Here is a 72,089-nt window from a genome sequence, read left to right on the forward strand (position 1 = left end):
CGGTGAAATGAATTTCTACAATACTGTTACTGTTAATTCTACTCTCTGCAGTGTTTAAATGCTTACATATACACACAGTTACTGTCCCCCCACACATACTACTCGGTTCTTCTTCTATGCCCCATCTTTGTTTACTATTTCCCACCGAGGCTTCTAGACTTCTGATTGGCCAACATTTCTACACGGTTAGGAATATATCGCCACCTGTTGCTTTGGCATGTTCCTAGCAGTGTTTTCCTTCATTTCTGCATTTAAGTGTGGACGGGATTATTTTTTAAAATGGAAACGGAAAATCTCCGTTTTCAAAAATACCCGTGTACGTGTGGACGTAGCCTTAGTGGATGCATCAATATATCAAAGTATAATATCATTTTGTTGACTGTAAAACATTCAACGTCAGAGTCCACAGAATGCATTCATATGAGGAGCAAGTGCAGCGCTCCCATAAACTTGGTTTCACATAGAATTCTATGGGAAAGCAGCTCTGACTTTCCTCGATCCATGCCCTCAGTAAACACTTTCCTGATGAGCTTGTGGTCTTAATTGCTAGCTTTAAGTCTTTTTTGCAAGCAACATGATGTTTACTTTGTAAATTATGGCCCCCAGAAGGATAACAGTACATAGTCCATGCTTCAAGGTGGACTGACCTTGTGATTAACAAGTTTTCAAAGTCGGCTCCACTGCGCTCGTGATGCCCGAGTTCAAAAATCTCAAGGCTTCAAAAACAGGAGTTCACAAACCAATCAGTGACGTCACAGTGTCTGCAGCCATCATTTTTATACAGTCCTGTGTTTTGAAACTTGTCTCATAAAGGTCAAACAAGCAGTGCAGGTAACACCTGTTGAAACACAACCTCTGTGCAATGAGCAACAGCATCAGGAAAACAACAACAGTACTTTGCCCACTTTTCTCTGCTTAATTCAGTCTTTTTCCACACGTGTGCTGGTCCACTGTGCTTAAACTGGGAGGGCCAGCTTCACTCTGTAATCATCCCTTCTCCCGCCTCCGAGACAGCTGGGTAACCAGGTGAGTCTCACAGCTTTCAAGCTAATGACATCCCCCAGCTGACTGCTGTCGACGGAGGGTAAAGGGGCTTAAGGCCAACCGCAAAGAGGATTAGGAACAGGACTGGGAATGGGTTTTCTGGGCAGCTCTTGACATTGTTAGACAATAAAAGCTGCCCTTTGTACAAGAATCAGGCAATAATTCCGCAAATGGGGCTTTCGGCCAGTTTCGTGGCGATGTAATCAGTGATCTCGAGGTGTTTTCAGGCCAGAAAGATGTGAAACCAGGTGCACTTTATGGAAACAACATAGTGAGGCGACTGACACCGAAAACCACACATTTAAACGTCAATATACGAGTAAATCCAGGCTCCCGCCATGCACTTTCACATATGGATGGAGGAACAGCTAATAAACATCTGTGCATGCCCCAGAGGGTGTAGAAATGCTAACCACACACTGACAGAGCCTGCAGGTGGAGCACAATGCAGGAAATTTCTCACTGCCAATAAAGTTCTGAATCTCCTCCGGGAGACTAAATGTTCCCTGCTAGACCTGGCCAGTGTACCACGCACAGCACGAACAAACACTGCAATCATTCCCAATGGAGTCATGATTTGTAATTAGATCTGTACAGGTGTTACGCAAGTGTGGTGAACTGTGGATTCGCTCTGCTTAGGTGGATCGTGTTCCTGATACAATATGTTCCATCGACGTATCGCACACGCAGGATTAAGAGCAAAATGTACCATAAACATATTTAACTTCATGGCAGAATCGACAGCTTTGGGCAGCGGCACTCACAGGAAATTCTACTGTATCTCTGCAATTTAGTCAGGAACCCAGCAGTGGAAATTCAGATTTTTTTTCATGTAGCTTTTATTGCAGACAATTTTAAGGGCCGCCTAGCCTGGATAGCCTGGATATCTTGACATTCACATGGTCCACCTTAGCCCCCCTTCCTCTTCTGCATACACTCTTGTCTTTCTATGTCCATTTCTTGGGACAAAAGCTAGGGCACATTGGACAGAGGGCTCATTCACTACCATCGCATGACCTCTCCTCTTTTTCTCTACTTTATACTCCATGGGTGATTACAACCAGCCATGTACAGTTCTTCAATTCTGGCATGTGTAGGTATTTGTACAGAGAGGTGATAATTCAGTTGGTATCAGAGCTAGAAGAGCGGTGTTTGTCTATTCTTACATAGCTGATTCTTTTGAATCGATTATATCCCCTGAAATCTAATGCTGGTTACAAGGGAGCCCAAAAGTCCCCCAAAACTTTGTCTGAACTACTGGTTGTTAATTTTTATTTGTTTTTGTTTTTTTACTTTAGGGGGCTTACCAGTGTGTCAAAATTATTAATAAACACTGTTAAATCTTTGTTTTACACCAACAGATGTAAAGACAGACTTGTGTGTGGCTCTAATTCAAAGTTTTTCTTTGGATTGACCCACAAAACACTTAACTGACTTTTTGGTTCTCGGTCTGTCTGTACATGCTATTAGCTGCAAACATATTTCAGCACAGTGTGCAGCGTGTCCTTAAAACATCTGAGGAAACAAAACAGGTTGAGGACAAAAGAAGTGACAGGTCTATAAACCTATTGATTATGTCCTCAACAGTAAAAATATCCACCTGACACAGGACCTGAGAGATGCATCTGACCCCTCTGCTGATCATCTACTGTTCACCGAAGCCTCATCAGAAATGGTCTCAGTGCAATAACTGTCAAGAAGACATTCTTCAGGGAGGGAAACAGGGAGAAAAAGCTGAAGTATGACAAATTACACAAGAACTAGACTGAAAATAAGTGGCGACAGCTGTGATGGAATGGTTCAAATCAGGTCAGGAGAGTGGTGCAACAGTGGATGTCTACAACCATCTATAAAACACACTGGAGGCTCTGTCACAGTTTGGAGCTGCAAGTCAACGATCTCGTCTAAGATGATGGAATTATGAAAGCAGAAAAACACCATCCACATTTGATCCACTGTGAAACCATCTGATTGACAACAGCTTCATTTATCAGCACAACAATGATCCTAAACCTACTGCCAGTGCAGTAAAAGCATATCTGTAGAGAAAAACACACAATGGTCGTATCCAAATTCATGGGCTGCATCCTCCTGAAGACCCGGCCTTCGCGGTCTACATGGGCCGGGTCCTCAGAAGGTCGGGTAGGCCGGAAGTAAATGGCTGGGGAAATTGGACGGTCCAGCCTTCTGATTAGCGTCACCGCTGTCTCGGTGGAGTTTAATAAACTCAGCCGTCTGCTCCTTGCTATCTAAAATATAACAAGACACTGGCGTAAATTCTCGACCGTTTCATACTTTTGTTTAATCAGTTTTCTGTTTGATGTTTATTCAGCTGTGTAAAAACCAAGGAGGAACCCACCCGGGGGATTAATAAAGTTTTATTTTATCTAATCTAATCTAATAACTTTAATCTCAGCCAAACCGATTTACTCACGAACAAATAAAACACTGAAAAAAGCCCAACAATAACATTTTTAGGTTGTCTAAGTGACTTATACATTACGTTTAACCCGAGTAGCGAAAGTCAGCGGTGATCTGAAAATGATGTGCCGGGAGTTGTGCCGTTCTCGGCGGCTCCCGACTAGCTATCGAGCTGGTGGGTAGCAGACGTCTCTGAAAATGTCGAAGCACTTTTGCAAATATGCGATATCTTGATAAACCGAGCAGATATTTGATGTTTACACAGCTACTTTCTCGCCTGAAAATATGTTAAAAGTTTATTTTGTGACCCAGAAAGATTAGTAAGAGTAATTTTAAAACTTAGTAGCGGCCGCCATTGTTGGAAACTGGAGTTTGGCTGGGCCACGCTATGAATTCTGGGATAGGGTGGGCCGAGAAGGACACACCCGACCCATTCTTCAAATTCGGGGAAAAGGAGGACACATTTGTCGGCTGCATTCGGAGGAGTCTACGAATTTGGACAGCCTTCGGCGCGTCGCTGTGACGTAATCGGTCTACAAATGCGGCCTCAAGAAAGCTGCCTAGGAGAGTTCAGGTTGTTTCGAAGAATAAAGATGGTCAAACCAAATATTGACTTGCAAGCTCATTAAAATTGTACACACTCAGTTTTTCCCTTATATAATGTATTTCCATGTATGTTCGCACACATATGAGTAAATAATTACACCTATCTCCCATTTCCCTAGAAAAATATAAAGAAATGAGGGGTGAAGCAAGACCATTTTCCAGACATTATTCCCCCCATAAGGGTTTAAGGCAGGTTTAGGACCAGTTACAGTCATCAAGGAAAATATGAAGGGTTAATTTAATAAAACTAAAACTACCAGGATGTTTGCTTTGCAATATATTTTTTTAATCCTTTTTCTTCACACTTTGATCTTACACCGACTTCACTCTGACATTTGCCTCCATCCAAGCAGAAGGTGCAGGAGCCTGCAGCTACCTGCTGATGAATCCAGTGGTGTAACCTCACAAGAGCAATCAGTCCTGCTCTGGAGTGCAGGCAGGACTGAATTCATCATCTTAGTGTCCTCTACATCAGCCAAACACTCACTCTCAGTCCTCTGTGTTTAGCTTAATTGAAGATTTTCAAACCTCATGGACATTTTCAAATATGGACACAGTAAGCAAGATGTTAGTTCCTTAACTTACTTTGGCATAAACAGTAAGAGCCTGCCAGAGCAAACACTCCATGTGGAATTTCAGTGCTCCACACACAAAGAGTGAAACCATACTGCCCCCTAGAGACAGAGAGACAAACTGTTAGACGGGGGGTGGGGGAAATCAAGTGAAGTATTTTGCAGTTGCATAAAAAAGGCACAGTAAATCCCTTTTAGGCTTCTGCTGACTTTGGACTTTTTGTGCGTTTAAAGCGAGACACTTTAGTTTACTCTCACAATTGCTCAAGAAGCAACGGAGATTTCTTTACAACACAAAACTTTAACCCAACGTATGAATGCATGGAAAAAAACATCAGTTAATCTAATACAGATTAATTCTTTTCATCATTCTGACTCAAGTTTTACCTCGTGGACACTCACAACATCCTCTCTCAAGCTGGGAAAACCCTGGAAAGGAGCAAGCGCTGCATTTTGATGACCTACAACTGCTGTCATGTTTTACAAGAAGTGCTACATTAAGAGGCTCCTTGCTTTCAAGGAGACTTTGGAATCATGTTAGATTCCAGTTTATTATCAACCTATTTTGTTTCACTGCCTTCACAAAGCAGTGAGTATTTTGTTATCCCTTCTCTTAACTGTGATGTCTATTTAAACCTTTTTAAAATGTTAATGCAGTCAGTGTCTGGGGGTATAATTCTGTCTGTGCAAATTAGCATCTCTGTGAGGGATGTGGCGGTTTCCAGTGTTAAGGCCACGACAAAGCAACCGCCAGACTGAGGTTTACAATGCTTAGACGTGCTAATTAACTGAGTTGAAGTTGCCTGCTCAACGTCACACCATTCAGCCACATGTGGATGGCAGCTTACTGACACATCGGGACTTTTTTTTTTCAAGTTTATACATCCTTTGTTATATTGAGCCAGGCCCTGCTAACCTATTAAGAACTAATTTTGCCTTGACGTCAATGCATTACATTTGATTTAGAGATGAGGTGATAGAAAAAGTCTGTGTTTAAGCTAACGGTGCAGCTTAATAGTTTTCCATATATTTGTCAAAGCATGACACTAAGTAGATGTGTCTAGGCTAATACCGGACATGAAAGATAGTAGAAACTAGGCCTTAGTTGATATCAAGCAGTGATGTCTATATATCTTAGATTTACCTGGCTTAAATTTGACTTTCCGACTTAAAGAAACATGAATAACCAATGGGAATCATGCTGTTCTACTTTTGAAATATCAAAAAGGAGCCTGCGCAGAGCAGGGGATTAAATTATTTTAGCATAAAGATATGAATCGAGAGTTAGGCAGATGTATCTATTGGCTGATCTTGTCAGCTGATACTGGACTTTCACAGGGGTATGAGTATCAGCATGTATGTTGACACTCATGTACCTTTGTTTTTGTAAAGGTAACGCAAGAAAATTATTTGGAAATGTCATTAAATCTTCTTTCCAATCAGGATAGCCTGACATGCTTATTTTGCTAATATTTTTTATCACAGCATGCCTGATGAGGTGTTTATGACTGGGTTTATCCTACAAGGCAGTGAGTCAGCTGCTTTCAGAGACTGTTTTCATTGTAATACCTACATATAATGACTACCTAGAATGCCTCGGTATATTCCCTCCACATTACAATAATTAAAAACACTCAAACTAATGCTGAAACTAATAAAAATGAAACTAAAATGAAGCACTTTCCCAAAATAAAAACTAAACTGAAATGAGAAAGCCCACTCTGGAAACTAGCTGATATTAAACTAAATGACAAAGACGTCAAACTGAAATGAAAACTAAAACTACTCAGAAAAACTAGCTCTGCGCTGTTTGCAGCACATGCATCTTGCAGTAGCATCTTAAGGGTCAGTTGCTAAAGCCTCCGTCACACAGGTCTAGAGACTGGTTTGTAACCCCTGGGCAACCTTGGGTCACTAGTGAAAATGTCTTTACTCAGGCTTGTTTGCAAGTGTTTGCTAGAGATGGCTGGCTGTTGCCAGGTGAAATCAATTAGTAGCAAAAATCTTTTTTTCTCATTGCTTTGACGACGAGCAGATTAGCCAGTCACCTGTCTTGCATGGAAGACATCATCTTGTCTGCGAACACCTGCCATTTAGTACCCAAGCTGAAAAAGTGCAACACAAACCCGAAACAGAGATCAATGGCCTTCCATTTTCCTGTTTGGGGAATAGTCATTTTTCCCTCATGACCAGTGGTTTCCAACTAGTCACTGAGTGTTCTCTAGGACTCTGTGAGTGGGCCTTGGCAAGTTTAGGAAATTCTTTGCTTAAAAGTTCATATGCAATGCCCTTGCTGTTTCAGTTACAATATATCTCTAACATAATGTGATTATTTACCATAACGTAAAATGATTTGGTCGAAAAAACTGGTCAGGTGTGCAGAAAGCGGTGAGCTGAAGGAAGTTTTCTAAATATACCCAATGCAAACATGTAGCTCATTTCAAATTGACTGACTGACTAGAGCGACACACTGTTTACCACTTGGCACTACCACAGTAACCACTATTAGCTACTATGAAAGTTCAAAACATGTTTTTATACCCCCAATAAATGGTTCTTCACGGATGCCGCACATACTCAGCTCCGTGCAAAAGTCTAAATTGTTTCAGTCCGCACTTGACGCCGGCAGGCGATATAAGACATAAATGCATAAAACCTTTTATAGCTGACCATTAGTTGGAAAGATGTTGGCAGTAATAAAGAATGTTTCATTTTACTGCAAATTAATGGAGCACTCCACTTTTCAAGCAGCTTGTTGCCTCTTCAGAGCCTTTTGATTTTGGACTGAAGAAATCTTGCAAAGATTGTTTTATGCTTTTTCTTATGAGAAGGCGTGAAATAAGTGTTGGCATCAGTGAGCTCGAGATGGGAGAACAACCATAGAGGCTATCACTGCTGAAAGGTCACAGTGTAGTCACTTGCAGTAGTGGAAAAGAAAGATTTATGGTAATTTTCCTGGAGAGTCAGAAATTAAAGTCATCATGGGAATACATCCAAAACTGCAGGCCCAAAGTCCATCCAAGCCCAAAGTCTCCATTTGAAGTTGATGCTGCAGTGACAAGAGCACTTTCTCTTTCTAATCTGTCACTCTCACCTGTCTTCAGCTTGTTGGAGAGTCACAACTGGATCGTATCTCTTACCCAGTGGTCTGTCAGTCCCTCCAGATTTCTTATTCCACCTTTTCTCCCCCTCTCTTCCCACGGGATGAGTGGGCAGGACGTGATTGTTAAAAGTCATAACAATCTGGTGGAAACGAGTCAGACATGGGAGCAAGCTGAGCAGCCCTGCTGCTTCGCCCACCTTTTGATGACTTTACAATGTGACAAAACCACTCATGTATGTTTTACTGAAGGGAACCTCTGTGCCAGCAGGCCAAGAAGTGCACGAAGACAAAGTGAGACGAGAAGGAAGAAATAATAATAATTTGGACAGAGGTTGTAAAATAGTTGTGCTGAGTTTGCATCTCAAGTTCAAATGCAAATTCACACTCGGAGAAAGAGGCAAAGGATCCAGGAAGCCTAAGAACACGTCAAACTTCCTTCCTTGACTCACTGATGAGCTCAGCAGGCAACAAAAACCTCTAGAGCTTTTAGATCATCTACCCAGCTCTCTTTCTATATTCAGTACAGTCCCTTTCATACATGTACCGCACTTAAATCTTTTTAGCATCACAACAACACAAACACAAACATAAGCTAGTCTTTAAGTGCATTGGATTGGATACATCTGATTGTGTGGGAATAGCTTGTAAATGTGCCAAGATTATCTGAAGGTGTATGCAAACATCTTGTACATGCACGATTTGCTTAACTTGTTCAAGTAAGCTTGTCATTTGTAAGTTACACTATTTTACTGCACATTAACACAGAAAACATGCAAATGTTTGTGCATATATCTTTTACTGTTTGCTAACAATGCAAAGTAAAGCGATGAGATTGTCTTGTTTTGTGTCTATTTTGGTCTTAACGATATTAATAGACAAAATAATTGGATAGCAGCAGATTCAAACCTAATACATATATATAATAGGTCATCTAACTAGTCGAAACACAAGTCCGCAAGTCCACCCAAGTTTGGTGGCACTAAACTAAACATACCCTGCTTTACCTTCCCTTTCTACTGTAATGGGGTTTCTGATTTATTCAGTTAGACTTGAAACTAGTTATTGAAACTTTAAACTCATCAAAATCCTTCTAGTAATATCTTTGGTTGTTAGCAGATTGCCACAGTTGCCTAAAGTTTATCATGTTAGTCTGCAAATACGAGCTAACTACCGGCCCAGCAGGACTAATGCTAGAAAAAGGATGACACCTTCAGAGTTAAAGTTCTTTCAAAAGGTGCAGCTTTTACTTTGAAAGTAAACCTTCCCCATGTTGCTACAGTTTGACAGTTGTTGTAAGTCCATCACTTCTTTTTAAACCTTCACAACAGCAATAAGCTAGCAACTGACTTATTCCATCCTACATTGTTAGCATGGTTGTCACAAAATAGCAGGCAAGTTTAAGTGTTTAGTGGTTGACAAAACCTCAATACAATCTGATCCCTCCTAGTGGCCATTAGCAAGTGGCCATCTTTGGCCTACCTCACAAAGATGCTAACACATCTTGTTATGACCAGAGAGGATCATTAAATGCGTAAAATCTCATTTACCAATTGACCAATCACACATTGCTCCCTTTAGCTCTACTGCAGCAAAGCTCAAATCCATTTTTATGGGGGGTTATCTGTCACTGTTTATCATATCTGCAGCCAATGAAAGCAAAACCCTAAAAAAATATTCAAAAACTGGTCTGTCTGCATTTGTTAGCTTGTAGATTGCAAACATGTAGCAGTGCACGGCTGCAAAGAGCAGAAGCTGGGCCTACACTGAACAGCAAGAAGAAACAGTTCCTGCTGTGGAGCAATATTTAAGCCAAACATAATAACACATTTATAGCTTTCTAAATTTCTGAAATGTTCCACTTTCTTTGTACCTACTGAAATTGGGCATGGGCACAGCTGGGTGGAAATATTCTCTGAGTCTTTTCAATATTATAAAACCATTAAATAAACACTTTCAAACGCATACTTGGTACAATCATGAGAGTCTACTCTCACTCAGTATTACTGCAGGGGTCCTGTCGTGGTCAAGCCAAAAGCAGGAATGCAGACTGGTATCCCAAGGGCGGTGGGTTAAGAATCTCTCTGTCTGCTTCCCCCTCTTTTTCCCCCTCCTCCCCCCAAAATCAGTGCAGAGCCTTGGAACGGTGTTAAAACAACGGGGTTCTCTTAAATTAGCCCAGTGAAAAAGCCCAGTTCAGCGTTTCCTTCACGGTTCAAGAAAAGCTCTCTCTCCCTCTCCCAGCTTATGCAAGGGTCTTCTGTGGGCCATGGCAATGTAAAGCCTATCATAACAGCCAGGTGATAGAGATGGAGACCTGGCTTCATTTGGATGGAAGCTAGCCAGGTGACCCACTTTATATCTGACCACTTATTTAGCTCTTGTTCGTGTCACTTGTGCAAAAACAATGCACGAATCAGGAATAATTAATTGGTATGTGTGCATGTCTGTATCTAATTTCGATTCAGTGTTAAATCAAATAATACTTTCCCAAGCTACAGCCAATCTAGAGGCTTTCTTTTCACTGTCAGAACCCAACAGATGGTAGGATGTCTGCTGTTTTGGTTGCATTTATCCAGACTTGATGAACTCAATGCCCGGTCCTTGGAGTGATGCTAAGCATATTGTCAACTCATCAAAGACAGCACAAACCACTGAGACAGGCGATCATCTCCAGATCTGCGATTCTCTGTACTTGCAAGTCCCTTTGCAGTCTGTGCCATACAGATGAAGATTGATTTATCTGCGTACTGTGACTAGGCTAAAACGGGATGTTGCCTGATTTGCTTTACATCGAGGCCTAGTCCAGTAGCGTGTGCCTGCGCATGGTTTCCTCTTGTGTCTGTTTTTCTTTGTCTCTCACGCTCTTGGACACAGACGTGGACTGCTCCAAAAACTCTTTCCCAAGCCAAAGTGCCTTTGTGGCTTATGCATTTATAATCGTCACCTACAGTTTTCTGACCTCGTGACTACGAGACCCCCTCAGGTTCAAGGGCATCTGCAGTAATGACAGAAAAGGGGTCATGACCTTGACATCCAGAACAAAAGAGTACAACCAGTCACCCAGAGTTTTCCCAGAGTTCCTCCTTTTTCTTCCCTGCTCCATCACCCACCCTATCTTACCATCTCAAGCCTGAATACTTCTCCCCATACGCTGGAGTGAAACAGATACATCAAAACACACAGACCCAAACCTCTCATATTGCCAAGGCTCATTACAGGCTAAAGCAGAGGCAGCAGATCAAGGGAACTCCCCAGCAGGTTAATTTCCTTGACTAACCAAATCTCCTACAGCAAATGGATCACCTTTCACTCTACATAAGCTCTGGACCTCTGAAGTCCACTTCTGAAACTCGGAGGACCTCCAACTCTTACTTTGAAGTTGCAGAAATCAAAGTTAATGTCATTTGAGTAACAATACCTTAAAAGGGCATTTGTAAAGAAGATAATCTTATCAAATGGACTGCAATTTTCTTATGAAAGACAGACTGCACTCTATAATCTCAAAAGGCCGGGAATTCTGAATGATCCCGCTGTTCTCTTTCAAACTGGAGCATTTCTCAATCAGCTTGGCAGCTTTTGCTGAGTCACAGTGCAGTGGCCACGTTTCCTGAAAGCTATTGTAATTCACTTCCTGACCTCTCTCTGCTTATATCTTACAGCTACTCTTTTAGGTTTCACCTTCCGGTTCCTGACACACGCCCGTGCCCTTCCACAACTGGTCATGGCAGTGCTGGGAATTACATACGTCAGCTCAGGCCTCCACCTAACACCGCACGTCGGCGTCACTTTTCATGGCCGCCTGGGTGTCCCAGAATAAGCTCCTTCCTGCATCACAATCATATGCAGACATTAGTCATTAACGTTTGAGATATGGGAGGAAGCCAGGGTGTGTTTAAGGGAAGCATAGTGTACAACTTTCCCAAAACAAGCAAGGTAACATGTTGTTCTCCACATCATAATCAGGGTATGACACGCTTAACTCTTCCTGCCTTACCGTCCACGCCTCAGCAACGGGGTTAACTCATACAATAGGATGTAAACAGAAAACAATAGAATAAATATAGAACCGAAATTAATATCATAGAGCTTAAAAAGTCAGGACTGAAGCGTGAACGTGAGCTAAATTGAACTGAATGGGGCATTCAGCAGCCCCCACTGTGAGTGTTGAAAAGCTCTCTGATTTGCAGTTTATCTCTTGGTCCACAGAAGCAGCCGCAGCAGGCAGTAACCCCTGAGTACCTGAAAAGAGGTCAGCCCTCTTTTTGGATAAAACTTCGCTCCAGCTGATCAATGCGCTTGGAGAAGCAGGCAGAAGTCTGGAGATCAAAAGGCTTCCGCTCTAAAAAGACTGAAATTTGTAACATCTGAGATCCCCACTCCCTCCTTCTTTGGAAACCGTAAAACTTTATCAAAAGTGAAAAGTTTGGCAGCTCTTTTTAAGAGTTTGAAAGCAGCCAGAATGCTATTCCAGAGGCACGTGGAGATGCGTTCAAAGATCGTCTGAATTTAAGCAGCATGTTTGCGTTGGTAATGATTAAGATGAAAAAGAAAATCTTTAAGTGGCAATTTTCTTCTCGAGCGGCATTCATCCAAAATCATCATCGTGACAATTCATGAGTCCAAAACACAGACATGCTTAGAGAACCACAGCTTGAGCCCACTTCTTTGAATTCAACACCTCTGGCATACCGTTAATACCCTTAACCTCAGCTTTTATAACACCACTGGCTGGCCTGTGTGCAAGTGAAGTCAAGAGAAGTCAACGACAGCCAAAGCTCTTGGCTGCACTGCCTCAAATTCATAAAACTAACGGGATAGTTTTCCTTGTTCCAAGAGCAACCGATGACCCTCTGACATCTTATAAAACTATTTTTTCCTCATTTATTTCTAGAATTGTGATTTACGGCATGACTTAAACACGAATTAGGGGTATGTGCTGGTTTACTGTGCTGGAAAAAAACGGAATAAATAAATGAATAAAGGGGAAGAGAAAATTGCAGATGTTTTTGGTATGGAGACATTAAACAGAAGTATAGCAACAAGTGTGAAACGAAAGTTTTACAAGATGGTAGTGAGACCTGTTATGATCCATGGTTTGGAGATGGTGGCACTAACAAAAAGACAAGAGGCAGAGCTGAGGATGTTAAGATGTTCATTGGGAGTGACCAGGATGGAGAGGATTATAAATGACTACATCGGCCCATGTGCTTAAGAGCAGATGTTTCATGCGACACTCTTGTGTGGCTGTAAAAATGAACAGCACCTGGCTTCACAATTTAGACAGGCAGTAATAGCTTCCATGTGTTGCTTATCTGTGCAACCCAACAACAGAGCCATGAAAACACTCCGAGATTGCAATCTGTGTTGACAATAACAACAATGCAACAGGTAGCTGGGCTAATGGCACTGGCCTCGGTGTAAACCCCCGTTATCTTGCACATAACCCATGACTTAATAATTTAAAACATTTGTCAAAAATCTCTTAATCACTTTAAGATAACCTCGATGGCAAACATTTGGCTTCTCTAACTGTGCCTCTACTGTGCCGCAGGTTCCTGAGCAAGCTCAAAACATCATAGGTGTTGACAGTCTTCCACTTAACTGCCATGTACTTCTTGGCAGAGGCTGCTAAACAGCCCCTATGCCAACCCCTTGCTTCTTAGCAGACCCAGTCCGGTAAATGAGGTCAGAGAAAGTGGCATAGTTGGAAAACAACAGTTCTGCAATAACCGGGAAACTGACAAAGAGTCACCTGTTACTCAACGTCACTCACTGCACTAATCACCAGTTTTATAAGATAAAGAGTGACGGCATTGTGAAGCCGAGTCTGCAGCCTCAGCACTTCACTTACTATAACTCACTTCCCACAGAGATTTTCTCTTAAGGGAGGGCAGGACTCTTTATACTTTAGAAATTCATAGCCAACGGCTTGGAGGCCAAGGGTAGAGCCTCCGAGCTCAGATTCACTCAAGGAGGCTTCTTAAGTAACGCAAATGCAAAACGGGGGAATTTCATCCCTTTAAAGTTTTAGAGTGGTTGAGATTGAGGGATCTCCAGTGGTGTAATTCAAAACTTCCAAACTCTGACAAGAAATGCTGTTATATAGCTCCACCATGACAATCAGCGTGGCTGCAATTATCCTTGATGTAGCCCAGGAGTCTACTAGCCAGAGAAAATGATGATGATAGAGGATACAGACGAAGAACACACAGACACACTTCCTGAAATTAAGCTACCTTACGCACACGCCATCCTCCCTTCCCTAGGAGCATCCTTTTTTTGACCAGACAGGTCAAGCCGCTCACGTTTGATCCACTCTGATGACACAGAGGAGGCAGATGAAGAAAGAAAAGAGAAGGGGCGGGGAAAAGGAGAGGAGAGTAGGAGGTTGATTCCACTTGTCAGTTAAAGGCGATGAGAGGAACAGCTGTCAGGAGCTTCCTTTTGGGCTCTGTACTTCCTGACGCCCGCACAAACACACACTCACACACACGCCGTTATTCAATTGTTAGGTCAGAAGGTCTGACTTTTCCTGGGTGGAGTGATGACGGAGGGCAATTGCGGCAACACCTCACTGGCAACCCCGCTGCTCAATTCACAATACGAATCTCCTTTTTTCCTCATCCGTGCCCACCACCCTGGACTCCAGGCCTCTTACTACAGCGGTGCTTCCTGGCTTCCCGGCCTATTTGTCTGCAGTTGTGGGTGGGGGTGCTCCGTAGGGAGGATGCACAGGGTGTGTGGACATTGGAGGCATGGAGAGAAGGGGAGGGGAGGACATAGTAGTTGGATTTTGGCATTAAATACCAAAGTCCTTTTGCTTTTTTTCCCTCTTCCTCCTGTGGTTTTATGGCCTACTTACTGGTAGCAGACTTTCATCTGGCTATGAGAGGGGATTTGGCAGAACTGCTACAGAGAATTTGACAGGGACTCTAGGAGGAAAGGGATCTCAAACAAGGCCTCTAGCCTAGACAAGGTGGCCAATCTAGAAGCTGGTGGAAGATTATTAACAGCCCTGGGTGGGGTGGCTGTAGCTCAGGCAGTAGAGCAGGTCATCTACTGATTGGAAGGTTGGTCGTTTGATTCCTGGCTTCCCCTAGTCTGCATGCCAAATATCCTTGGGCAAGATGTTACAGTTACAAAGATGCGTGAGGTTATAGCTCCAGAGAGCTGAAGGGTTTATTTTCCACAGTCTTATTTCTGGTATCACACAAGGAGCCCGCTGCTGGCCATTAGAATGAATGCAGGTTTATAACACTTCCACATTGGCTACGCTTTTTGGATCAATAAACTGGGTCCATCTTTTATGTATACACTCTTTGGTCATAAACAGAAACATGGCTCCAACTGAATGTTAACATGGCTCTATCTACTGAATCTACAATAGTTAACTGTCGGCGAACATGTTAGCCAAAACAGCTTTACAAGGTGTGTCAGATGTTGCTTTGTATAGCTTGTTCCACTCGATCAGACACTCGGCAGAATCTGGCAGAATGAGGGGAGGGCAGCAATCAGCATCCGAACTTCTGAAAACTCCCCCAAGAGCTCATAAAGACTTAGTGAGTTATGCCGCTCAGCTGAAAACAATTAAGCAGTTAGCCGAGGATAGAGGAGACTGTTAACAAGGTTTTGTACAATACAGTGACTTGATAAAGTATTCATAGGCCTTGAACTTTTCCACATTTTTTGACATTACAACCACAACATTAAATGCATTTTATTGGGTCTTCCTGTTAAAAAAAAACAACACAGAGTACCGCAAAATTGTGAAGTGGAAGGAAAATTATACAGTGTTCAAATTTTTAAAAAAAGAAATAAATAAAGATCTGCATTTGCAGCGTCCTCTGTCCTTAGGTCTGGACATTAGGCCACTCTAACACACGATTATCTGGTCTGGCTGTAGGCTGAGCCTCGTCATCTTCCTGGAAGGTGAACCTCCGCCCTACAATCAAGTCCTTTTAAGCCTCTAACAGGTTTTCTTCCGGTATTGTCTTGTATTTAGCTCCACCCATCTTCCCATCAACCCTCACCAGCTTCAGTGTCCCTGCTGAGGTATAGGATCCCCACAGCATGATGCTACCACCACCATGTCTCACAGTGGGGATGGTGGTGTTCACGTTGGTGTGCAATGTTAGGTTTCCCCGTCATATCTTTTTTCACGTAGGTCTAAAAAGTTACAGCAAACATGTGGAAGCGGTCCACATGAATGTTTAACACCTGCAAGGCTTGTGGCAAATAGCTAACAGGACTTCTTAAGGCTTCCTCTCAACAGTGCTCTGCCACTCTTCCATTAAAGTCAGACCGACAGTTGTCCGGATGGACAGAGTCTCCCACATGAGCTGTGGATCTCTGCAGAGTTACAATGGCCCTCTTGGCTGCTTCTCTGATTAATGCTCTCCTTGCAATGCCTGTCAGTTTCGGTGAATTGCCATGTCTCCAGGTTTTGCAGTTGAGCCATACTCTTACCATTTCCACATGATAGATTGAAAAGTGCTCCATGAGATATTCAAAGCTTGGGATATGTTTTTATAACCCGACCCTACTTTAAACCTTTCCACAGCTCTATCCTTGACCAGTCTAGTGTGCTCCTCGGCTTTCATGATGCTGTTTGTTCTCTAGCAAACCTCTAAAGCCTTCACAGAACAGTTATATTTATAAATGAGAATAAAGTACACACATGATGACTCTATTTAATGATTAGGTGACTTCTGAAGGCATCTGGTTCCTCTGGATTTTATTTATTGTTATAAGAGTAACTAGCTCCTTTCAGAAGTCAGATTTCTTAATACTTTAATCTATTCTGTGAAAATATACAGAGTCCTACAGCTTGAGTTTTAGCACCATACTGAATTATTCAATTCAATTCAATTCAATTTTATTTATATAGCGCCAAATCACAACATAAGTCGCCTCAAGGCGCTTCATAGATACAGAGAAAAACCCAACAATCATATGACCCCCTATGAGCAAGCACTTTGGCAACAGTGGGAAGGAAAAACTCCCTTTTAACAGGAAGAAACCTCCGGCAGAACCAGGCTCAGGGAGGGGTGGCCATCTGCTGCGACCGGTTGGGGTGAGAGAAGGAAGACAGGATAAAAGACATGCTGTGAAAGAGAGACAGAGGTTAATAACAGATATGATTCAATGCAGAGAGGTCTGTTAATACATAGTGAGTGAGAAAGGTGACTGGAAAGGAAAAACTCAATGCATCATGGGAATCCCCCGGCAGCCTATGTCTATTGCAGCATAACTAAGGGAGGATTCAGGGTCACCTGGTCCAGCCCTAACTATATGCTTTAGCAAAAAGGAAAGTTTTAAGCCTAATCTTAAAAGTAGAGATAGTGTCTGTCTCCTGAATCCAAACTGGAAGCTGGTTCCACATAAGAGGGGCCTGAAAACTGAAGGCTCTCCCTCCCATTCTATTTTTAAATACTCTAGGAACAATAAGTAGGCCTGCAGAGCGAGAGCGAAGTGCTCTAATAGGGTGATATGGTACTACAAGGTCATTAAGATAAGATGGGGCCTGATTATTTAAGACCTTGTATGTGAGGAGCAGGATTTTGAATTCAATTCTGGATTTAACAGGAAGCCAATGAAGGGAAGCCAAAACAGGAGAAATATGCTCTCTCTTTCTAGTCCCTGTCAGTACTCTTGCTGCAGCATTTTGGATTAGCTGAAGGCTTTTCAGTGAGTTTTTTGGACATCCTGATAATAATGAATTACAGTAGTCCAGCCTGGAAGTAATAAATGCATGAACTAGTTTTTCAGCATCACTCTGAGACAGGATATTTCTAATTTTAGAGATGTTGCGCAAATGGAAGAACGCAGTCTTACATATTTGTTTAATATGTGCATTGAAGGACATGTCCTGGTCAAAAATGACTCCAAGGTTCCTCACAGCGTTACTGGAGGCCAAGGTAATGCCATCCAGAGTAAGAATCTGGTTAGATACCATATTTCTAGGCTTTTCAGGGCTGAGTACAATAACCTCAGTTTTATCTGAATTAAGAAGCAGAAAGTTAGCGGCCATCCAGGTCTTTATGTCTTTAAGACATTATACAATTATGATGTCCAGTATTCAAATAAGCTCTCAGGAAATTAGATTGTTAATAATGGCATCTATTATCGAGCAGCTCATATACAAACTGCACAAAAACTGAGCATGAGTTTCGGCGATGTGGAGGATGGGTTTCATTACCGGGTGGAGCCACTCAGACTCCAAACTGCAAGTCCCTGCAGTTTTGGATAGAAATAACATACATGATATTCCTCTGAAGCCCGACATTATGGGTTACAGCAGAATCTCTATCATCACTCGTTTAATCTTCTCCATTTGCTAATCATGGCAAATAGATGTGGGCAGCTGAAGGAAAAAGGAAAACATAATCATTAGCTGCTTGTGAGCTTTGTATGGTAAGTTTTACATTTTAAATGAACTGACAAAAGGTTGAAATTATTGAAAGATCCCAAGTGAGTAGGGTGCTGCTTAGAGGTCAGGAGAAATAATGGGTCACGTTTTTCGAATTTCAGATATTGAATGTGCAAACCTATGAGGCTGTGTGAAGAGACATGAGCTGATATGGAGAGGGGGATAGAAAGGCGAGGAATGAGGGCAAAAAGTCTCAGCCGTGCTCTGCATATCACGCTGGGATTGTTGTCAAAACATCACTTGGTCTCCGTGCATCTCAAAGCTTTTATGTGCAAGTGGGAGAGGGAGGGCTGTAGGTGGCATACCTCTGCTTGTCCTGTCAGTGGGTGGGTGGATTAACGTTTCCGAGGTAAAACTTTGTTTTGGGTTGTTTTTCTTTGTATCGGTAAAATGTGTGATTTTGTAAAAACAGAATCAGGAAACCATCTGGATTTTTACTTTGATTAAGCCAAAGCATCTTGACTGAATAAGGCCGCAGTGATCCACCCCTACCTTTCTACACTACAGTCACAAAAGCCATAACTCATAAAGTGGTACAAGGAAAGTGGTTCGACAAAAGCTGGAGAGGAGACAATCCATCGATTAAAATCTAAACTCTTTTTATTTGTGTCTGACCTTTGACCTCTAGCTTAGTTAAACACTTGGATAGAAGTGGAATGGTTGCAGCCAGAAATGTTGAAACCATTGTCCAACACTGTTTTTCCTTGACTGTCAAAGGAAAGGAAACAAATATATTACCAATAAACAGCAATTTGTTATATGGTTTATATCTTTGTGCAGGAAGCCAAACACTATTTGGGACACAGATGTGGCATTTCAGACAATAAATATATAGAAAAATATAGAAAAACTGCACAGAAAGTTACAACTGAAACCTCACTTTTTTCATTCTCCTAAAAAAATCAATGAGAACTCAGTTTCAGTCTCTCGGCTGAAAGACGGCAGGAACAGTAGCTTGACAAATCAAAGGTCCCGGGTGACAGTGATGAGTAAATGGACTGCTACTTGTATAGGGTTTTATACCCTAGTATATTCTAGTCAACACTCTTATTCTACACTATTATTTAGGTTTAACACATACACTCACACCGGGGGCAACATGTCGCCAAGGATGCTTTGATGTGCAGAGTGGAGGAGAGTCACGGATCAAACCATCGACCTTCCACTTGGTAGATGACCTGATCACCCCCTGAGCCGCAGTCACCCAACATAATAAGGAGGGAAACTATGAAACATTAAACTAAGTGTAAGCACCACTGCAGATGACCTACCATTTAAAGACAAGAGAAATCAAATTGAGCAAGAAGTACTGGAAAAACTTCCTCTATCAACAAATGTCAGGCACAAGTGTGTCATTGATGGGGAGAAACTGGCAAACTCTAAAATGATGCTAAGAAAGCTGAAAAGAAAAGTGCCAAATGATTGAAAAAGTGTCTTCATCCAACAACACAATCAAAAGGGTTGATTGAAAAACTGACAAGATATCACGTGGCATAGAGGCTATACTTTGCACAGGTATGAATATAGGTGTGCCCTGACAGTCTAATTGGTACATTGTTCTGCCTTGGGCCTAAAAGTTTGAAAACCACTGGTGCAGCCACTAGCATCTCTTTGTTATTCCTTCCCTTACTATTATACTGTTGTGGGTTGGCAGCAGGAAGTTTTAAAGGAGTGTTAAAGATGTACAAAGCTGTAGAGAGTGGGGTTAAAATCTTTGTTCCTACCCTCACGAGCCCTGGATAGTGACTGAAAAACTGAGGTTGTGGACACAAGAGGTGGTAATGAGTTCCCTTTGAAGGATGGCTGAGCTCTCCCTGAGCTCTCTTCCACATCGACAGGCGCCAGGTGAGGTGATTTGGGCATCTCACTATGATGCTTCCTAGCTGATGTGTTTCAGACATATCCTAACAGAAGGTGGCCCGAGTGCAGAGCCAGGACTTTCTGGAAAGATTACATCTCTCAGTTTTCTTGGGAACAACTCGGTGTCCCCTAGGATGAGCTAGGGGTGAGAAAAGCCTGGGCTTCTCTGCTTAGACTGCTGTCCCTGTCACCTGAACCAGGATAAGTGGTTGAAAACGGATGGATGTTAAGAAGTAGAAGTTTGAGGCAGATTAGGTGCACAAAAGGCATCATTCATTTACTCCATGCTTAATAAAAGCAAAATGCAAAAAAAAAAAAAATCATTCATAAAAACACACGAGCCTGCATGAGCAAGACAAATAACTGGATCAAAGTTCAACTGGTTCATGCATATATTTTGCAACATCCATTCTTCTGTGCCCCAAACCATCACTGCTGAGGATATAATCATGCAAACTTGTCTACTGTGCCCTGATTACCTTTCCAGGAAAACTACACATGATATTCAAGAAAAACAATAACCAAAACATCAAACTGAGCCCTATTAATTATCCAAATCATGACTATAATGTCAAAACTGATGACAAAGCTAATCATCTTCACCAATCACAGGGAAAAGGGAAATAAACAACCCCTTCCACACATCCTGAAGCCATCTCTCTTAAATTCTGTATCCTAGTGTTGTTAAAATTCATGAAGACTTTTGAATTAAGGGTCATTCAAAGCGTGTTTGTTAAGCTCCCAAGCTGTCCCCAAGTCTTATGAGTGCAGAGTCATGTCCACTAATAAATAAAGGGCTGAGGAGAACACTGTGCTTCAAACGCACAGCTTGTTTACTCTTTCCTGAGACAGGTGTTTGTTTGGGACCTTCCTCGTAGACATTTGGTTTTTTGGTGAACCAGAGTCTTTGCTGTGTTTTTCAGCATTTCCCCGACCGGTAAACAGCACATAAATACTGAGACCTCCATGGGCAATTTTCCTGTCAGAGAGAGCTTATGTGTCTGCCCCACAACTCCCGCTGGTCTCCTCAGAGATGTGTCACAAAAAAAGAAGGATTCAAACCGAAATTTGATCACTTTTGTTTTTCTCAGCACTGCAAATATTATGTGAGGGAAGAGATTAAACTTGGTTGTTTTTTTTTCTTTACTCTTTATTTTATTTTATTTTTTATTTAACCACCTATCGTTCCAAATTGTCGTATTGGAAAAAGAAATCCTCCAAGCAGAATCCAAGCCAGGAAAGTTCCCCCCGCCCCCCCGAGTGGCAGGCTAGGTCTGTTTTTATGGTGCTCGGTAATGCTAATTGACTTTGCAGACGGCCTTTCCCCACAGTGACCCACGATGCTAACGGCCTCAGCCCTCATCCAGAAGTGACAGCTTCACTTTAGTTGGCCGAGTGGTCCAGGGAAAATGAGTCGGGGTCAGAATTACTAAAGCCTTGGACATGTGTTTGCGCGGTTATGTGTGTTTATGCCTCCTGAGTGGGCAGACAGGTGAGGAGCCTCTGTAATGAGGCACCAAGAGACACTTACTGGATTGAGAAAATCTGCCTCAGCAACTTCTGGAAAGTGTCGTCTCACGTTTCGAGCTGACACGCTCATAAATAATAGGCCGAGTGGGATGAGAGCGATGTTTTGTTAGGCCCTTATGTCTTTCACTTGTCATTTTTGCCTGTCTTTGGCTCTCAGCACTGATAGGAATGGATTAGCCCGTTTCAAGTCCCTGACAGATTTTAAAGCGAGCCTCCTACATGCAACTGAATCACCCCTCAAGAGAGAGGCCTTTACAGTTGGGGATAGAAACGGGATTTCTTTTTTTTTTTTTTTTGTGAAAATTTAATTTCTTTTAAGCGACTCCCACATACACAGCAGAGCACTGACATGGTGGTATCTTCAATATTTCTTTGTGGGAGTAAAATCTTGTGCAATCCATATTTATCAGCAATGGTGGTGATTCCTCATAATAATCATCTCCTGCCTGTATGAGTTATCAGCCAAGTGAGGTGGTCAGGTGGGCGAACATGTGCCTGTGACTCCTAACCCATCAAAACATTACACGGGGAACAAAAATGGCCTCTGCAAATGAGCTGTGACCTGAGGTCGTAACGAGGTGGGAGTCCCGTGTGACGGTATTGGGCGCACACTAGAAAGAGACAGCTGATAGGCGAACGTGTGTTGAGATTTACACCCTGTTTCAGTGTTGTGCAGACGGAGAAAGTCCATGTGCGTCCTCAAAGACACCCCGTCTGCTCAAAGAACGTTTTGTCTTTAGCTGCGATCATGTAAAAAGTAGGTCACGCTTTTTTATTGTGTTTAGTTATGTTTTGTAAGTTACCCAAGAGGGTTTTTCTAGTGGCAAGAAGCCCCTGAGCACAGGTCTGTGAAGTGTGTGTGCTGCGCTCTAAAAGTAGTTATAAAACTTACATTTTTCTGAATCGTTGGGAAAATCTTTAAAGACTATTCTTATTTAATTGTGTTTTGTTCTTGGACACATTTCTAGTTAATTTTTGTAGTTTACTAGCTCCAGGAGGTGAGAGTTCAGACGTCTGATATCATCAGTAAGCGCAGAAAAAAAACCAGTGTCTGAGACGTGAGGGAGCGATGTTTTGCTGCTATGCTGCCTGTAAACTCCAAACCTGAATTGAGGAGAATAAAGTTGCAAAAAGGAGAATGGAGTCATGTCTCTCTGAGGGTGCAACATGTGCATTTAAACAAAATGTAAACACGAAAAGCACACAGATCCAGCACACAGGACATGTAAAACACCAAAGTGTAAAAGTTGTTCTGAAAGTGTGGTTTAAAGCTGGAGAGGAATGATACAATCAACTTTGTAGATTCTTAATTTTTACAAGCCCATAAACAACCCTGGAGCCAAGATTTGTGATTATTGTTGTGAAACCTCTGTCCTATTTAGTGCACTTTAAACTTTGGCAATTTATAATAAATTCAAGACAACACACCCACAAGTTCAGTCCTAATTCTTTCACAAGAGATTATAAAAAAATATGCATGTGATCTTTTTGTTTATTTATTTATTTTGGATTTTTTTCTTTTTCTTTTGCACAATCACTTGATTATGAGCTTCTCCAGCAAAATCTAAAAAAGGAAAGATTATAAACCTACTCTGAGCTTGGCAACCACATCAACACACTCCCGAGGCTTTTTCTGCAATTAAATGGACTGGTTCCTCCCCAATCAATCTGATCTATGACTCCAACCAAAGTGTTTACAAGAGCACGAAATGTAATGATCAGATAAGGTGTTCTGTTTGCACTCAAGAGCCGCTTTGGAGGAAGAAAAGAAAAACGATGGACCTGCACTGAGCACTTTTCATGAGCCTCCTGCTTTCCTCCCCAATTCCTGAAGAAGGGGAAGAAGAAGTGCAGCACTGGCAAACCAGAAGAATAGAAGAACTATAAATTCAACTATAAATGTACTTTTTATAAAGTGCATAGTGAACAATACAAAATCAGACTACTATCAGTAATTCTATGTATTTGTTCTTTCCATATTTTGAGAGTTTGGGGCTTGATTTACCAGAATTTCGACCTCAGAGGGTTAAAGGTTACCTAGTTTCCAATTAAGCCAAGCAGCAACCTTTGGTGTAAAAAATGCAGTTCTTGGAGTGGCCACTTGAGGCTCGTTCAATAGCTTTCAATCCTAATCCGGTCGTTTAGTCTGACATCACTAGCTGTGTCTGGGCCTAAACTCCGCTGCAGGTCCATATATCAAACGATCACTATGGCATTACTGAGAGTTGAAAACCTGTTTAAAGTCTTTCATCTTTAATAAAATGATCAGTGTTCTGCTCTACCAGGTATAACAATTGAGTTTAACATCCAGGCATCCATGAAAACTGAGTTAAAAGTTAGCAGGAAGTTAGCTCGCTAGCTTCCATCTAAATACAATATAGCATGTCCTGGCTGCTGGGTTTTGTAAACAAATTAAAACGTACAGCTCTGTTATTACTTCCAACATAAATGAAGACAGAAAACTAAACAGCAGTGACGTTTGTAGGGTTACTGAAGTTTGGCTAGCTGGTATATAATGATGTGCTACGTGACCGCTAGCGACACAGCTATGTTAGCATAGCATATAAACAAGCTAACTTTTTTTCCACTCGATAAAAGTTAACGAGAGTGTTCTCGGTGGTCAGGAACAAATGTAATCGCATGGCAGGATGCTGTAAAAGGACCAAACTTCAGCCAGGAGAACAACTGAGATAATCCATCCACAATACGAGGTTAGTCATTCATATACTGCTGCATGGGCTGGGCTGTAGTTACATCCTAAGGTTTTAAAAACTGATCTTAAATAAATGATTAGCGGTAATAAAAGCCGAGGGAGGTCAACAGTGATCACTGACTGTTTTAGGAGCTTTTTGAGATTAAATAGGAGAAAATACAAAACATTAAACATGTTACCAACACAAAAGCCATATTAAACGCAGACTACTTTAGGCCCGGAAGTAGGATTCGTCACGTCATCACTTAACAACTGGATATTAGAATATCAAACTACCTGGTGTCAAAAATGGGTTTTCTAAAAATATTTTTCCACTTCAAACCAGCTGTAAAGGGTTGATTTAGGGTTGATTGATACAGCCAGCTATAGCCAGTAGCTGTCAGTAATTTGATTTACTGAACTAGAGCTCTCAAATGTGTTTTTGGTGCCCTTTAGATAAGCCACCCATTGATCCATCCATCCACCTTATCCAGCTCATCAGGGTCACGAGTGTCACGATGGTCCCATGTGTTGTTGGGCAAAAAGTGGTATAACTTGCCCATAGGATCATCTTGAAGTAAATATCTGACAAATAGAATTATTTATATCTAGTATGTAGCCAATTCTACAAACACAACTTTAAAGAAGTCTTGGCTAAAATTTTGTTGAGTTACTTTTTAGTATTATATTATATATATATTAGTATTATATTCCTAAAACAGTGTGTTTTGGTCTGTCACCATCTTACAATGCTGTGATTGCAGCCATTCCCCAACTCTCTGTGAATGGTACTCATGGCCATTGATCAGTGGGCTTTCATCAGTGGTTGTTGATCAGTGGTCAAGAGAATTTGCATATTAGTGATGAAGGAACTGACCTCCCAGCCCATTGTTCATTCAGTGGTGCTAGTTTATAAGGTTGGGGAAACCTGTAGTCATCTAAGACTGAAGAAGTCACTTGGATGAGTGAAAATGACCTGGGTCTCTTATTTCTACATTAAAGAACCGGGTTCCAACTTGATGCATTGAATAACAGATTTCACCTTTCATGGTCAGGTCTGTGTGGCACTCCATAGAAATGTTTCTAAGACTTTTTATGAGGGTTCTCTTTTATTTAGCTAGCTGTACTTTTCATGTAGAACAGTGGTGTTTGTTGACACACTGAAAAGTTGGAATGGAACAACATCAGCGATTTCAGCAAGTGCTGAACGTGAAAATTTCTGATTTGATTGTTGTTTGCACTGTGGATCGTTTCAAGATGCACCGCTAAAAATCAGAACAGAGACATGTAAACCAAAAGGGGCCAACTTCCCCCAACCCCTGTCCTCCCCTGGCAAACTGCAACCTGTATACGGTCAGTGGTTTAGGTATGTTAGTATAGACAGTTTCTTTATGTAGATAAGAAAGAGAAACCGGTAAATACAGTAAATATGCATATAGTGTATCCCCTGATGATGACACATTCAGGTAGTATAAAGGACTAAGGGTCATTACAATTTAGGCTGAGGAAAGATTCATTATAACAGCTATCAAACTTAATGAAATGTAATATTTTCATTCAAATGGAACAATTTAAAAATTATGGTTGGCCAAGTGTAGAAGTGATCAATTAACATCACCGGGATACTGTGATTATCTATGGAAAAGTTGATAGAGGTGAATGCATTAGCCTTTTTTTGGCAGTCAAGTCAAGTGATGTGACTTGACTGCCAGCAGATAGTTGTTGTCCTGATATATGTCATTAGCATAGTTAGAAAGATGCACAGGCTACACGAAAACACTGCACAAACACTATGAAAGACACCTTACTTTCATAATATGTGGTTGATAACATGCACCTACAGCCCCCAAACATATACTCTAACACCAATCCTGTCCTCAAAGTCAAGCACAGTGACCCAAATATCAACATAATATTTTTGATGAACCCCACTTGAACTTGTTTAAATGCAATGCCAATGAACAAATGTGGTCTGAACTATCTGGAGCTGTTTTCTATTGGAAGCAGTTAACTTTATCCAATATGGAAATTTTTATACACTATTTTCTCTCATTATCACCTGCTAGCATTTCTTCATTGTGTGTTTATCCAGGGCCGAAGACATCGCTTTCAGACGAAAGCCTCCAAACATCCCAGTTGTATATTCTATCACAGATGTGTTTCATAACCTCGTCTCTTCCATCTAATGGATGTGTCAAAATCCCCTGCAATTGTTTACCCTTCTGAGAAGGAGAAACCGAGTTCTTGCTTGGTTCCACGTGTTCCATAAAGCAGTGTTGTCAGCGGATCATGTTTCAAGACCCTATGAAGAACACGTTGCACCATCTTGTTCCAGACTGAATTTGTTGTCCAGACATTGTGTTTAGACGCAGGCTTGCATCAGCTGTTTGTTGACGTGTGCCTGTGACAGAGACACGTGCATGCATCATGCTCACCGTCCTGTGTAAATGTGTTTGCAGCTGTAGTCTGTGCATTCACCTCTGACTTTGCACAGTGCACACTATTTTTATACAGTACTGTGTAAAATTCTTGAGTTGCTAGTCATTTTTCTAGGAATATGAGAAATGTGTGCAGAAAGCATGCAGAAATATTAATGGAAAGACAACATATAAGCAATGTTGGGTGTAACACATAACACATCTACTGTAATCACATTACATTTTTTTAATATTGCATCACTTAATTGAGCAGTTTCATTAGAGTTGCAATTATGTTGTTACTTACAATACAAAGTTCTTTATTTATCTGCATCTTCATTATCTTCATTTCTATCTGCCCATCATCAAATTGCTATCTGAAGTTCGTTTTTCTATCCAGGTATGCTTTTACTGTATTAGCATTACTGTTTGACAGATGGCTGCGACTCCCTGTGCCTGGTTCTGTTGGAGGCTTCTTCCTGCAAAAAGGGAGTTTTTTTCTCCCCACTGTCTCCAAGTGCTTCAGTTTTTTCTCCCTGTTTCCCTTCCTTAAGAATGGCTTCTTGACAGCCACCCATACAACTTGGACCATTTTTGATGAGGCTCTGGTGAGCAGGAAATGAAGAACTGAAGGGCCAGATGCATCTCTCAAGTCCTGTGTCTGGTCTTTCAGGAGGTTTTTCTGTTTCCAAAAGACATGGCTTTCAGACACTGTTCTGTAGATTAGTTTTTTTGTATGATACTTTGTGATAAGGACCCAACACACACCAGATTTCATGCAATGCAAGTCAGTTTTAGTCTGTTTTGACTTTCCAGCACTAGTCACTCAGGAACAGTTGCTTCCTTCCACACACCTTCTCCGTCCCTGTCGTCGAGAAGAAGATGATTACGTTGAGCAGTCACACCTGCCCTCTCTGCCACACCTCAGCACCGCCCTGAGACCTCACCGTAATGCCCCTCCACTGCAGCAGGCCAGAGACCGCACCCCCGCCACATACTTCTTTTGTCTTCCACTTGTTCCGTTTCTCACACTGAAAAAAGTTTTTGACTAATAGCTCTTTGAGAATCACCCTATGGGAGCAAAAACATTATTTTATTCCTGTCAAACTTTGTTTCAACTAAGAAAATGGGAACAGATGACATGATTGCGTGACAGGCTGTTAGTAAAAAAGTGTTAAAGACACTGTTAAAAGTAATTTTATGCTAAGTTGTCTGTTATATGTAGATACAACACTGGTTCATCCTTGAAATACCTTTAGAAAGCCTCTGTTTCTCAAGGCCACTTTCAAAAAAACTACAAGCCTGGAAGCAAAATATAAAGAAACGTAAGGTCGCTCAAGACTTTTGCACACTACTGTAGCTGGTTCAACAGAAAACCGAGTAATGACGACAGGTAATCAGATACCCAAAACACTTCTTGAAGTAGTATTCCTTTAGGAAAGCATGTATAGCAGAAGCAGTTGATGTCAGCAGCTAATGACCTCCTGGAATCTTTTCTTTAAGTATTTTAACAGAGTTTGTGTCTTGTTTTCAATCATTTTGCACAGAAATACCAAAATCAAGTATCAGAGCTGCGTCATACTAAACCGCAAGTGATTCATAATGTTCCTGTGTGACAGGACTGGTTTATGTACTAGACATATTAGATTATCATTAAGTTTGCTTGTTCTGATGTTATCATAGACAGGTCTGACACCGCCGCTGTCAGATGGGCGTAACTGCACAGGAGTGGAGATCTTGTATTTCTTACAGACTCAGTAAGAGTCCTGATTGCTATCTTTTCGCCTTAATTGCTGAGCCTGTTAAAAGGGAGTTTTTCCTTCCCACTGTTGCCAAAGTGCTTGCTCATAGGGCGTCATATGATTGTTAGGTTTTTCTCTGTATCTATGAAGCGCCTTGAGGCGACTTATGTTGTGATTTGGCGCTATATAAATAAAATTGAATTGAAATTGAATTGAATTGAATTGAATTAATTCTGTTTTGGTTCTCATGAACTCACTGCTGTCGTCTCACCCTTCAGCCCAATCCAACAAGGCACCTAATCGGATTTCAAACAATGCTAAATGCATGACTCGACAAACTCTAACAATGCTTATCTTATTATATTTTGCGCCCACCTAATTTTTCTCTCACTTTAATTGTTTAACTGGAGCTCAAGAAATCAGGGCATGCTCATTCCCCCACCCCCAAAATCTGTTGACACTGAGGCCAGACTTTAACTAACTGCAAGATTATTGTGTAATATGTGGGTGTACCTTATGTTCATTCATGCGTATGGACCTTCCTGAATATGAAGCTGTGTAGCTTTGTTTGCGCAGACGTATCCCTGACCACCTCTGAAACTGTCCAGCTGCTTCACACTGCTCCACATCTGGGATGAGTCTATTAGCGGTTAAGCTGGGATCACGTGCCCGTATAGACGGCCTCGCAGTCACAGACACATTAAATTCCCTTACACATCCATACATACAGGAGACATTTCCTGAAAATGCCTACCTCAGCGACGTACGGTTGTTTTTCTACCACGACCTTGTCATGGCCCGCGGCCTCCTTTTTTCAATCCTGTAAAACGTGAACAGATTTTTGGTGGAATGGGGCTGAATAAACACAACCGCCGTTCTCTCATCTCCTCTTTTCTTTCCCCTTCGCCTTCTCCTCTGCGCTCTCTTTCGTCCTATACAGCTCCATCGGTGTTTGTCTCCAGTAAGACTGACCCACTTGGCGCCCGATCAACAGTGCGGTTAGAGCAGGATAAACACAGTATTCCTAACACACATAGATTTAACAGACCATCAGGTAAAGTATAGGAAAACTGTGGCATTGTTTAGTAGTCCATATTTAATCATGTTTGATCTAAAGCAGCAGTTAACAGTTTCAACTAGAATAATAAATAGAAAAATGTTTCTTTACAGTGCATCCGGAAAGTATTCACAGGCCTTCACTTGTTCCACATTTTACCTTGTTACAGCCTTATTCCAAAATGGATTTGATTCATTTTCACCTCTAAGTTCTACACACAACACCCAAATATGACAAATTGAAACAAGAGAGACTAAGTGAACGTCTAAAAAGATTTTTAGTTGTTTCTCAAAAGAGACCTCGGCGTAAACAGATCTAAAGCTCAGAGAGAGTCTATAAGGTATGATACAAAAGGCTTTGCACACCTATTTTGGAGTAGTTTCTTCTGTCCTTCTTTGTAGAATCTCTCAACCTCTATCAGGTTTAATCAGAAGCGTTGGTGCAAAGCTACATTCATTTTATTTTCTCTGCAGAGATGTTCAATCCAGTTCAAGTCTAGGCTCTGACTGGGCCACTCAAGGACATTCACAGTGGTCCCAAAGCCACTGCTTTGTTATCTTGGCTGTGTACTTAGGGTCACTGTCATGCTGGAAGATGAACCTTCGCCCAGTTTGAGGTCCAGAGTGCTCTGTAGCAATGTCTCTGTACATTGCTGCTTTTATGTTTCCCTTTCCAAGTTAATAACATTATTTGGATGATAGTGTAAAGCCTTGCAGACTTGTAGAAAAGTCTTCTTAGAAATTTTGGTGAAACATAGTCAACAATTAAAAAACAAGACTTCCTGTTGCAGCTTCATATAAGATTAGACTGAGCTAGTGTGCTAGCTGACTTAAACTAGGCCTTTGCAGTGCATCCTCCATAAAGGAAGGCCAAAGCAAAAATTTACAGTGCTACTTAGTACAGTGAGGCGTTTTACAATTTTAATGAGCTTTTGATGTAGAATTTATCTATAGATGTGAGCACCTTTCTGATCAGCCTGTTTACAAGTGACAGATGCATGCAATAATACAATTAATCTATATTTTAACAAAGTCTGTTCTCCAGTCTTTTTAAATAAACGGCCTTGAAATGTAGTTTTGAGGTTTTATTTTGAGTGCCTGAAGATCTGAAAAACCACAATCCACTCATTTAAGCACACTCTCATTCACACAGACTCGTTCTAATCTTGTCTAGACACACAAACATATGAAGAACCACTTGGTTGAGTAGACAGACACTGACACTAACTAGATATACAAATGCACATGCATAAACCAATACATGAGTGGAGACATGCGCGTGTCGACATACACACACACTCTGAAAGCTTAACCGCTGGGCTGCCAGGGCCCGCTCACCCTCTCATCTAAACCACAGGGCAGCCTGTCAGTGTGTGAAATGAACTGGAAAAGAGCAGAAACAAGAAGAGCACACGCGGTGGAGAGGAATTCATCAAAATCTCCCAAAACGGGCAAATCGCTGCCCAGCAAAACCATCCTGCCACAGCGCACAGCCAGAAGCCAGCTCGCCTTGCAGGAATGCAAATGTGCCTGAAAATGATCAATGTAGGCACTTTCGGGTGAACTCGTCTTCTGGAGGGCTCGACGACTGACTTATAACTTTTCCCTCTGGCTATGCATAGGCGCTCATAGCGGGATGTTGGCCTAATTGCAGTGACTTGCCATATGCTTCAAGAAGGGGGAACGATACATCATCACTGGACGTAAGCATACAAACATACATATGCACGTGCGAGCATGCACACCGAGACCTGCACTGTGCCAAACTGTGATAAATCTATTTCTACGAGGTGCAGAGCAGGAGAAAGTGTTTTTGCCTGTCACTTCAACTCTCTCTGTGCAAATTATCAGGCCTCAAAGGAAATACTGAAGTACCTGTGTGCACATATGTGCGTGTGGGCTTAGGAGGTTGTTTTTTTTCTGGTTAACTGCCACATTGGGGAACTTTTTCTCAAAGAATAACACAACGAGAGCCAGAGAACTTTCGACAATTGCAACAAGAAAAAGTATTTGCAAGTCATTTTAGGAAACTTTTCTGTCTGTATTTTCCTGATGCGAGAATGCCACAAATCTGGCTCATGAATCAGGTCAAATAAAGCAAGAGGAAGAGCGTGTGTGAGGATGAATGAATGAATGAATCCTTTATGTGTATGATGCTCCAATATGGGCGTTGTGTATCCACACGGGAGTTGCTGTCCACCACTGGACTCCCTGTTCCTCCTTTAGTTACATTCACACAGCGGCCTTTGTTGACTTTGGTCAGACTGACGCTGTTGCACAGCGGGCGCGCAAAGCCTAATTCACGCTCACTTCAGGGTGGAAAGTCACTCCCATCTTCCTCTCCTGCTGCCAAACACCCAGACCTAGGTTACTCAAACCCAACCCTTCACTGAGGCCACCACTGTTCTTCTGTAAGTCAGCGGGGGCATTTGAATTTCATCCTATGATGCGGCAAACTAAAGTTGTCTTTAAAGACTTGTTCAATTTGCAAGAACTCCAAAGCTCATAACTTTGGTTTGCTGTGATTTTAATAATCAGAGTTGATATACACAGACCTAAACACTGTTTAGGTCTGTTTCCAATTACTTGTGTATCTCTAGTAATTTTCAATATTTATAATTAGTACTGAATGTGCCCTGTGGCACAAAAACAAAGAAAGATTTTAAGAATAAGACACTAACTAGCAAAAGGGCAGAATTCTTTTGTGACACTGATAAAAGATGTTTACATTTCTGTAAAGACTAATTCCCGTTCGTGATCATTAAAAAGTACCCACTTGTACCACCTGTATCAAATATAGCTTTAGTTCAGAAAGTCAAGTTTCGCTACAATCTTAGCAGATCAGGTGATCTCAGTACCAGCTACATCAGCTGATGGCTCAACTAATACCTTTCTGTGAATCTAATTAGCGAATCCCGTATAGAGTGGCCTTTTTAAAATGGCTTTTCCTGCCTACAATTGCTATATGCCTGCAAGCCACTTTGCAACCAACCTCCACTTTTAATTCTGACCTCCACACAAGGGAAAAGTGTGCACCCTACAACCAGTTGGGGAGTGGTTGCTGGCAGTTGCTAAGGGAGACTGGTCACAAAGAGGCTGCAGAATGAAAAACTTTCTAATAGTTGCCTTGGTTGCTAGGCAACTGTAAGAAAAAAGAGAACAACACTAGTCTGCATGGAAGATGCCATTTTTTGCCTTTTACTCTCCCAGCTGTAGCTAACGTGAAAAGGTTTTTCACGTTGGACCAAACTGGAAATGAAAGTAAAAGTTGTCTGTTTTACGGCTGCAATCAACACATTTCAAAAGGTGCAACTTTTACCTCAAAGGCAAATAGTCTCCGTTTCCAGTTTGTGTCACATTTTTTTAAAATTTGCTACAGTTACGAGACCCAAAGACAAGTAAATGGTGGACAAGGCGTCTTTCATGCAATCTGTGGGTGAGAGCCAAGCGTCGTGGCTGTAGTTCAGTAGGTAAAGCAGATCATCTACTAATTAGAAGCTTGGTGGTTTGATCCCTGGCTGTTCCAGTCTGCATCCCAAGATACTAACTTCACGTTGCTCTACAATGCATTCATCAAAGTGTGTATGTTGAAAGCACTTTTGTAGGAAAAAGGTGCTCATGTGAATGATGCAAGTTATATGAAGAGCTATATGAGACCCACTCTATTTACCAAATCAACTGCAAGGAGGTTTTTGGTGCAGCACCTTCTTAGCGTCTGGTTTCACCCAGTGACAGACCACTCTCTAACCACTCAAGGAATACCACGTTTTTTCCTCATGACTGGAGGTTGCATCAACCATTTTCCAGGCCTGTATGACTAAAGTCTTCTACATAACATATCTGTCGTTAGGGATGCCTGTTTTGTTTCGGGGTTTTCCTGCTCTCCAACAACAGAGCCATACTTATACATGGAAATAACAATGTTCTTTTGACTATAGTAGTCCTGACTAAACTAATATAGTAAATTATTCATGGCAAGGCCCAAATTTCCATCTCTTACAGTAGGTGACGCTCACAGCATGCGTAAATTTCACACACATTTATACGTTAGTTATGTGGGTGCAAAAAGGAGGAAAAGAGAACACACAAGGAAGCCATGTGCCAATCTTGTAGTCAAACCACATCATCCTGACTGGAAACTCCCAGCTTCAACTTTCCACGGAGGATGTACAGTGAGGCATTAGTGCGGCCTTTGCTTTGACTCATTCTTCACCTGAAATGGGGTCACAATTACTGAAAATATTAGACTTAACCCCACTTAAAAAGTGCAACCCATGGCAATTTTTAAGCAGCAGTGTATCATTGTGAAATTAACAGTAAAGCCTTGGTGAAATTTCCATTAATAGATGAAATTTGTAGCCTTTCTTGTATGCCAGCAACATTGCTGGTGCTAGCGCTTCTCAGTTTCCCATAAGCCCTCAACTCATGTGATGCTGGTTGAGATTGTTTTTTCTTGGATTTAAGGAGGATTTGCACCTCGTTTGGTTTTCTGAGTCTGCTTGTGCTGGAAAGCAACACACAATCATTTAACCTTGTATCAATAACTCACGCAGTAGTCTGTCTTGTTCTGTCTCTCACTTTCAAACTGAAGGCAACGGCACACAGACAAGAAAAACCCAGACTCATCGAAACAAACCGCAAACCACTGTGACACCAAACTTTAGCCCAGCTGAGGTAGATAAATGAGAGGGCCGTTATGACAGTGGGGCTGGTTTGGGTTGTTACACGTGAGCCAATAAGGATTAAAGATCCAAAGCATTGTTAAGATAATTATTTAAGGAACACTGAGCCTCTGACATTAACTACACACAACTTTAGCTAATTAAGCATCAGCAGCTCTTATCCGGTCGTTAAGTGATGACGTGATTCGTCACGTCATCACTTTAGGCCCGGAAGTAGCTACTTCCGGGTCTAAAGTAGTCTGCGTTTAATATGGCTTTTGTGTTGTTAACATGTTTAATGTTATGTATTTTCTTCTATTTAATCTCAAAAGGCTCCTAAAACAGTCAGTGATCACTGTTGACCTCCCTCGGCTTTTATTACCGCTAATCATTTATTTAAGCTCAGTTTTTAAAACCTTAGGATGTAACTACAGCCCAGCCCATGCAGCAGTATATGAATGACTAACCTCGTATTGTGGATGGATTATCTCAGTTGTTCTCCTGGCTGAAGTTTGGTCCTTTTACAGCATCCTGCCATGCAATTACATTTGTTTCTGACCACCGAGAAAACTCACGTTAACTTTTATCGAGTGGAAAAAAAAGTTAGCTTGTTTATATGCTATGCTAACATAGCTGTGTCGCTAGCGGTCACGTAGCACATCATTATATACCAGCTAGCCAAACTTCAGTAACCCTACAAACGTCACTGCTGTTTAGTTTTCTGTCTTCATTTATGTTGGAAGTAATAACAGAGCTGTACGTTTTAATTTGTTTACAAAACCCAGCAGCCAGGACATGCTATATTGTATTTAGATAGAAGCTAGCGAGCTAACTTCCTGCTAACTTCTAACTCCGTTAAATGTCATAAATGTCCGTTTTCATGGATGCCTGGATCTTAAACTCAATTGTTACACCTGGTAGAGCAGAACGCTGATCATTTTATTAAAGATGAAAGACTTTAAACAGTTTTTCAACTCTCAGTAATGCCATAGTGATCGTTTGATATATGGACCTGCAGCGGAGTTTATGCCCAGACACGGCTAGTGACGTCAGACTTAACGACCGGATAGATCATCAACAGTAACACGAAATACTTGTGGTTAGTCTATGTGACTATGTTACCACCATATGGGATCAATGGTGGCAATTTCATTTTAAATTAGCCACTTTATTTTGTTAATAGAGTATTTAATCACAAATTGAGTTACCTCCAGGCAAAGTTAAGACCTAGAAGAGAAGCCCAAAGATTCTAAAACCAAGCCAATCTCTGCAGACCCTTCTGTTAAAATGGTCAGCTTACAATTTCTGAAGGGGTGTCATTTTATATTCATCATCATCATTTCTTACCTGTTATAAAGTTTAGATCCATACATTATTAAGGGCAATGCCACTTTCAGCTTGTCTGCCAAATATTTGCTCCAGAATGAGGAATTAAAATGAGGACCCAAATGCAGACATGAGAAGTAGGTTTAGTGAGCTTTAATAAGAAACAGATTTAATTCCAGGAGAGAAGAAAGAAACAGAAGGCTGGAATTCAAAAGGCAACCATGAGCGTAGAAGGAAAGACAAACCAAAAACTGAAGATAGAGCCACAGACCTGTTTATACACTCACACACAAAGCTAATAGGGAACAGGTGGACAAAAATAAGGGCAAAGCAGAAAATGCCGAGGACGGAGAAGATAAAAGAGGAAAAATAAAAGAAGGAAAGCAACAAGCAGTTGTTGCAAAGTTGGGCTTATTGCATCCTATACCTTCGTCTATGCTTGATCACAAGGTAACTCCAAAGGTCAACTGATGAGATGCAATCTATCTACAAGCAATCACGGTCTGACTCAGACTGACTACAGTCCACCTCAGACAGCGTCAAAGTCAAAGGTTTGCATTCATCAATGTTTTCATTTATAAACACAGACAGATTGCCAGCATGTTGACTCCAACATGCTGGCAATATGAACACCTCTTCTCTTTGCATAAAGGAAGTCAACTCAGCTGGTTGGCAAGTGGTTGTATCTTGTTTATATACCTACAGAAATTCAGTTTCATGAGCGCCTAGAACCTTTAACAGTTATATCTATCTGACTGACTGAAACAAATCCCTGGAAGCATGGCGTTGCCATTTCTTCATGATATATTTTGCATGCAATGTAGACAAGAGTTCTGCAGGTTGAAAAAGAAGCTATTCCAAAGGTCAGTACCATCCACAAAACTGGTCGTCATGCTTTCAAATTTGGGAAAATTCACAACCACGAACATAAAAGAAATCACTGTGATTAAAAATGTCAAAAGAAACTCTAGAAGGATAGAAAATGTCCCCCAGCAGCAGGAAACAGAAACAAGCTACAGCTGTGGGTCTTAAATCCTATAAAGTCACAGTGATTGTGTTACTTGGTCATACCTGTATACAGTCTAGTCTCCATGAAGTGCTTCAGAAAACTGACAACATGATTGCAATTGAAGTGAAAGACAGCTAGAATGGAGGAGGGGAAAAAAAACCTAAGTGTACTGTTCACACTAATTAAAGTGCAGCTGCTCCGTAACAGTAGACAGCACTATATGGTTCAACTTTATCTCTTTCCGCATCAAGTGTTCCTTGAAGGGGTGTAGAAAATGAGCAGGACAAGTTAATCTGACCTAGTTTTGTGTTTTAGAGAACAGAACAGCACATGCTGACTGCTTTTGACCTCAAAGCAAACATTTGCTGGTCCTGTCCTCCTCAAAAAAAAGGAGGAAAAAAGAGAAAGAACAGCAGCAGAAGCAAAGTGATCTCTTTGTTTCGAGCCAGTTGGAGTAGCAGATGGATGCTGCAAAACTCAAAGTGACAGGAAAGATTTTCCCCCAGTCGGTTTAACTTAGCTGTACATGCACCCAAACAGCTGCAGACACTCACGGGCAGAGATGGGCAGTAACGCGTTACTGTAATCCGATTACTTTTTTCAAGTAACGAGTAAAGTAAGGGATTACTATTGCAAAAACGGTAATTAGATTACCGTTACTTTCCCGTAGGAACGCTGCGTTACTGCGTTACTAAAACCGTGATTTTTTTGCGAGAATGTCTCATGACAGTGACGTAAGTGAGTGCGACGTTTGTGGCAACAGCTGTGTGCAGATCAACAATGGATCATATATATCGAGTGCGGGAGAGAGTATGAGTGTGCAGCGTTTAAAGCTTGGAAGTACTGACCTTACTTTGAGTTTGATTCCATAAAAAGTGACAAAAACATTAGCGTCCGTTGTGCGTGGGACGAAAACTTCTTTTTACAGCGAAAAAACCCCCCCTAAACTTCCAAGCAAGCACCGAGTGCGCTACGACGTAATGGGAAATTCACAGAGAAACTCGCGGATTCTTCCACTGACCGCTGCGGCACACCTGCACCAGGGTAAACCTCCGCCTACCCAACTCCTGCTTTACAGGTGAAAATAGAGCAAAAGGACCGCTAGTATTTGACTTTATTTATTTTCTGCTGTGTTTTACTTGCATCTATTTGAAAGAGTGAGTGTAAACACACACAAAAAATATATTTTATGTGCTGGAATGTGCAGAAAATAGGTTTAAATGGGTTTAAAACAAATTTCTTCCAGTCAGAGAATGTTGCATATAATTTAATTTTTGCTTGATGCATAAAGTTAAAAGATTAAAACTGATAAAACAAGTTTTAAAAAGAGACTTTTCCATTTGATTACATTTTGTATGATGGATTATGCAGAAAAAGTAGAATTGGGCTGAAAGATCTATCGCTTTATTACCTATTCAGGTTGTAAATCGTGTTTTTAAAAAGTAACTAAGTAACTAAGTAATTAATTACTTTTGAAAATAAGTAATCAGTAAAGTAACGGGATTACTTTTTTGGGGAAGTAATCAGTAATTAGTAACTGATTACTTTTTTCAAGTAACTTGACCAACACTGCTCACGGGTTCCCCCGTCTTCTTTATCCGGTCACAAAGACACCCCCATCCTCCCTGGTTACACACAACAAATCCCAACTGGATGCACTCTCACATTTAATTTTGTTTTTCACGATGTTCTGCAAGTTTGAAACTCATCTCTGCCTTTACTGGGAAAAGGAATGAAATGTGCTATTGAGGCACTTTATCTGCATGAGATTAACCGCAGACCAGCAATTAGTCACAGCCAAAAGACGCCTTTCACGGAGGCTTTAACGTCATTGTGACAAAGGTGATAATGGAGCAACGACTGTGTGTTTATGCCAAGTACCTTGAGATCAGGAAGCTGCTGTTGGTTTTATTGGTGCTCCGCTAAATGTAGGCCAAGTACCTCGTAAGATCCAGTCACACACAGACACACACAAACACACGGTCTGTGTCTGAGACTACTAAAGCAAGGCAGCTTCTAATACTCTACAGCTGTTTGACCCTGTGAGCACAAACAGAAGGATGAGGCTCACGTGAAGATCACACACACACACACACATACACACACACACACACACACACACACACACACACACATACACACACACAGGTCAAAATAGACACACATGTACACAAAAAGATATATATATAGAGAGGAAAATCATGCTTACAGTCATTTCATTCATTTGCTTTATAATCTCTCCAATAACCTGCATGCATTTTGTGACAGCCAAGCTAATCAGCAGACGTGGCTACTGGACGACAAATGAAGGAACATGCTTAACTATTTATCATTACACTGTTGACTTAAAACTGCCAGATTCAGGTGGATATGTGGGCTTCTGGAAATTGTTTAGGGAAAACTGAATTCCCTCCCTCCATAGTGTGGAGGCCGTATCAAACAGGAGATGGAAAAAGTGCTAGGATTGGAACATTTTGTAAGGAATCAGCCTATGTCTTATTTTGCCATACTGGCATTTTTTCCTTACTTGCACAAACTTATTAAAAATAAAGTAAAAGTCCTGGCTGCTTATACCGTCAGTATGACAGCCTCCTCTTCAGTGAGCTTGCTGAAATCATTAATTTGACTATGATCAGGTCAAATTAACATAAATCGCATCAAAATCAATAAAGTCAGCCAACATGCTGACTAACATAACATTTTAAATCTATGCTGGGACGAATCAGATCACAAAGCAGCATGCCACTTACACTGCTCTGACTGCATCGGCCCAGAGATCTGCGTCGTGGCTTTTTCACAATAAAAGCAAAATGCTGAGGATTAAGAGCTGCTGCTCTTTTGATTAAAACCTGTTTCATCTTTGCTTTTGTTTACTTTCAGTAAGGCAGATTATATGAGAAGCCTTACTTTTATGATTGCTTCAGTCAAGTTGAGTTTAGAGGGCCTAAAACGCTGAGGCTCTCGCTCGGTCGCCTGTTTTCATGTTTGACTTTTATAGGAGGCTTATTGGATTGTCCCGGGACGCTAACTGCCCACAATCTGACACCATGACAGGGCTGTGTGGTCTGCTCTTCAGCCGGCCTGGAGGAAATAGTAACTGCAGAAAATTCCTGGTGTTTGATTTAATCTACTTTGAGCAGCATACGGGTGGAGCTTGCCACATTAAGACAGTTGTTAATAAAGGTTTGCATACTTTTCTGAGGCTATCATAGTGTCTGGGATTGGTTATATTTTCCTAAAGGAAACCAGCCAGAAACAGTAAAGGATATGTCAGTGTGTCTGATGTGCATTCAGGTTAAGCACATTAAAACCTATTCAGAACACATGGTCAGTACAGTATACTGTATCAGTGAAACCTTAATGTAGAACTGTGGATGTCAGCTCACCCGAACCCTACAGTTACCCCTAGAAACTTAGTCTAGATTGGGGAGAAATAATTATTTGATCCCCTGCTGAATATCTAAGTTTGCTCACTTACGGTATAAAGAAATGAACAGTAGCTAGTTTTTATGGTAGCTTCATTCAAATCCAGAGACACAGAATATAAATCGAAAATCTACAAAAAACACATTGTGTCAAAGTTATGAATTAATTTGCATGTAGTTGAGGGAAAGAAGTATTTGATCCCTAAGGAAAAACCTATACTATACTCCAGTATACTGGAGAAACCCTTGGTGGCGAGCACAACAGTAAGACGTTTCCTGTAGTTGATCACCAGGTTTGCTCCTCTTTACAGAAACTCTCGAAGTCCTTTAGGTTTGTTGGCTGCTGCTTGGAAACTCAAAGCTCCAGCTCCCTCATGACCACCTTCTTTAGCCAATCCTTTGTTGCCTTGGTGGAAGGTTTTGGGTCCTTGCCGTGTTGGAAGGCTCATCCACGATACATCTTCAGTGTTCTGGCTGACAGAAGGAGGTTCTTAAGTACGATGTTTCCACTTCTGTGCTCGACTGTGTGGATGGTGTTCTTTGAGTCATACGCACCATTTCTCTTCCTCCAAAGACGACAGTTCAAATTGATCCCAAAGTGCTCAATTTTGGCTTCATCTGACCGCAGCACATTCCCCCAAGCCTTCTCTGAATTATTTAAATGTTTACTGGCAAATTTAAGATGGGCCTGTGCATTTTCCTCTATGACCAGGGGCACCTTACAGCACAGCATGTCACAAGTGGCATGTTCTGTGACTAATCCCAACTACCTTCATTAACAAGCTCCTCCTGTGTAGTTCTAGGTTGATCCCCCACCTTTCTTAGGATCATCCTAAACCCATGAGAATATCTTGCATGGAGCTCCAGACTGAGGACAATAAATGGTCATTTTATTTCTGGATAATCGCACCAACAGTTTTCACTTTCTCACCAAAGTTCTTGCTAATGGTCTTGTAGTTCATTATAACCTCATGCAGGTCTACAGTGTTGTCTCTAATACCTTTTGACAGGTCTGATTCAGGTCTGATTCTGCTTTATACCCGATAAGCATTAAGATCAGGAGTATCTGCAATTAGATGTGAGAGATTGACTGGTTGGTTGGCCAGTTGGTCGGTTGGTCTGTTGGTCAGTTGGTTGGTTGGTCGGTTGGTTGGTTGGTTGGTTGGTCAGTTGGTTGGTTTGTTGGTCAGTTGGTTGGTTGGTTTGTTGGTCGGTTGGTTGGTTGGTCAGTTGGTTGGTTGGTCTGTTGGTCGGTTGGTCTGTTGGTCGGTTGGTTGGTCAGTTGGTTGGTTGGTTTGTTGGTCAGTTGGTTGGTTGGTCTGTTGGTCAGTTGGTTGGTTGGTCTGCTGGTCGGTTGGTCTGTTGGTTGGTTGGTCAGTTGATCTCTTGATTGATTGATTGATTGATTGATTGATTGATTGATTGATTGATTGATTGATTGATTGATTGATTGATTGATTGATTGACACAGCCAATCTGTGGGAGCCAGAATTTTGGCAGGGTTGTAGGGGATCAAATACTTATTTCACTCAACAAAATGCAAATAAATGTCTAACTTTTAATTGGGTTTTCTTGGTTGATATTCTGTCTCTCTCAATTAAAACGAAAATACCATAATAATTAGAGACTGTTTATTTCTTTGTAAGTGAGCAAGCATACCAATTCAGCAGAGAATCAAATAATCATTTCCTACTGCTAATAGAAGGTAATGATACAAAACTTTACACGCCATAACCATGTTTTCATATCCTATCTCGAAAGTTCGTAAATAAATACTTTAAACGACAAAGTTTGTGTTGCAAAAGATTTGCATGCGGCTATACGCTTTTCTTCTTCAGTGCGTACTTCAGTGCTGGTAAATAGACGGATCTAATGTCAGCCGTGCAGATTATACTCTGGTGTATGGGCTTCTTGAGAAAAACAGCAGCCTGTAACAAAATGTGACTCAAAGTGTTTTTCTTTTTTAATTACATTAGCTTAATCCCACATGCATCTGTGTTGAGGCAGCACCAGTACCTTGTGGTCTCAAAGAGTGGAAGTAAATGGATAGCAGTCTCCGGTGAAGCTGCCCAGTAGCTGACAGTATGAGACTGTGGTTGTACTCGGCAGCTTCAATGTGCCAATGTGGATGTGTGTGCGCACCCTTCTCCCACATGTTGTTCCAGTAAATATGAGTGCGCTCTCAGGTAAACTGCCCAGCCTAAATAAAGTGAACAAGCACACATACAGCTAAGTAAACACACATTTTAAATCTATGCCGGGATTAAAACTCCCGCCTGCAAATGGTGACACATGCAACCATAATGCAAACTGACAAAATCTTTCAATGGGAAGCAAAAACACGGCAAATCAGAGCAAAATTAAATGTACTGTCCCCGCAGCAGATTAGCTGTGGCCTTTTCATGTTTTTTGCTGCGCTCGCGGTGATAAAATCAGATGCTGACTTGCCAGTTGCTTTGGTCTTGATAATCATTACCCATAAAGATGCCACTCAGACATCTGAGAAAGGCAATTAAAGGGGAGACGAGGAACTTAACATCCCAGTACCATCGGTCTCTATTAGCGTCAGCTCTGGAGAGAAAGTCTCACAAGCAAAGCTTTTGCAAATCCTCCTGGCTCGGGAGCTCGTATGCCTGGTGTGAATTAAAATGACTGATCTCGCTGCTAGCGCAAATTACAAATGACAAAGCAAACAGTGTGACCTGTGATCACCACAAGAAATGGAGTAGGGTCTGCATGTGACTGAGGTGGTCCAGTATGCAAAGCAGGGTCTGTGGGTTTGTGGTCTGATGTTAACATTGTTGTAGTCGGTGGGTAGCAGCTACACATGCTTGTTCTAGAAAACACTGTAATGAGTGATTATCGGTGTGTGAAGAGCAGAAGAAGGCCTAATGTGATCAAAGATGAATATGTGACAGAGGAACAGGGAGAGGGGATCTAAAAAAGAATGGTTGTAAAGATGTACACTGCCCTCCAGTGGAAGTAGATAAAATTATGAGCATCAGAGATTCTTTGAAATGACTGTGTGCAGTTTATAGACAATGGTGGCCTGTGTCCAGTTTAGTAGATAGGTTTGGTCTCCTTTGATTAGGTTTTATATCCGTCTCTCTCCCAAATACAGTGGAAAGTATCTTAGTTTGTTCACACCAACGAAAAACTGCCTTTTGAAGCTTCAGCAGCAAAAGAAGAATAGTGGTTCAGTAACACAAGCGTAACACAAGCAAACATAGGACAGAAACCAGAAACAGAAAGGAAAAAAAATCAGCTGCTGCCTGGTGATTTTATTGCATTTTTTTCACAGTCTGTGATCAATTGTAACGTGTGGTGCATGAATGGTTGCCCAGAGCTTTATGGTGTTGCACACTTACGACCACTTTTGATCTGAAGGTGATTGCACAGGACACCTGATAGGAAGCAACCTTTCTGCAAACAGTTACAATCTGACTTGGACTGACTGCAATCACTCTCAAAGATGTCATATTATTGTTATTGAAAATGATTATTGAAATTAATTGCTGTCTAATTTATAAATACAGACAAATTGCCAACATGTTGCCATCAGTCTGAATGAGTCTTTGTCAATGAGCGCAGCTTTTTTTCCTTTCTTTCTGTCTATGTAGAAAGCAACAAAATGTGATTTTTGATCATTTATCACAGGTAATTGTTGAATTATCAGAAAAAGATTGCAAGTAAATGCCAACTTGACCCCATTCAGTCACAGACTGGTAGCAAACTATTTGGTTTGAATTTGAATCCATATCTTGTAGGGATGGTCTGGCTGAAAACACTGAAGCCAAATGTTCCCTACCATAGTATTTAGGCTTGTTACACATTCCAGTGCATTACAACTACAGAGCTATTTCACAGCCATAAATGAAATGATAATGCAGCTTCAATGCAAAGCTAAATTTAAAAGAAAAAGTCTATTTTTTGAGTAGACTGCTGTCTGTTATACAACACTTAGTGGCTGAACGAGGCAGCGATTTTTGACTGTGCAGTAGTCACATGGGTGCAGACAGGCCTTTAGGGGCACTCAAACTTTTCCCAGTGACTGGAGTAGTTGATGTATCCTGCCCTCACCAGTAAGTACAACCGATGTATTGATGTGACTCTTATTCTTAGTAACACTGCGTCTATCTACTGCTCCACAGAATCTACATATCAATATATAGCATTTATAGAAAAAGGGTCCATCTATTTATAGTGCAATCAGTTTTGTGCATGTACATGAACTTTAATATACTTAACTTTGTTTTAAGTTAACCTTTTTAATCCTCAGGTTTTTGCCATGGGGTGTCAAGCAATGGTACATTTTTAAATGGAGATAACACACTCTTTCCTGTCCCACTTCTATAAATACCTACATGCACCCCACACCCATTTCTTCTCATTTCCATGCCCCACCATCCATCCCTTCCTCTTTTTTTCTCAGGCTCTCAGCCTCGCTGACAAACCACAGTCTCCGGCCTAGCTTGTTGCTTCATTTTCAATAAACATTTGTCATCAGCTCTTGGTGTTAGGGTCCTTGCTAGGAAGAAAGAATTGAAAAGTATTCAGTCAGACTACTTGTTGGTCAGCCCTTATATTTTGTATTCTATAATCTGAATAACATTCCCCCCTGATCGCCTGACCCATTAGCCTGACTTTAGATACTTATTACTTTGATATCTCAATGTTTTGAGTGAAACATGGGTTTTTAGTTTACCTGAGCAGCACAATGGCTATTTTTATCCTTCGATTCTGAGTGTGCCGCTTTATGGAGAGTTATCAATGTTGGCAAAGACACTGAAGAGTCTGTCTAGGACGACTTTGACCAAAATGGATAAAGCATTTATTATGCTTGATATCTTTTGCATCTTATCTGGTAAGGTTGATCATTTGTGAAGTTTCTCATTTTGGCCTAGTAATAAAGAGAGGTATGAATATCACATGCTGGATGTTATCAATCATTGTAATCTAATCAAACAAATTGTACATTATGTAGACATCCATCAGTAATACAAAGAAATGCTTGTGAAATCTTATGTTTCTTTTCTATACCAAAACTTAGACTCTAACAGAGCTTGGTTGGTTTGTTGGTTTGTTTACTGTTTAGGGATTTATTTGTGTGTTAGGTTTTGGGTCAGGCTCAGTTTGTCCTCTATGAATAATTAGTTTCCTAAGTTTCCTGTGTCAAGTTCTTTTATGCCTAGTGCTCCAGTCATCCACTCCTGTGCTATATGTTTAGTTTTACTTCCTCCTTTGACATTATGTTGATTCGTTTCAGCTTTGTCTAGTTTTACCCAGGCACGTCCTTGATTAACCTTTAGTGTATACATGGTGCTTTCTTCCCCTCTGTCATTGACTCAGCATCTGTTTTCTTCCCTGTGTGTTACTTTCTTGCACTTTAAGTCCTGTGAATTTAGTTTGAGTCTGTATTTCATGGACTTTTTTTATTCGGTACACCATCCTCAGCTTGAATCGAGGTTCACTTTGTGTTTAATTTGCCCACCTGTGAGCCTGGGTTTAGGTCCCTTTGCCTGTGATTGTAAATGTCATCACACTGATTATTACCACATCTGTTTAGTTGATTAAAAACATCGCTATCAGCCTCTGAGAAGGCAAGAGAGGCCACCACCTGGCAATATCTATCAGACTGACAGCTCCTGATGATGCTGACATGGAAAACATTAACCGTTGTTGCACACAGTAGAAGTTTAATGGCTCTTGTACAGTTGCCGCATTGATCATCAACATCACTACAGCCCTGTCACCATTTAAAGCAGTGCTTAGTATGCAGTTACCCGCTGCAAACAATAGGTGTCACCACTCAGACAAAGCCTCCACTCAAGCACTGATATAACAGTGGAAGAAGTTGAAAATGGAAGCAAAGAAATCACCAAGTTTTCTCCAGAAACTCTTTCAAGCTGTTGCTTGTGTATAATTTGGGAGTCACTGAGCTTCTGCACCGATATATGATTCAAATGGCGGGTAAACAATGACAACATCATGCACTTGTGTCTTCAACCTGGTCACAGCAGCTACAGCACCCATATGCAAGAGGTGCACGATTGGCTGTAACGACACCAAAGCGTGACCTGCACCTGCAGATGTGACAACACTTTTGGCATACAGCCCCGTTCACATGCGTGACACTGGTGAGGATAATGGGCACTTATTATCTGAACAGCCAAAATCTTTGCCTGTGTAGGTGGAGGCATATCTCCGCTTATTATTGTAGTGGTGATATCGGTAAGTGTACCTGTGTACCTTGACTCTGATTCCTGTATCCATATTTGTTCAGTCCTCTTGTGTGTTCCTGTCATAGAAGTGTATGCTGTGGGTACTTTGAACCCTTCTTTTGAGGCAAAGTCTTCAAACCTCTGAAGCCTTTTTATTGAATTTGTGCGGTGATTCTATTCTGTGTTTTATTTTGGGTTTTGGGGGGTTATTTTTTTTGGGGGGGGGGGGGTGAGGTGGGGGGTGTGGAGTAGTACAGTCACAAATAGAAGATCTAATGCTTTGGGGGTCATCTTTTTTGTGTGCATCTGCGCACTTGTGTGTGTCTTTTTGTCTGCCTTCATCATTTCTCCCTAATCATTCTTCCCTGTGCTCTCTGAACACTAGAGGGAGGCATACCCCTTGGATCCTCATGGCTGTTAAACTGTGCTCCAAACTATTTCAGCTAGTATATTTATCGGACTGAAGGCCACCTCACCTGCCTGAATGCTGAATACACATTTAATAGTTGCTAGGTGGTGTCCTCTGCATTATGACAGGTTGCCGATGAGACGCTGTAGCCCGGCTTTTAAGTAGGTATCTGAGATCCCTGATCGCTCAAGCAGACGCCTCCCAGCCGGTGCCACAAGAGCAGCAGAGCAAACACTTCTAATTATTTGTGCATAGTGTTTGCTCTCAGTCTGTGTGCTGCGCTGCAGTCTTCAAGCTGCACAGTAACAACCTTGGCAGGACCTGCTGTAATTTTGTGTGGTCTCCACTAGTGGGTGGGAGAGAAGAAAACATGCAAGAAAAGCCAGGACTGAAATCTCCAAGTCCTCATTTGTCTGATTTTTCATGAGTATTTATTAAGCTTATTCTGGTAACTTTCCATTACACTCACTGCAGAAATGTTCAAGTTTTCAACCCAAACAGAATTAACATATTGCAGAAGACAGCAGACTGGGCGACAGATGTAGAAGTGAGCTCTCAGATTTATGTGTCGAGAAGTTTTCGCTGCGTCCTGCATTTGTAATTGGTATGTGGCGTGCTCTTTCACACACGCAGACAGACACACAGATGTTGTGTCTGAATTGTTAACATGCACATTCCTGTCGCTGCACCAGTCATCTCATGTGCTGTCACAAGCAGCATGTGACAGTAATGATGCCATCTGGGGAAAACTTTGCAGGGGGAAGTGAATTAATCGATTTCCCACCATCCAGAAATGGCCTTCATCAAGTTAGAGTTAAAACAAAACCGCAAAATGATAAATTTAAACTAGACCGACTTTTCCCACTAAATACATGCAGGAGGAATGGTCACCTCATACTTCAGCTTTGTTGGCTCGGGCAGCTGAACGTATTGATTGCTATTCCAACCCAGGTTAAAAGTCTTATTGGTGTAACCCTCCTTTAAAGCGGTAAACTTTCCCGCCCTCATTTTTTGTTTATTCTGCGTGTTTGCTCTGTCTGGCACTCGGGGCTCATCCATTCCCGGGTGTTTGCTTTGCACTTCCCGCTGATCACTTGCCAATCGCAAAGCTGATGAAGTTCCGGCTGATGACTTTTTGTACCTATTCATTCGTCGTGAATAAGTCAAGCACCTTTAACAAATACGAACCTTCCCTCTATTTAAAATGTAGTCACTCCATCATCAGTTTGCTTTGTCTTGCACATCGCAGGAGGTTTAATCTTGTAGCTTCTGCTCACTTGGGTTGCTTCTATTCAAACCTTTAAAGTAGTGCATTTTTCTAGTATTTCCTATGTGAGAATACTTGTCATCCAAACTAAGCCACTTTAAATTCACCAGTCAAATAGCCTATTAGTCAGCAGCCCCGCATGCCCATTGTGACTAACTCAGCTGATGAGTCCTCCTCTTCTTACTGCCTGTGGGCAGTACAATAGGTTCTGATTGCATCTATGTAATCAGCAGCAGCTACACTGTTTTGAACACTTTAAGTTAGTCATGTACTTTTTCCTTTTTTGTGCTCTGTTTGCTTTGCATAACGTAGTATTTTGGGTTTTTTGGGGGTGTTTTTACAGTCGGCAAGCGGTGTTTGCGCTGCCTCGTTTAGATTAATGTGACCTACCGAAACCACACAAAGAGAACCCTTTTCATCTGATATAGCTGCTCAAATTTAATCTTTTCACCTACAAGCAAGAAAAGCTGCACTAGTCTTAACAGCCTGAAGATACACAGTGTGGTCAGGACTATCATCTGCAGAGATGGAGAGTAGATTTGATGCAAGAAATAAGAGTTTCAAGGTGAACTATATTCCCATTAGAGCATTTAAAGAGCATCTAAACACTCATCATGGTTTAACTTCTCCTCTTGGTGCAGTGATGCATCACACAGTGACGTCACTGCTGTTGTAGTCTAAGGTAAAATACAGCACAGTGTCAGGTGTGGTCGTTTCAGGCTCTCTGTAGTTTTTATCTTGGACTCTACTACTGTCACAATTCAGAATAATCTTTATTTATCTTACGCTGGCCTTGGCCTTCAAAATTCACAGATACAACAAAAAGTCAGTGTTTAATCCTCCGTCTGAAATGAACTGCTTCTAGGTCCTGTTTCTCTTTAAGCTGGCTTTCTCCTGATCGTCTGCCACTCTCAAACAGAGGGTTTGAATAGGTTTCTACTTGCAACCAGAGCTGAGGGGCTAAGATGACAATATCAAGGATTTTCCCTGGGACAGAAAAGTGGTGATAACTGTGCGCCCCACCCCACATCCCACAATGCAATATTTTTACAGTAATTCACCCACAATATGATATTATTGCAGTTTTTAACATTTAGTGACCTTCTATTGCCTGTATAGCGATTAATCACATTTATTAAACTGCAAATTATATCCTCAAAGTTAAGTCGTCAGTATCTGTTTTATCTAGTAAGATAGGTTCTCCTACTTCAGTTGCAAAACCAGATGAAATCTCAAAACTGTCACTAAAACCTAGCATAAATGTTGCTATAAAACAGTCAGTCTGTGATTGAATGGGGTTATGATTGCAATTGCATGCAATCTGTTTCTGATAATTCAGCAATTAACTGTAATAAATCATCGAAAATCACATATCTGTTACCATCTACATGGACAGAAATTCACATTTCACTACTGCTATTATCATTTGTACTCAGAAACCTTTCCGTTCTACAGGAATATAACCGGATAATAGCCGGGTGGCAACAAGTTAAATCGAGTTTGCTCTAGTTGTGCACGTTGACAAAGACTTATTCAGCAACATGTTGCTTATCTGCAAGGGGATTGATGTCATACTTTTACTCGTGTCACTCAGCCATAAGCTTGCTCTGAATTAGGAGGTAGCTTTGTCGAGCTAAGTGTGTCCAGCGTTGGATGGTTTTTCACCTGATCCGACTAACAGCTAGCATTATCCCAGGATGGTGCCCTCTTCTTCGTAGTATTCCCAGAGTATATCATTTTTTTAAATAAAGGCTCGATATTGTGAGTTTATACATCAAATTTCTAGTGAACACTGAAATTAAAAAAGAAACTAGACACGATGGCCGTAACGATGCAACATGCTTGCAGATCCAGGAAGAGAAGGCATTGAAGCCTATGATAAGGATCATAACGATTACTTTCACATTTTGGCAATGTTGGACACAAGTGTCCACCACAGTATCAGTATATATGAAAATCACTGAACACGGTTGAAGCATTTACAGGAACCATAACTGGTTCTGCACGAGGCACCAAGATGCACACTGATAAATCCCCCTTGCCCATGATTAGCTCCTACTTCTAAACTACTGCTAAACACAAAACCAACAATGTTGCCTCGGAGGATGTAATTAGTTTTACGATGGATGCAAGCATCTTCTGTGTTTATTCCTGTATCCTTCTATGTAAAAACTATGGGACGAATATATTTAGAACTCAGAATTTGAACTTTTCATGACTGCAGCTGTTTCAGCAGTGGCCACGTTTTCTTCTCGAGCTTGCTGACCACCCACACATCAGTTTCCCTGGTCACTCGGCTCTACGGGACAAGAATGGACTCCTGGTGAGTTTTATTGTGTTGCCTGCAGTGCCTTTGCAGGGTCACAGCTATAACTAATTGTATTAGGCCACATATTTTCCCCTAAGGATGTTTTGAAGTTGAAGAGTGTTCCTCATGGGAACAAATCAATATTATCTCCAACCAACTAAATCACCCTTATATGTGACAGAGGAATCTGGAATTCCAGAAGTCACCTCTTCTGACATGCCACGGCATTACAGCTTCCTGTCAGCTCACTGAAACTTGCAATTGCAGTTCACATGATAACAGAGTCTTCATTGTTTATATGTGCAAAACTTCTCAAAGAAATTCCTCCTCCTGAAGTACTGTAAGCGAATTGAAGGGAATTGACCCCAGCCCTGCGTGGTACTGCTGTTATCTTGTGATAAGCTCTGATACAGGCACTGTGTTTCCCCTCCTCAGCCTGTGTGAGGGTGTGAGAGGGGGGTCGTTAAACCCTCTCTATTTGCTTTCCCCTCAAAGGGACTATGTGAAGAATTCCAGGAATTCTACTGATCCCAAAGTATCCCGGTATGGCTCCTGCCCGCTCACGTTCTGGGAACGGCAGACGCTACCTGAAACTAGACACCGATTGACCACCCCACCGTGGGAAAGAGAGCAGAACGAAAATACATTCAAGAAAATGTCTCTAGCAGCTTTCCAGCCTTACTTGTGGAAAGCTTAAGATCACAGAACATTTGTAGCGACTAAAAGCGCAAATATCACCAGGCTCACCAAGGAATTCACTGTGCCGACGATACTGAATAAAGTATACTGACAATATTGAATAAAGAATAACTCAGAATTTATTTTCTGGCATCCTCACCTGAGAAACACAATAAGCAGGCTCTAAAAGCACGATGCGGTAAGCTAAAGCATGTGTTTCTTAGCCATATATGTTGCCTGTGGCATAGTTTTTTAAACTCTCCAGACTAATAACAAACCAGGAACGAAATTACTTCGGGGAACAACCACCCACCCGCTACTGAATAAAACAAAAACACTTAAGTTGGACACAAAGCCACAGATGATGAAAACTGGACGCCATATTATTCCTGCAGCACTATGCGGTAATGTAATCTAAGGTCAACACAATGGAAAACGGTTGCACGCTAGTTAGAAGCACTGAATTATCCCTGATTAGCCTGAATAATGACCCAAAAAATAGTTTGAAGATGGGCTGGCAATCACTGTAAATTACTGAAGTAATAGCTGGACTGAAATCAATTCTAATAAGGCTTTATTAGGTTCACTTTATAAGGTTTTTAGTATTTTAACATACACCGTGTTCCTGAAAAGCAGATGGAGTAAACCAAGATGGACAATGCTAAAACTATATGGACCATTCAAAGCTTCCCGGTGAGACAAGATACACTTCTTGAATCCCCACTGTCACGTTAGCATGCTAACCATTAAACACAGCTGTGAATTAAAGCTATTTTGTTAATGTTACAAGTGTTTTGTATGAACGACCAGATAAAAATGATGAGCTAAAGGAGGCGCCAGGTGAAAATGTAGCATTCAGATCCATATGTCGCAACCGCTAACGCTGAAAAATAAAGCTAACATGTCTAAGCTAACACACCAAAAACAAACTGTGTTCCAGTTTCAGTGAGTGATATTCCAGTATTTAGTCAATACTAGCGGTTGTGGTGCTTTTTCAAAGTCTTCCATATTTCCACATTTAGTGGTGTTTAGAAGAAATTTCCATTAAACATATATGTTTTAGTGGCTGTTAAGGTACGTATGAGTGACATACACTGAATGTGACACATGAAAGAAACACAAACAGAGAACGTCGCAGCGTTGCAGAGCTGTGATGAAATGAACATAAAATATAGGAAAATCAAAAAAACTGGGATCTAAAATAAGAACATATAGATGCTAATAACTGCTGTGACAGTGTTTGTTCCAATCTATGCCACACAGATACATGAACATGCATACGCTACGATCATTACAGTAAGCTGTTAACCCTAATAAGCTGGTATTTGTGTGAAGCTCCCATACAGTTTATGGACACAGCTTGCTAACCAAGTTTGCTAGCCTTAAAACTGATTTATTGGACTTCTGCTGTGAATCTTTGTACAATATAATCTACATAAGGGGCCAACCTTGTTGCCAGCATTTATGTGTTGTGCATTGGTTGCATCTGGTGTTTTATATGCGGTGCCAGCCGTAATAGAAATAAATAAAATGCTGAGATTTTTTTCCCACCTCGATCCCGACTCTTTGCTGTCAGTTTTTTCAAAGGCAAACAAATTTACTCTAAAGTTTTTCCACGTCTTTGTACATTCGCTGACATTCTGGGTGGCATCGCTCTATTCTGAGAGTTTCAGCGTTCTTCCTCCAGAAATTTGCTGGCATTTCCGAGTCCTTATATGGAAGAGGAGATTGTTGTCTTCTTACTTAAAAAGTCTAAAACTTTTGCGAAAAAGTAGCCGGAAATGCATATTAAGAATCAACAGTACTGAAAAGGCAATCCCAGTAGTTCCAGACTGCATGGATGTGACAGTTACATTTCTAGGGACATCCACATCAAGTAAAAACATAACTTGTGTTGCGGGGTTTCAGGCCTACCAATCTACCAGTAGGATGAAAGTGAGTTAATGAAATTTGTTGTAAATTGAATGTTATGGATATTACCTCGTCTGTCCAAGGTACTTCTCGAACGTAACCTGGACATCCTTGTTAGGCTAGCAAGAGAAAGTTTTTGTTCCAGAATTAATAACCTAAGGACATAACTCTGCATCTTGATCTTATATTTTGTAGTCAGTTTCACACTTAACTAGCTGCCTCCATCTCCCATCACTCCCAACTGGCCGTGGCAGATGGCTGCCCCTCCCTGAGCCTGATTCTGCTGGAGGTTACTTCCTGTCAAAAGGAACTTTTTCCTTCCCATTTTCACCAAGTGCTTGCTCATAGGGGGTCGTTTGATTGTTGAGGTTATTTCTCTAGTACTATAGGGTTTTTACCTTACAATATACAACTGTTTTAGTGATTTGGCGCTGTATAGTCCACCCATGAATCCATGGATTTATGATGCTTTTTGGTATCATCCTTTTCAGCGCAACCTAATGTGTTTGAATTTACAGTTATGTTTTCATTTTGACATACTGTATTAACACAATTGATCTAAAATCAGACAAAAAACATAAAATCCGAGTAGAAAAAGTTATATTTTTTACTGTAACAACCACAAACATGTTTAATGAATCATATTTCATAACTTTAAAAGCAAATATAAATTGTCAATTTTAAAATCATATCCACAAGTTTTGCAAACAACAAAGTTATTTGCAGCCATTTACCTTTTACTCTTTTTTTATAACCATTTCAAAGTGTTTACAGAACAATCAGATGCCACACAAATTATTTTTGCCACTATAAAGGAGAACATCACAACCTGATACCTGCAGGTCTGACAGCAGCAGGTGTATCACTCCTGTTTCTACCTGGAGACCGCAGTTGCCTCATTGTTCTGACACACAACACAAAACTATCCACAACACTACACACTAACTACACAAGACAACACATGAACTACACACTCCAAACACGCTAAACGTCACAAATCTCTCACATCTCAAAACTCGCTCTCTCTCTTTCTCTCTCTTTCTCTCTCACAGTCACTCCTTAAACTTCCCCCTCTTCCTAAACAACCAAATGTCATGTTGCCATATCATTTTTGATTGGTCGACATGGTGCATTTTTCCACCAACACCAACGGGCTGTTTTTTGTTTCGGGTTTTTTTGGTCATAAGCAGAGAGTACTTGCTAGCACTGTCCTTAGACAGTAAACGTGACGAAACTATTCAGGAAAAAATGCAGCGTATATATTGTTTATCATGACTCTGGTCATGTGATTGGCTTACCACAACTACTTTATTCTTCCTCAGTCAAACAACAGCACTCATGCGATTATTTTGCCCCCTTAGCTCCAGGTGTTGTGCCAAAAAGTGATCGTTGGGCAGAAAGTGATTGCCGCCCGCGCGCAGCTGCTTAAAGCTGTAGCACCCAGATTACTTACAGCTCCTTCCGTGCAACTGATATAAGCTGCGGTAAGCTGAACACACCTTCAACCGTCTGTTTGTTGAAAAATAGTAACGCGACTGCACCGCATTTTCTTGTTAGTAACGGTAAACGGTATTTACGAGTCAATATGACAATGCAATTTAAATGGAAATTTGTTTTATTGTCACAAATCATAGATGGCTGATTTACACTCCACTTATGGTGTTTGCAGCATTAGTGTTGCCAATGGAGAAGTTGCAGAGTGCCCCCTGGTGGACAAATCATGTGACATCAATGTTGATAAAGTAGTTGAAGGGTGTTTCTCTCATTTCTTCCTTACTTTTTTGGTTTTTTATTTATTGGTTGTTAAACATGCCAACATCAATATGTCTGCAAATAGCTAATGTTGGCTGATAATGTTGGTCTGCCAGTATATTGGTCTCTTTGTAAGAGACTGTTTTCTTTTCTACATGTCAGGGGAAATTACAGGGAGTGCAGAATTATAAGTTGTATTTTTGAGGAATAATTTTATTATTGAACAACAACCATGTTCTCAATGAACCCAAAAAACTCATTAATATCAAAGCTGAATGTTTTTGGAAGTAGTTTTTAGTTTGTTTTTAGTTTTAGCTATTTTAGGGGGATATCTGTGTGTGCAGGTGACTATTACTGTGCATAATTATTAGGCAACTTAACAAAAAACAAATATATACCCATTTCAATTATTTATTTTTACCAGTGAAACCAATATAACATCTCCACATTCACAAATATACATTTCTGACATTCAAAAACAAAACAAAAACAAATCAGCGACCAATATAGCCACCTTTCTTTGCAAGGACACTCAAAAGCCTGCCATCCATGGATTCTGTCAGTGTTTTGATCTGTTCACCATCAACATTGCGTGCAGCAGCAACCACAGCCTCCCAGACACTGTTCAGAGAGGTGTACTGTTTTCCCTCCTTGTAAATCTCACATTTGATGATGGACCACAGGTTCTCAATGGGATTCAGATCAGGTGAACAAGGAGGCCATGTCATTAGTTCTTCTTCTTTTATACCCTTTCTTGCCAGCCACGCTGTGGAGTACTTGGACGCGTGTGATGGAGCATTGTCCTGCATGAAAATCATGTTTTTCTTGAAGGATGCAGACTTCTTCCTGTACCACTGCTTGAAGAAGGTGTCTTCCAGAAACTGGCAGTAGGACTGGGAGTTGAGCTTGACTCCATCCTCAACCCGAAAAGGCCCCACAAGCTCATCTTTGATGATACCAGCCCAAACCAGTACTCCACCTCCACCTTGCTGGCGTCTGAGTCAGACTGGAGCTCTCTGCCCTTTACCAATCCAGCCACGGGCCCATCCATCTGGCCCATCAAGACTCACTCTCATTTCATCAGTCCATAAAACCTTAGAAAAATCGGTCTTGAGATATTTCTTGGCCCAGTCTTGACGTTTCAGCTTGTGTGTCTTGTTCAGTGGTGGTCGTCTTTCAGCCTTTCTTACCTTGGCCATGTCTCTGAGTATTGCACACCTTGTGCTTTTGGGCACTCCAGTGATGTTGCAGCTCTGAAATATGGCCAAACTGGTGGCAAGTGGCATCTTGGCAGCTGCACGCTTGACTTTTCTCAATTCATGGGCAGTTATTTTGCGCCTTGGTTTTTCCACACGCTTCTTGTGACCCTGTTGAGTATTTTGAATGAAACGCTTGATTGTTCGATGATCACGCTTCAGAAGCTTTGCAGTTTTGAGACTGCTGCATCCCTCTGCAAGATATCTCACTATTTTTGTCTTTTCTGAGCCTGTCAAGTCCTTCTTTTGACCCATTTTGCCAAAGGAAAGGACGTTGCCTAATAATTATGCACACCTGATATAGGGTGTTGATGTCATTAGACCACACCCCTTCTCATTACAGAGATGCACATCACCTAATATGCTTAATTGGTAGTGGGCTTTCGAGCCTATACAGCTTGGAGTAAGACAACATGCATGAAGAGGATGATGTGGACACTCCCTGTACTAAAAGGTACTCCACCCAATATTTGTCAAGCTATTTTACACAAAATATAATTACGGTCTACCTCTTTTGTAGGATCTGTGGAATATAAATGTCTGTAAAAGCTTTCAAAGAAATCCATCCGATGTTTCAGATATGTTTTAAAACTAATCTTTTTCGTTAAGCTAACAGCAGTCTGACTCATGAGATGACTGTATAAAGCCTGTCATTGGCGTATGTTAACACCTACATCTATTGGTCGAATATAACCTCAAAGGAGAATTTTTTTTTTGCTCCCTGACTCGGGGAACCAAAACGGGGACTTCTCTGGGTAATTCTTGACACTTTATTGGAGAACAAATGCATATCAAGTCTTATATATAAGACAGGAGTGCCTTGTAGTGGCTTGATTTTCAAGCCTCACATGCATTTGAGATTTCTTGCACTTTAGTTTTTCTCCTCTCGATTCACAGTTGGTGTTCTCAGCTTGCTCACGTGCGTGAAGGCTGCTTTTCTCCACGCCTCTCTCACAGTTTTCTCTGTAATTATGACTTCTTGCGACAGTAAGCTTCCTTTCTAAATTTGCTCAACACGTGTCTCTTCCTGTCACACAATGTAACCTCATTGAAAATTAGGCTATCACACTATGTTAACCTATGGAGTAAACACGGCTGTTACATTCATCAAGCACCCCCACCTACTCTTTGACCTACTCTCCAACCTCCTCGTGGGGGTAACACAGGGATTGGTCGGGGGGGGAGGCTTCTGTAGCAGCACAGGATTGTGGGAAACAGTGGAGTGGCCAATGAGAGCCCTCTAGACAGATCGCTGCTGGGCATCGCCACCCACCTATGACTGCTCTCCAGTTGTTGCCTTGGCAACAGCAGCGCTTGATGAGAGAAGATCCTGATTTTCTAAAAGAGAAGTGTATGTGCAAAACTCCTCACCGCTGACCTTGAGACCTAACAAAGGCCGGAGACGCACACGTGATAACCTCTAGGTTAGGTAAAGTTGGAGAATGGATAATCTCCACTAGCCTGAAAACCTTATCGATCACGTATCCTCATTTGGAAACAATGTTAACGGAACTTTGGGGGTAAAAACGTGGCAATTTTGGTGTTTTCAAGAGGAGGGAACATGAGTGCATGTTTCAATTTGCTAGTAAAGTTTGCATATTTTTCTCTTCTGTATGTTTTAGAGAGACAAATAGAGATAGAGGGAAAGGCTGTCTTAAATGTTTATGTGTAATAAAGAGAGGTAAAGAAGAGAGATCGGCGTGGGCTGAGCTGTTCATGTTTATTCATAGCACTGCTGATCTCTTCACAGGTTTAGCTACCATTTGCTCTCGTCTCCCATTTCTCCCTTTCTGTCTCTTTCTCCCTCTATCCTTTTTATTCCTGTGATGATCATCATTATTATTATCATATCAGGTCCTTTTATTTCACTCTATTGCTCAGCTACAGTCAAAGTGACCAAGTATAATCTCTGGTTTTCTCGTCTCTCAAACACTTTTTGACTGCTGCTTTCACTCTCTCTCACACACGCATACAGGTGTGGGTAGCTCAATAGGAGGGCGAGTTTTACAGAGCCTACACACACACACACACACACACACACACACACACACACACACACACACACACACACACACACACACACACTCACACAGATTTTAAAAGTGAGTCGTGACTAGTTAAGAGTTGACTTTGCAAGACAACTAAATGCACTCTTACATGAACCCGGACTGCTACATCTAAAGTGGTGATTACAGGCGATACAGCAATTTGGATCATTATTATGTGGTTTCTCTCTACTTTATGAAGCCAGTGCTGTTCTAACATTGCTCTTAATAACATGATATTTCTGTCCTTTTCAATAACAGTGCATTCAAGTGAAGTTCAAAGGTGCAGAAAGAAGAGATTATAGGAAATGCAGTCCACATGAGGTAAAAGGCCACACTTGTATTTAAGCGTCAGCGTACACAAGATGGTTCCAAGATGCTTCGTTTAGCTGACGATTGTCTGGAACAAAAGAATCATAAATCTGAAAACTCAGTTTAAATGCTTCACAAAATGCTGAGCTCTGCTGCAAAGTGAACGGGCTAAAATATGCTAAAAAATACAATTAGGAACCGAGATGTCACTGGAGCAATGTGAAATGTGCCGGTCTGCACGCGTTCTGCACAAAAAACACTTCACAAAGTCAGACTTTCTCAAGTACTCCATCAGTGTTGATCCTGTAAATTCAGCCGGCTTCCCGACATTTTGCCAACTCTCTGACTTATTCATCTTCGGTCATTTACATAACAAAGTCAGCCATTCATGCGTCTGATGCCGCAGACTCACCCTGATTGTTAGGTAATGTGCCACAGCCTGAACGCCCCAGCATCGAACCTGATCTGAAAGCAGCCTTTCTTCTTCATCACCTGCCTCCACCTCCTCCTCCTCCTCTGCCGCCTACTCCTCCTCTTTACCACTTCCACCCACGCTCAGCTTTTGTGGACTCTTGTCCTAAGTGAGTGTGCGTCTGAGCGCGTGTTTGTGTGCCATTTTATTATGACATCCCCCCCCCCCTTCTTTTTTATGTTTTTTTCCCTCTGCAGATCCTTTTGACATATTTTGCTGTAAATGTGTTGGAGGTTTCACAGTCTTTGCTGTATAAAAAGGGGGAAAAAGCTTCGTAGAGTCACAATCTGGGAGCTACCCAGGTGTAGAGACTTGATATCACTTTATATTCTGCCAGCAGAAGGGAAAGAGACCAAATATGTTAATTATCATCCTTCTTAGATTTGGTTCACCATCCTTTAAATATATGTGATTTTGATGCAAATATATATTAGGAGTGGGTGTAGCTTTCCTCTGCCTGTCTGCAGAAACAGAAGAGAAGTTGGCAGGGTTTAAATTGTAATCCATTACATGTTGCTGACGGGCATATGAAAATGAGAAAAGCAAAATATTAAATTTCTCCAGATTCCTGCGGTTTCTTTGGATTATCAGCACAAATTTAATCTGAGACAGAGTTTTTAGGTTTTTATTATATTGACCGAAACGCACGTCCTCTGCAAAAGCCAACAATGGATTGCCTCTTTATTGCTGCTAAATCTCTTTATCTGCATTGCGTTGAGAGCTTTTTCTCAATAATTGCAGCAGACTCCGTGTAGGAATTAACCGAGCAATTTCTGTACAGCACAAACACACTCTTCTCATCAATGGGATTCACACTTGACTGTTGCCATGGCTCTGCGAATCTGCCGATGTCTACCCGTCAAGGCCGGAGTGTTTGACAAAGATATTGTCTGCAATGATGATTCACTTTGTACTCAATAGCCACGATTTTTGTGTATCGCTGCTTGTGTATGTGTGCGTGTGTGTCAGAATTCAGACTGTCTGAATTTGTGTTTGTCCACTTCTATCAAGGGAAACAAGTATATGAAAGTTTAACAGAAAGTATTCCTCAGGCGGGAGCTCCAATAAAAGAGGACCGGCCAAAGATTTGACCTTTGAAGTTCTGCATTTCCTACCGTTCAATAGGGCTAGCACTCAATACGTCACCCTGTGGCACATATGTCTGGGAAACGAAGACTTCGCTCTGACTCAAGTCTTTGCAAGTCGACCATTTTAAGATTTGGGTAGGTCGAAGAATTTCCTGTTTCATCACAAACAAGTCCGTCAGAAATCAGCCTGACTCGATGTCAGACTCATGACATTCTCAGTTTCGTGCTTAAAGTCTTGCTGGCATATATCAAATGTAGTGTTTCTTGCTTTTGTTGTAAAGGAGGCGCCGTGGTTATTCTTTGCCAGAAGACGCCCACGCAGCCCATGTGTTGTTGTTCGCTCCTCTTGTACACAACGCACACAGGCACACATTAATGCCTCAATATACATAAAATTTATCCTCTGCGAATCTCTCGGCACAGTGGGAGGTGATGATAAAAGTATGCAGTAAAATATCTATCTATCCATGAGCATGCGTTCTTTGTGAAATTTTGATTCCATTTTGTTTTATACCTGATTTTATGACCATGTTTATATCAAATACAACCAAAAACATCCATCAAGTTTTGCATCGCAGCCCAAAATCCTTAAGAATTTTGTGGATATTGCATGTAATTTTATGCTTCCCAGTCTAGTGTGCAAAAGGTAAATGTGTCACGGTACTGGGCCATGAGGCCCAGGGTTTAAGTTCTAATGCATATTTTTGGATCCACATGTGTAGTTTAACGCATCTAGTTGTTTTCTAGTTTGCAGTTTAGTCCTTGGTTTCTTAGTCCCTTTTGTCATCTCTCCCTGGTCCGTGTGTCTACCTGTCATGTTTCATGTCTCTGGTTAGTTCATGTTCTATCTCCATGTCAATGTCTCTGTGTTTCCTGTTTTATTTTGAAAGAGTCTGGTGTTCTTTGTTCATTGTAGTTAGTGTTACTGTATTGTCATTATGTTTCCTTCTAGTCAGCTGTGTTCTCATGTGTCTCCACTTCCCCTGATCACCTCATGTGTGTATTTAAGTCCTCACTCTTCCCTTGTTCGTCGCCGCGTTGTCTGTTCAACTTCCCCCATGTTACGCCAGGTTTCAGGAGTCTGTGCTGGTCATGTCCATGTTACTTACGTATATACGTTTCATAGTTCCTTGTTGTTCCAGCACAGAGTCCTGTTCACAGTTGCCTCAGTCATGTGCATCATTGTCACCCTGTCTTAGCCTTCCCTGCTGTCTGAGTTAAGTGTCAGTTCTTAGTTTTCCCAGTTCAGCTTCTAGTTTAGTTTCGCCTCAGTGCTTTCTGTTGTTTGCCACGTTAATCAGCCCAAATAAAGGCTCGCTTTTCGTTTCAAGTTCGGTACTGTCTCCTCGTCTGTGTCTGCACCTGGAACCACACACTCCCACACTCGGTCCGCCCACCGCAGACCGTGACAAAATGGCAGTTTACTAGTATGTTCAGATTAAATGTTCGTCAGATGGTTGGACACCATCTGAAATGTCTTTGCTCCAAAAAGAACAGAGGATACTCTACATATAAAACTGGTTCTGAGAAGTTTCTCAAGTCATTGCTTGAATGCCTCAAACCTGCATTCTCACTACTGGCCAGTAGGTGGCAACTTCTTCGGTTGCAATAAACATTGTGATTGTATTGAAGTCTATGGAAAAATGATCCTGCAGCTCATTTGATTTATGAGCTCAGTAAACATGTTCCTTTTGAATTCATGGTCTAAATCTCTAGTTTCAGTTCTTGTTTAAACACAACAGAAGCTCATTTTGTAAAGTTGTGGTCCCATTTAGAAAAGAAATGGATTATAGAGCACCCAAAAAGCTCAACTCGAGGCTTCCGAATGGGAGTTTACAAACCAATCGCTGACATCTCTGCAGGTATATTTTTTCATACATTGTTTAAACAGCTTGATAACAACTATTTTGACTTTTTTTTGTTAACTTACATGGGAATTTAACTGTGAATCTACCAGATATCTAAAAAAAAGATCCTTTACATTTGCAGTGAACAGCTGGTCATGTTGTGCTGTCCAAAAAACACACAGTGTATGTAGTTCAAAAATAAGGTTTTCAGTCTCTCTGCATTAAAGCTGTTTTTTAATGCATTATTATTCATGTTCAAGTACCCCAGTCCTCGAAGGCTATTATCACCGCAAATCTAAATTGTTTGCTGCTTTTCAATTAACCAACATTTCTGCTTTTAAACACATTTTTCATGTCTGGCACTCAAATACAATTAAAAGCAGAAATCTAGTGGCTTATTTTGCCTAAGGTGGCAAACAAATTCCAATATGTGTGTGCACAGTCTGACTGTTCTAAAACAGCAAAGCCACCTTTGAAACAGCAAAGGTTAATTTATTCATGCCTACATTATGAAAAGCTTGATTGTTTTCTCATTTCTCGCTGAGCCTCTAGCATCCACATTTGGGTTTTACGCTGTTGCTCATTCTAGTTTAATGCTCTGACAGTAACAGTGAAAAGACAACACCCTGAGATATGCTTAATAATCACACCATATGGCTTGCTATCACCAGTAAATGATTCTGCTGCATTGTTCGCATATTAATGAAGAACAACTGATTCTACTCGTTATATAACAGACCAAGTCCCAATAAACTAAAAAAAAAAAGAAATAAACTTTTTTTAAAATATATATATAAATATATTTTCAGTAAAAACACTGGGAAACAGGCAGTGTTTTATTTGTTTACCGACCTCATGCACTAACAGATGGTACTTTGTAAAAATGACGATGAGCGATACAAAAATATACGTTTTTTATGTCAGGTTTTATTTACGTAAAACCTGCTTTTCATACCCTGATATTCTCTAGTTTTTACTTTCAAATGATTCAAGCCTAGAAAACTTCTCTCACAATGTTGCTTTACAGTCTAATTCCTAATAAAGTTTTATTTTAAAAAGGACTTCAGAGCAGCGAACACAAAATATATCATAAATAATGATAATTAATAGCGGAAGTGCCTTAAACCTACATTTATTTTGAATCAGGTCTTTTGGATATGTTTTTTGTTTGTTTGTTTGTCTTTAATACAATATTTTTGACTGCTGCACACCCACTTTGATGCTATCATCTCACCGAATTGCTAATCCATGATTATATGAGCTATGAGCAGCGGGTGCCCTGCTATAGGGAAAGAGTCAAAACAAAACTTATGCTGGAATTCAAATCTTATGGGAAATCTCATTCGTAAGAAATGAATGCATTTCAATATAAGTGCCACAGTGGACCACGGGGGACTTAATAAACCTGTCTTTCTACCTTTACTGGGATATTTGTAAAGAGGTGCTAAGTCTTAATCCTAACAATGGGCAGAAGGTTGTAGTAAAGTATTGTTTAATTACAGTATATTAAATGACCTCACTTACATATTTCACTGTATTCCAGACAGACCTTTATTTTTACTGTAAGTTCCCATAAAAAGAATTACAGTTAATTAGCGAGCCCTTCTAAGGACTTTGTTGGATTAAGTGAACTCTAAGGTAAATACGACAAACTTGCTGTTGCTTTACAGTATTTTACTGATATTCTTGTTCTGTAACTGAACATTACTTCAGCACATTAAAGGGAGCCTGTATTTTAATGTTGCTGTTTTTCTTTCTTTTTTTACTGAAAAATACTTGTATTGTGATACTTATTGTAATGGTACTGTATTCTTTATGTACTATCTGATATTACTTTACAATATAAAATGTTTTGAATGTTGATTCTCCAAGATTTTTGTGAAAAGAGCTTCTTTGATGGTCAGAAAGCTTTTAAAAAACCTTCTTTTGCACTTTTCTTCAGAGGTACAAACACTTTTATTACAGCATGCAGTTGCTCTGTGTCAGAATAACCTGAGGCTACAGCTGAACAAGAGAGAGCTTTACAAAGGTTATTTTTTTACATGTAGAAGACATTCTTTATATATTTGTTTTTTGAGGTCTTTTCACTGGTTTGCACAGTAAAGGTTTGCTCTTAAATAAAAACACACCATTATTATTGATGGTATGCTGGTCTGTTTCCTCATGTTTTTTACATTTCAGTCCATCACACAGACAGAGTAGAACATCAGCACAAATGAGTAATTTAAATGTAAGTTTGAGGCTGGGTGTGTATTTTTAGGCTTTTATCATTTTTCACAGCTTTGCAGTGATTGTGTATTATGCTCTGAAATATCAGAGCTGCTCCTTCTTTCACTCTGTGGTTTTTGCCTTCACGTTTCGGTGTCTCTATAGCTATCCTGCAGCTTCATCCTCTGAACACCAGCTAAAAACATCCATGTGATTCGCAGACCCGGCGAGCTTCATTTTGGTGGACGCACACCAGCAAGATCTGCGCTCTGTTATCGATTCCCACAGTCCTGTCGAAAGACACGGGTGATGATGAAAGATTTTAAAGCTTCGGGGCATAATTAGAGACATATTTCTATGCAGAGACACAAAATGTTTGACTGATCTTGTTTATTTACCTGAGCGCTTGTGTTTGAAACTGCTTCCTCCGAGGTCAGCGATCATTTATTCAGCGTGACTCATTTGCCAAAAGCACAAATTCCTTGAAAGTATGAACTCCTCTTAAAACCAACGTTACTGCTCTCACACTTGCACCCCCACAATGCTGCTTGCCCACACACACACATGCACACACACGCACACATGCAAGCATGCTTGCACGTGCGCACTCGCTGCACATGCACGCTTGCACACCTACAAAAACACGCACTTGCAGACTGTGTGTGGAAGCAAATGTTGTTCATGCATGTCTAGTAGAGTTGAGCTATGCGGAGAGGATCTTTGATCTCAGCCAGGCAGCCTACCAACTTCTCCGCTATTTGCATTTAGTCTCCTGGGTCTGTTGCCTTCTTGGCCCCTCACCAGCTTCAGATGCAGGTTACAGAGGTAGCCAGAGGGAGATTCCCACACATTCCTGCCTGCAAAAGCTTGTGCTTAAGGTTTGTGTGATTTTGTGCATGCACCAGTGTGTGTTGTTGTAGAATATAGCCATGTTGTATGTGTGTGAGGAAACAGAAAGAATGAAGAAAGAGGCCAAGCAAAGAGTACCTGTGCCAGCGCCACATCAAAGTGCAGCAGCCTGACAGAGTGAACAAGTAAGTGATGGACAGATCGAGAGCAAGAAACGCAGGGAGGGAAAACAAGCTATGAACAGAGTAGACAGACTGGGACACAAATAGAGTAACGGAAGAGGGAGAAAGAGACCTCTCCAGGAGGTCACTGAGTTTCTGGATCTCCACTCCTTTTGTCCCACACCACATTCCATAGCAAGAATCTGACCAGTGAGCCAGGGAGCTTAAAAAAAATGAAAAGAAATATAGAGGACTGAAAAATCTGTCAGCCCACCTCAGACTGGTGTACAAACATGTGCTGAGGAGTTATCCTGCAGCACAATATCTGGTTTTAGCCATCCCCCAAAAGGCCAAAAGCATTATTCAATATTTATTTGACTTGCTTCAGTGGTATTGAGATTTTGAATCTCATAAATTATTTGCGATCTCCTGGTGCCTTAAAAAAATTCATTTTCACCTGACGTTCACTGTTCACTACTAGTAGCAAAATAATTTACAGACTTTGCAGCTGTTGTATATGTATTTTTCCCCCCTCAGGTGGGGGTGAAGCTTTGGTGACTGCAGTTACAAATGAGCTCTTAGCTGTACGGAAACTCTAATAAACTTTAATCATCGATGAGCTTAATTTATATAATTGTGTTTAATGCTCTCAAATTGGCGTAATTATTAAAAATACTGTAGGCACTTTAATGCACATCCAACACCAATATTTGAAACCAAAATCATATTAAGTGCTATCATTAGGACTCACAACACACTCATGGAAAACCCTCCAGAGACTGCTGGCAACTACATTATCAATGCCACTTTGGTGCCGAGTAGAATAGCTCAGCAGCTATTGGATGGATTGTCGTGCCATTTTGTGTAGACGCCAGGATTGGTGCCAAATTGAGGTTAACAGTTTCTCTTCTCAGATCAATTATCTCAGCATCAGAATTCTCTACACAGAATGAGTTACTTAAAAAAATCCTTTTTCCTGCTAGGACAGGTCAAAATGTCTGCTAGGGATCAAGGTCCGGTAGAGGGCGCTATGATGCTCCATGCTAACCAAGCTAGCTGGTAACTTAGGATGTCACCAGAATCAATACTTCAGGTAACTTTCAAAATTAAAATTGTGAAAATAACAACAAAATACATGTTACCATTTTTTTTAGACAGATAAAATTGCTGTTATGAAGTTAGTATGTCCCATAGGTGAATATGCACGCAATAGCTATATGCATATAAAATATAAATGCATATGCTGTCGTAATGTAAATACTTTATGTAGCATTAGTATTCTCTTTGTAAACATAGAAAAAAAATATGAAAACATCCTGCTACCCCCATTTAAAACCAGGAGTTTTAAGCCTTGGGCCAAGCTAATAATCACCATAAAAACATTTGGTGAATAATTTGGATTTAAAAAAATAAAAACAGGCAGGAGAAAATTGCAAAATTACAAGAATGTGTACAAAGTTATTTTTAACATTAAAGGAACTACTCATCCCAGAAATCATTGCAAATCCAAGATTCCACAGCAAACGACCTCCAGTCTTCTGAAATGTAACCGTTTTCATTACTGAATGATAATATTTTGGGGTTGTATGTGGTAAAGTTGTATAGATACAGTACCTGAGTACAATCACTGCTCTCTCTGAAGTTTGTTTTAATGTTTATTTTGGTTCCTTTTTCACTGATATTCAGTTTAATCCTTGTACCTGACCATTTTCAGAGGAATGCTTTTTTTTTGTTAAGCCACTTTACACTGACCCATGAATCATTTTAACACAAAAAATGTCTGCCTTAGCAAATAATCCATTTTAAATTGTATCTTTAGATAGGGCAGCACGGTGGCACAGTGGTTAGCACTGTTGCCGCACAGCAAGAAGGTCCTGAGTTCAATTCCAACATCAGGCCGGGGTCTTTCTGTGTGGAGTTTGCATGTTCTCCCCATGTTTGCGTGGGTTCCCTCCGGGTACTCCGGCTTCCTCCCACCGTCCAAAGACATGCAGCTTAAGGGGATAGGTTAATTGGAAAATCCAAATTGCCATTGTGTGAATGGTTGTCTGTCCCTGTGTGTTGGCCCTGCGACAGACTGGCGACCTGTCCAGGGTGTACCCCGCCTCTCGCCCTATGACAGCTGGGATAGGCTCCAGCGCCCCCCGCGACCCTGAAAAGGATAAGCGGAAGCGAATGGATGGATGGATCTTTAGATACTTTTTTTACTAGCAACCTGTCACGAAAAACCTCATTTGTTTCCATTTCTTTAGCTTTCTTTATCAATTCTTTATGAATCCAAAGATAACACCGTTTGACAGACATAAAATTGTATTTTTGCACCAACAAGATGATTCCCAAAGAGTTATGACCTGACAACTTGATGCATATCAGCATGGTGAACGGTGTGTCCTTGGACAAGTGTAGGTAGAAGGTAGAAGTGTCTGGGCTAAAAACTATCCATAACAGATGAACAGTGTCTGAAATTCATTTTGTTAATAAATAGGAAGAAATCAAACACATCTTTAAAAACTGATGAAATTATAAACATATAGAAGTATCATCAGATTTGGATCCAACACCATCTGATAAGTGTCTAGAAGGCAAGAGCCTGTCAAAGACACTGCCAGCCCAGTAAAAGCATACTTGGATAGAAAAACACAAAGGAACACTATCAGTCATGGATCAGCCTCCCCAGGAGGCTTATCCCAAGATGGCGATTTTTAAGGCTTTAGATCCAGAGATGGGCAGTGCTGTAATCTGTAATTACATTACTGTTACTTTCCCGTAAGCAAGGTGCGTTACTGCGTTACTAAACCGTGATTTTGTTTGTGAGAGTGTCTCTTGACAATGACGCATGAGCATACAACATCCGTGGTAACAGACATGTGCAGATCAACAATGGATAATATGGAGTGTAGGAGAGAGTACGACCATGCAGCTTTGATTCTGTAAAAAGTGACAAAAACATTAGCGTCTGCTGTACACGTGGGAAGAAAACTTCTTTCTACAGTGAGAAATTAAACTTCAAATCTGAGCGAGCACCTAGCACGCTGCCACGGGAATGTGACATTCACAGAGAAACCCCCAGATCCCCCCCACCTACATGACTGCTGCGGCACCAGGCAAACCTCCACTGGCCCCACTCCTGCTAAACAGGTGAAAATAGACTTAAGAGCGACAGAACTTAGTGCTGCTGAATCTTTAATTTTATTTATTTTTTGCTGTGTTTTACCTACATCTATTTGAAAGAGTGAGTGATGCAATGTGCACAAATTTAAACGATTAAAACTAATAAAACAATTTTTAAACAGAGACGTTTTCATTTGATTCAATCTTATATGATGGATAATGCAGAAAAAATAGAATTGGGCTGAAAGGTCTGCTGCTTTAATATGTATTCAGGTTGTGTATCAGGTTTTTTAAAGTAACTAAGTAATAAAGTAACTAATGACTTTTGAAAATAAGTAATCAGTGAAGTAACAGGATTACTTTCTTGGAAAAGTAATCAGTAATTACTAACTAATTACCATTTTCAAGTAACTTGCCCAACACTGTTCAGATCCATACTCAAAAATCAAAAAGTAACGTCACAGTGGATACCTCCATCTTTTATATACAGTCTGTTGTTTACTAACCACATGTTAGCATGGTAACCTTATAAAGTACTATGTTTCATGAGAAAGAAGCTAATTTAACTCACTCGCTGCGTTTAATAAGAAATGCCTGATGTAAACAAGAAAGTCTCTGCTGCAACTATGTTTCTATTACACTACACCACCACAACTAATCCTGCAGTCCCACCTGGGGAATATTTCTCTGTTCTATTAAAACTAGGCAGATGACACGATTGGGTTTTCACGCAAAATCTGTCCTGCAGCAGCTTCAAAATCAATGCACTTGAAACAATCAGCATCCTGAGGTTTTGTTTCTGGTAGACAAATTTGCTAATTCTCACAAAACTCAAACTCCAACCTGAAACAAGGTGTACAGTTCGGGGAAGCATCCAAAATGAGTAAGTATGCAAAGTAAATCTGATTTGTTGTTCGGTGAAGTGGCCCTTTAAGCTGGTATTTTCAGCTATGCAAATCTGCCTAAACACAGGAATTCTAGAAATTACCTATTGCGCACTGATTTCAACACTCTTAATGCATTTCCCTGCGCACCAATGTCAGGGAGTTCGCTCTTGTTCCCATTGGTAATTTGAAATGTAATTACCCATCATTTCAGAGTGCGTCAGGAGCCTGACACCTACATCTCCCTCTCTGCCTCTCTGTCTTTCTTCCATGTCTCGCTCTTTCTCCCTCTCTTCCTGGCTGTTTTTGTATGCTGGTGGAGGATTGTATATTTTCCACCCCCACACATTTTTGAGCACTACCCCTACCATTACCTATGTAAATGACTCGGGCTCAGACAGGCAGTTTACAGAACCACCTCTCCTACACTATGACTAAATGAGTGCTTTTACATGCACACCAGATCATATCCTCACTGAGGTTGTGATCAGGAAAATCTGTTTAGGATCTGCAAATGTCCATGTAACTGTGATGTGTGACATTTTTGCATGGCTCAGATTGATACAACATTAATATGCTCGCCTCGGTCATATATGCTTTGTCACTGTTCGCAAATCAGTTGTTAACATTTTCCTTTGAAATATATGGCTATTTGAATAAGTTACACCTAACCTAATGACATCACAATGATGTCATCTGGATATTTTAGCTCATCGGAGCTTGGGCTTAAGAGGAAAAAAAACTGCTGCTATGTTGCATCATGAGAACTTTTGTGTGTTTTGTCATTTTCTGGGTTCCCTTTATGTCCTGATTTGTACCACTAACCCAAATTGTGCACAAATGCCACTACTTCCTCTGCTTACCTTGCACAATAAAAGTCCTACACATATATCAACCCAATCCCAAAAAAGTTGAGATGTAAAAAAAAAACCCAGAATGCAATGATTTGCAAATCTCTTAAGCCCAGATTTTATTCACAACAGAGCATAGAAAACAAATCAGCAGCACATCTGAAAGAAGTTGGGACAAGGGCAACAAAAGGCTGAAAAAGTAAAGGGTACTACAAAAAAAACAGCTGGAGGAGCATTTTGTAGCTAATTGGGTTAACTGGTAAACAGTCACTAACATGACTGGGCATTAAAAAAAAGACTATCTAATCATCTACAGAACAGTGTGTGGTCAAATGATTTCAGAAATCTGGAGAAATTTCTACAAAAGACACACATGATTCTGCCATGAAAATCACTGCATAGGCCCACTGTCTGTGACCACAGCTCACTGTGCTATCCGCAAATGCAGCTTAAAGCTCCATGAACATGTAGTCTGAAACTACATGTACAACATTCTGAAGTGTTGTAAATGTCATTCTGAAAGAAAAACAAGAGCTTTGCACTAAGGTACACACTTCATTAGGTATACCTGTTTGGCACTGGGTTGGCCCCCCTTTGCTCTCAAACTTGCCATAATTCTTCATGGCATAGATCCAACCAGGTACTAAAAACATTTTGCAGATATTTTGGTCCATTTCTACATGGCAGCTGTTGTCTCAGATTGGTCAGCTGTACATCCATGAGTTTTACCCCAAATCCCAAAGGCGCTCTGCTAAATTGACATCTGGTGACCGTGGAGGCCTTTTGAGTACAGGGAACTTACTGTCATGTCTAAGAAACCAATTGCAAATGATCTGAGCTGAACCATTACACCAGCATTACCAACAGCCTGATCCACCGATACTTGGATGAATTGATTCATGGTTTGTTTACATCAAACACTGAACCTACCATCCAAATGTCACAGCAGAAAGGCTCATCAGACGAGGCAATGTTTGTTCAGCCTTCTGTTTACTGGAGTGAATTGCAGCATCAGTTTCCTGTTCTTAGCTAACAGGAGTAGCGCATGCTATGCTAATCTGCTTCAAGGTTTTGATGTATTGTAAATTCATTCATGTTGCGTCCATCCTCTGGAAACCCTAGACATGGCTGTGCGGGGAAAAGCCCAGCAGACCAGTTTCTGAAATACTCAGATCAGCCCATCTGGCACCAACAACCAACTTCAAAGTCACTTAAATCACCTTTCCTTTCCTTTCCATTCCCTTCCTTTCCAATGGTCAATTTGAACTTCAGTAGTGATGCTTTGACTTGCTGCCATGTGATTGGCTCATTAGATATTTGCATTAATGAAGAGTTAAGCTAACAAACTGGCCAGTTAGAGTTTATGCATTTATTTAAACAATGACTATAAAAAACTGAATTGTTTGTTGGGGTACGCCAGCAGGGACGCTTAGAATACGACAGTCAACAGCTCGACGAAAATTTTTTGTTTTCGATTTGAATCTTGCTCTGTTGAGTAATCAGCCAAAGTAATGAAACCAGTGAAGGCTGGGCTTGACCACGGTGCTGGTAACATTGTTTTTTGCAATATTTCTTTTTCAAGCATTTTTCTTTTTAAAAAAGAGCAGTAGTGAAGCATCACCGTGACAGGAAGTGCATGTATTTTCACATAAATGTGGTATCAGGGCTGTGACCAAAGCTCAGATATCTCAGCTTCTTCTGCTTCAAATTCAGCCATTATGTTTTCAAACTGTCTCATCTGTCACCTAATTTAATGGAATGTCAGGACTAAATGGCCGGAGTAGTGCTTTAAACTCTGGGCTTCAAGTTGTGATAAATTTGAGGGCCCTGGTTCATCCTTTCTTTTTTTGGAAAATAAATGCAGGTGTAATGATGTTTCTCAACCCACGCTGTCCCATGCCGGTAAATGGGACACTACTGTGTAGCTGGCTTTCTATTGTCACATCACAGTTTCCTGCACACATAGCGGGAGGAGAAAGTTGGTAACAATACAAGAATAGAGAGATGATAAAAGAGCACACCAGCCTGCCTCTCACTTTGAGGAAAATCACAATGTTTCACCTCTAAGTTTTTCAGAGTAAATACTGGCAATGCTGAAATTTTAGCGTTGGAGGAGATAAGTGGTCATTATAAGTGACATATAGCCTGACTTACTCTTCTTTAAATGTACTGCCCAGCAAATTCTCCCTTCTGAAGCTATCCTTTAACTTTTTCAATGCAAAAACTGAGTTCCATAACTGGTAGTGCTGCTAGTGGACTAATGAAACAGGTCCTGGGTTAGCCCTGTGGGTAGGTCAGGGCAGCGCTCGGGCTAATATTATTACAAGTGTCCGCACTTTTAAAAAAACACTAGGCATTATAATTGGGCACCTAACAGCACCTGGACCTCTCTGAGAGCCTGGGTGTGATTCTAATCAGCACATTCACTCATATTTGGCCAAGCGTATTATTATATGAAGCCTGTTGGGAGCTTCCCTTTAAGCTGGATATTGTGATTTTCACTGCCATGGCGTGTGATGAATTGGACAAACTATCCTAGTACTATTATCACAGAAATACATCAGAG

Source organism: Rhamphochromis sp. 'chilingali', assembly GCF_963969265.1.
Source record: "Rhamphochromis sp. 'chilingali' genome assembly, chromosome: 3".
Taxonomy (NCBI): domain Eukaryota; kingdom Metazoa; phylum Chordata; class Actinopteri; order Cichliformes; family Cichlidae; genus Rhamphochromis; species Rhamphochromis sp. 'chilingali'.